The following is a 57,527-nucleotide window of genomic DNA, read 5'->3' as shown; positions in this document are numbered from 1 at the left end:
ACAGCACTGGAGTTATAGCCAGGCTACAGCTGCTTCCCACCGGTAGATAAAAACTCTAGCCGTTTATTGTATTGCATGTTTCTCTATCATCATTTAGTTGCAATAATTAATCAAAGGGAAGGTTTTTCCATTTCCTTTTTATTGTGTCCTGGCTTGTTAACGTCATGTTCATTCCATTTGCATCTCTCTACCTTCGCAGTCTAACTTAAATATTGCTCAATTACTTTCCCCCTCATATTCTGACTCAAAGTCCTCCCATATTGAATGAAGTGACGTCGAGCCTTCCTCGAGAACTCAAAGCTGCCTCCCAAATCCTAGGTTATTGATGAATCCTCTTTAATTACATCCTCTTTAATTACATATAAAGATCAATTATTCTACTCAGTGTTTTTGATTCAAATCACTAAAAGGACCTCAGATATGACTGGAATTGGAATTATGCTAATAACATCTTTAATTTTCTCTTCAATTCATCTCAACTGTCCACCATTGAGATGTATTGTACAAAACTTTATAACATCATGCCTCAGTAAGCAAAACATGACATGGTTTCAATAAGATAAACTTCAGGGATAGTTGAATCACTGATCAATACATTGGTTTGTTGATTGGTTTGTTGACATTGGATAGATCTAAATCCAAAGCTGAAGGGTGGCTCTCAAAAGTTAAATGTATAACAAGAGGACTAGACATCGTGACAATGATTTTATGAGGAGCAACCATTATAGTCTTAAACTGGACTGAATTTCAATCAAGACACATTACGGCTCTGATGACAGAGAAAGACACGAATGAACATGTGGGTCACTGTGGGCACTGAATCAATGGAACAATTGAACACCAATTGCCAATTCTCCCTCCCTTTGACAAATTATGGAAACAATTGGGCAATCACTGTGGAAATATAATGCTTGACATGCGGCCAAGCAAGTTCCTTGCTTGTTTAGCTAAGATCAGTGAAGCTAAGGGCATTAAAACTCAACTGAAAAAATGTCCGACTTGATCTCTGTTTTCTAACGCAGAACCCACCTTCCTAAGTATTTGTGTACTATTCTAAAGTTGGAAGTTCATGAAATTTTACAAAGTTGGCAGCCTCCACCCCCCGGAAATTCTAGCCAAGTTGTAGATTTGACATTTGTCTTCCGTCTCATGGCATTTGTGTGTTGTTCAGCAGGATAACAGCTGTACTGAACCTCCAGAGTAATTTGCTATCCTACTCCCATCATTCGAAAGCTACAATTCACTTGAAGACTAATGTATGGCACGGCTTCAGGATGTTCGGTATGAGAACACAGTCAGAAAGGGCAGAAATCCACCTCCTACATGTTCAAATAATTCAGTCAATACAGTAATAACACAACTTGTATTTATATAGCCGAGCCGGGGAAGAGGGCCTGCTGACATGAAAGACACTATACAAATGTAATTTTATATTGTATTATGTATTGTAGGTACGGTCAAAAAGGAAGGTCTTCAGGCGTGATCTGAAGATGGAGAAGGAGGAGGCAAGGCGGAGCAATAGAGGAAGAGTGTCCCAGAGTTTCAGAGCATAGTGATTGAAAGCACGGCAACCAAAAGTATAACAGAGGGCACAAGAGACAAGTAAGTGGCCGCACGTAAATACACGTTAATACCTACAAATGAGACCCTAATTTTCCACCAAGGGATTTTTCAATGCAATGCTAGAAATATTATATAACCAAAATACTGCAGGTGTTGAACTTTAAGAATCAGGTTGTAACAAGTATCTAATCACTTCAATAAACACCAGTTATTCCAAATTTTATTTTTCTCTCTCTCCAGGAGGTGCAAGTACTCATGTTGAAGTACAGTTCCAGACACTGGCTGCCCTCAGGTATAAAATCCCATGTATCTAATAGGGACATCACACCTAAAGGAGATCATGCAAAGCCCAATATCCACAAACAGCAATCAAGAGTTGGAAGCCTAGTTAACATTTCCCATCTCTAGCCCAGCAATGCTAAATAAATTCAACATTCCTGGTGTCACAAACAGAACTCATATCATTGCTGATGAGATATTTTGACAAGCAGACATAAAAACACCATGATCATTATAACTCAAGTGAAAAACTTTTAATTTTACTGAACATGGAAGCACAATACCAACCAAAAATAAGACTTTTGCATCTGATGACTTTTTCTGCTCTTCACTGTTTTCTTGCAATTTTGAAACTCACGCTTTCAGATACCAAGACAGGCGAGCAGGTTTACCTTTTAGAAAGTAAAATGTCCAGCATTCCTTCTCGAAACAGAAAGAATAAACGGAAGATAGACCATCAAATTAACACTGCACCATTTGGTTTGACAAAAATACATTGGCGCACTGTTAACAGACCGTTAATAGTTGATCTGTATGTGGTCCGGATCGTACTCCATAAACAACTGTAAAATGGTGTTACCTTTGAACTGATAATGGCACGGGAGTAAATTATACCATTCTGTGGTTAGTCTAGATACAAGAATTTGAAGTGAGAAGTCAGTCAGAGTACGTTACAATGTTTAGAAAAACAATAAGCGAGAAGATTGCCATGTCGTTCTGCTCCATAGTCATATAAATATTCTTTTCTAAGTTATTGATCAGTAAACATTTTTCTTATGGTATAGACGTTACTGATTAGAAAATCTCAAGTTTAGTATTCTCCAGCTAAAACTTTCTGCAAAACTGAAGACCTCGTTCACTGTAACAAGGACATCCCATTCACTTTTCAGCAGCTTCCTTAAAAACCATAGATCTTCATGTTATTGAAGCAGTACTTTGCAAATGTGTCAATGTTGTTCTTGTACATAACAATTAGAAAATAGACCACTTCAATTGATTATTATGCCCTTAAATTCTTCACTAAAAATACAAGTCACAAAAGTTTCCATGAAATTTCTTTGGATCATTGTAGGTGTAGTCGCTAAGTGGGTCAGTGCTTTAAAAGCACGAACTTCATTGTAGACTAGCTTTAGTGTGTCTCTTCAGAGCTATTATTTTGTCATTTCAGGCTTTGCAGGAACAAATGTTAACATGAAGCCTTTCAGCACAAACCTGACTTCAGAAGGTCACTTTAAACACACAAAAAATGTTTTGAGGCATATCACATGTACAAAAAACTGCAAGCGACAAAGTCCTTTTTCTTTTTCACTCCTCTCGACCTACCTGTGAACAAACAGGTTCAATATTCGCTTCCCCCTCTAGCTCTAATGACGGCTGGAGGCTAAACCCTTCACTTTTGACAGTTTTTTGGTGGGAGGTCTCTGTTCGCCAAGCTGTGGCGTGTCACGGTCCATGGGATGCTGATCAGCGTCTTGGGACGAGGAGGAAGCTGTCGCTTTCAATGTCTTCTTTATATTTGCCACCTTAGAATACAAAGACAACCAAGATTAACACTTTCTAATAGTTCAAGGTCAAAAATGTGCAAAATGACATTTAGGCTACTTTGGATCTCACACATCAATATAATGAGACTTTTTAACAGCAGAATGATCAAGTGTGTTTTTAATTGTGAGGATATAAATGAATCTTTTTGTAATACAGGTTAAAGTCTGCAAAGTCAAGACGTTACTGAGGTGACACATTTGCCACCAAATTATTTAATTTGAATGTGATGTATAGTATTGTTTGCAAGTTTTCTCTAGGACCTGATTACCCTCTTTTAAACAGCATTGTGGAGTCATGCAAGTGCACTTTCATTCCATCTAAAACTTTTCACCGTTATTTTCCTAAACAGCTGGTGTTTTTTTGTTGTCAGTGGCAACAAAAACTTTAATTTCAGACAATTTACTATAATTTGGGTGCTGCTCTAGGCAGAATAACAGAGCACCACATGCTCAGAAGCATAAAGTGAGAGAAGAATGTAGTTCTAGTGGTGCTCTGCTTGGCTCCCGATCTGAGGGCTGCATTAAATAGCAGAATCTTTAGGGATGGGGCAAAAGTAAATCAAGGAGACGTCACCAGCAGACAAGCTCCAATATCACATAGTAATATTGATAGGCTGGCTACTGACAATACAAAAATCAAACTAAATGTTGTAATTGTATCTGACCTGTATAAACTTTATTCTGTAAAGTAGATTCATGACAATTTAGAAGTCACAAAACCAAAGTTTAAAACTACCAGCATATAGAATAAATAACATTTGATACACTTTATCTTTATTACTTAATATTCATTTGTGCTGTATTGCTGTTAATCGATAGCTTTTAGATTCAGTTGTATTGTCAACTGAATGTCAATTAAACTTCAAAGGGCTTCAATACTGACATCTCTTAAATCAGTTACAAATAATTATATTTTAGTTTCTAGGGCAAGGTTCAGTATTTTTGATCTCAACAGTAAAACAGTGTTGAACTAATAATTCAAGATGCTTCAATTGGCTTAATTTTAAACTGTATTTAAACTCAGTTTCCTGCCAAACTCACCTATTCTGGTTTACTAAATGCACATTACCTACACTTACATTCACCCAGTTTTAGTTAATTTCACATCTACAAATAAAAAAGTTAACATACATTTATTCCGTCACTGTAACACATCAGGAAACCCGCAATTCAAGCAGAAGTTCTTTCCAATGCAAGGAAACAGTAGCAATGACTGGGATTCAGATAAAAGCCAGTTGAGGATAACTGGAGTATTAGTAGAGGTAAAAGGGAAACAGAAGGACAGCCTGAAGATAGCAGCAAGAAATACATGGATAGAATTTTTAAAAAAGTTTTGTAAGTTGTCAACAACATGCTACATGAATCATTTAAGGAATACGTGGGGTGGAAATATTATTGAGGATTATGAAATGGCAGATGCTTTAAAGAAAATTTTCACCTCAGTCTTCACAAATGAAAACTCTGGGCTGGATCCAGTAATTTTGGCTCACGTATCTATAACATATTGAAGAGAAGATTGAGGGAGACGGAGACATAAGCCAGACCTTTAAGATGCTGAGGGTCATGGATAATGATGTAATGGATTATTGCATTGGACTAGACTTAAAAGACTGAACAGAGAATTAGAGGACACAACCGCAAGATTTGGATATAGATTAGAATAATTTCTTCTTCCCCCCCACCCCACCCCCATGCTAAGGTGAGTAGATATACGTAGTAGAAACAGCTGATCAACTTTAATAAAAAGAGCTGGACAAATATCTTTCTGGGACAAAGATAGCTGGAATAACAATAGACAGATGGTCAAATACTCAATGGAACATGCTTCCTGCTCTACTGGGATCGGGGAAATTAAGCTGTAGAAAGCAATTGACCAAGTTTGAATAGTGGATTAAATAAGTGTATAGATAGAGGTTACAATAGGAACATTATACATAGTCCACGGAAGTAGCAGACTTAGTAGGAAAGGTACTTTTTTATTCTAGACTTTCTTATACTTTTAACCTCACCTCAGTTTCCATCTGTTGTTGAGTTTTTATGTTGCTCTCCTTGTACTGATTCACTCGAAGAACTTGTTGTTCAATCCCTAACAGAACCACTTGGCAACAATCACACCTGTTAAGGAACAGGAGAATTTAGTCAGTACGTTAGACGCCATCCGGGGTGAAGGGCACTATATAAATGCAAGTTCTTGTTGTTAATTCCATTAAAATATAAGGAGGCAATAAATTGGAAAGTAAGGCAATCAAAATAACTAACGTAAAAATTCCCATAATTTAATTTCTATTCAAAGCAATTATCTTGCCATATTTCACAAAATAAATTTCACAGTTTTACTTGAAACATGTTAAATAATCACAAATACTATTTTAAAAGAAAAACATGGCGTGCTTAAGAATAATCAAGGAATAACACTAAACCATGAGCAATCCTCCTCATTATACTGTAAAACATCACGGGGATGACATAAATATTTCCATTACAGCTGAATGTAGCATCTTCACTCATTCCTCAATTTGCCTTTATAATCCTTACAATTCCAAGTTATTTAAAACTATGCAGAATGTCAATATTTTAGCCTGCGCACGTCTTTCTCCAGCTGACAGTTCCTTAGATTAAAATGATATGTAAACATTGTCTGCTCCTCTCCTTCAAGTTTACATCCCTGCTGTGTGTAGTGTGATAGCTTTTTCATGCTAATTTCTGAAGTGTTGTGGCATTTGAAAATGACGCAAGATGAAATTGAAGCGCTGAACCTCCGAAGCCTGTGCTTCCAAATTCAGCAATGAGCATTGACCTGAAATTATTTCCACTTTCCATCTCATGAATAAAGTGAAAGGATTGGACACTGACATATTTCCTTTTCCACTTTCCGACACATGAATAAAGTGACTGGCCACTGAGAGGCGAGTAAGTTTGTACAATTAGATTTTATATTTCAAGTCAGCACTTCAATTTCAATTGGTGTCGTTTTTGAGTAGCACCGTGCAGCAAGTCTTTAGCTATGTATGAGGTAAGCATTGTGTACTGAAACAACATGTGGTAAATTAGCATTCATACTGTTTACTAAATAACTGGCTGAGAAGATACCATGGAGGATCTTTGTATACAATTTCTTCAACATAGTTGTTACTGTACAGAAAATTCATAATTCTATGAATAAAAACAAAATTACCATTCCTGGAGTGTTTTGACAATGTCATTGATGTCTTGCTTTTGCAGATCTCTCCCAATGCAAAAGTCCACCTCAAGAAGTTGATTCCGTTGGTCAAGTTTACCTTGAATTATATCTGTATAAATCGCTTCAATAATTAAATCTTCCAGTTCTCTGAGGTTTTTCATATCAAGGTCTTTTAGAAGAATGGAATATGGAATACACTGCAATGTTATCACAAGAGGCTGATTAACAACTTCATGCAAGTAGCAAAAAAGCTTCATTATTAGCTGTAGCAATTCAGATAATATTTTGGTATTAATAATATATTTGCTTGGATTAAGGAATTATTTTTCAAAAAAGTATAGTACAAGTAATGTAAGTAAGTAATGTTTCATTTCTTGCCTAACGCTCTAAAATTTCTGCTTAAAATTATAACAATAAAAAACCATGAAAGTAAACTATTTTTGATTCCACCTTTCCAATGTTGCTGCTACCTTTCACAACAAATTTGAAACAAATTGAATGTATTCGTAGAAATTCCAAAAAAATGTTGATACTGAATATGATAAAAGATTAAGAGGTAAAAAAGATCCAAGGTTTAATTATGCTCTTAGTAATACATGTTTAAAGAAACAAGTATCTACATGACAAAACATCCTACACAAACAGAATCTTAAGTACCTTCATTCTTGCAGCCAAGCTTACTATGGTCAGATGTTTCAGCTTGTTCCTCTGAGCTAATGTTAATTCAGGCAGACTTCCCTTATTAGCTAAACAACAGAAAATATGCAATTCTAGAAAGAACCTTTGAAGTTTATAAAAGCAAGAATTGCAAACAGACCAATCTTGATAGATGCACAACTAGTTTCACAAGAAAGGTTTTGTTAGATCATGATTTGTTGGAACAACGCCAAAGCCCATTAACTTAAAACAAAAACATTGATTTCACACCAAGCGATAAGATGTTCAAAATGTTCTGTTCCTCTTGTTAGTGATTAACTGCATTTAATGAACTGATCATTATAATTCACATGTATTTTAGGAAGCTGACTATGTGTAGGATGCTCTTAGTAATACATGTTTATATTTACAATACAATCACAATTTATTATGCATTTGAAAATTCAGGGTGACTACTAGGATGAGTAAATTGCGAAGTATCTTAACACAACAAATGGAGTACATGTTTTCAGAAGTTGCACTTCCTTACCTAAATAGTCGGGATACGTTCCATATGCAAACAGGTTCAACAATTGAAAATAAGCAGCATAGGATCCGTTAGCCAGCTGTAAAGGAAAAATACTGCACTGAAAATTTATACTTGCAAATCCATTAAGGTATGCAATTACATAAATTGTAACGCTGCCCCATTCTTCGATGCTACTTGAATATTGATACAATATTGATATTTTGCCACTGGGTGTCATTAGCACATTTTGTAAATACAGTACTCTTGCACTTACATAGCAGGTTAAAAACACCTTGAGCAGAAGATGGTCATAACTGCATCAAATTCCCACTCCCCACTTTGATTGTTAAAGACTGAAACAGGCGTCTGATTTCAGAAATCCAAAATCAAAATTACAGGGAGATATTCTGCACCTTATTCTACAAGTTGTGAATTTGATGTTGTGGCCTAACTGCTATTCAATGAGTTTCACAAATTTGTCCCTGTGCTCTTCGAAATAAACCACAGTGCGATTTTAAGTTTTAAATGGCATTGAAGTATGAATGTAAAATTAAAACAACAGAATTACGGTAGGCACTTAAGGACACATGTGCTAATCATACAAAATGGACAATAGCAGTTAATCCAGATTAATGAATTTCTTAAGTAGTGCAGAATAACTTGCACTTGTATTGCGCCTTTCGTGAGGGTAGCATCTCAGAGCGCTTAAGAAGCAGATAATCCCCCTTAAAACACAATTTATAATCATAACAACTTGCATGAAGGTACATCTTAAGTCAGATTTTACAACACAGCCTTGTTCACTTCTTCAGGCCTATTGCATTTAAACTTAAATTTATTTTGTCAAGGAGAAAAAANTAGAATTTATAGAGCTATTGTAAAACAATAGGAAGGAAATAAAGGAAAACATTTTCGGTGCTGCGTTCCTTACCTCTTGCACATTAGGCGTTTCTAGAAGTTCCCCAAAAACATAAACTCCTGGGGCTTCTAATACTTGGATAATGAGAGCAGTTAGTGCTGGCCCTTTGGCAGCTTTGGATAACAAAATAAACTGTTCCAAAGGATTACTTGTGGGTTTTGGTTCTCCTGCCATGTTTCACTGTAAAACAAAGTTATTATATTACCAACACTAGGCCACTGTGGACTCTGATGATTTCGCAGATATCAACCATGGCAAGACAACTGGGCTCAACTCCCCTGGTTGAGTGGAGGAATGAGAAGGGAGGGGAATGAAAACCAACTTGGATTCCTGTTTCTCATCACTATCCAGGGACCCCTTCTTGAAGGTACACATGAGGGTATTGGATCAGGATGGGGGGGTGGGGGGGAACAGTGGTGCAATTGGGGGATTTTGTGAAGCTTGTTTGTGTTATTTATAAATTTAGCAATAAAGAACAACAACAACATTTTTAAGAGGAATATAAAAAGGCATAGGGAAAGGACAGGTAATTGAAATGAGTAATTAGCTCCAGTAGATGAACTGGCACCAATGGTTCGAATGGCCTTCCTCCTAAAGCTAATATTTCTATCGCAAAACTTACAGAACACAATCATTTTAATTGACGGACCTCTTGTGCTCTTCAAGAAAATACATCTCAGGTAAACAAATTAAAACCAACTGGATTCATTTATTAATAATCCTTGATATGCAGTAGTTCCAGATCAAGTTAACGTGCATCATACCATGATGCACTTTACCTATGTGGTGAAGGTTAAACACAGACATTATGCATCAGCAGTGAAATGAATGATTGGGTTGGTTTCCTAACGAATTTTGAATAAAAGGAGTCTCTTATTTTGAAAATGTAATAAGTTAAATATTAATAAGTTAAATCTTCAAAGTCCAAACATAAGCCAATGGGGAATGTCGAAACTTCCAGGACAGCGTTGGAACAAAAATCTACACTTTTTTTTAAAAAAAAGATAGGAGACCAAGTGCAGTTCCTGACAATTAAAACAATTTAAGATGTAGAGATGTGGGAATTCTCCGATGGGGGAAACTGGGGCAGGTTTGGCTCGACCACTGAAACGTGTCAACTTTGAACACTTTTGGCCAGGACAACAGATGAGGGAGGGAGTGAGGGGAGAAATTATTCTGCTCTTCTCTCCAATAAATTATCTTTAATCTCCACCCTGAACGACCGGGAGCGGTCGAGAGAAAAGATGGCACAACCCTTCATCCAAAGGAGGCATCTCCGAATTCTGCAGCGCTCTCCACCACCCACATGGCACTGGAGTCCGGGCGGTGGGCGATTATCCCACAGACAAGCGGTCCAGCCTGGTGGCGTACATTCAAGCCACTGTTTGAATGAGGGTATTTATGTACGTGTGAGACCCTGGAGCGAATGACTCGTCCAGCAATGCCGGGCTCTCTCTCTCTCCCTTGAAGCAGCCGCCGCGGCCTTTCTCTTCATCCAACTCACCTGCCGCAGCCCGCGAGCTCCCGCTCCCAGCGCCCGCCCCCCCCCACGATTCCCCGGCTCCCATTGGCCCGCGCACCGGCGCGCCGACTCGAGGCGCGCTCGCCATTGGCTCGGCCGCCTGTCCGTCACAGCGCGCGGGCGTGGCGGCAGCCTCGCTCTCCGCGAGGAGGGAGCCGTCCGTAACGGTCGGCCGCCGTTTGAAATTCAAACTGATAACCGCCAGCCCGCCCGCCCGCGCGACCGACCGACCGACCGACCGACCGCAGCATCGGTCGCCTTCCCCGCCGCCTCTTCACCCACGAAAGGAGCCTCCTCCGGTGGGGAATTAAAGAAAGCCCCGACAGACAGACACACCGACCGACTAACCCCTCCGGACCCCGGCCCCTGCTCTACAAATTCCGGTAAACATCCTCCAAAGCGGCGGGCCCGCCCGCCCGCGGGGTTAAAAGCGGCTCCTCACCCTCCCCCTCAAGCCCCCCTAACCCTCCTTCCAACCATTCCCACCGGGTCTGGAGCCAAATGCGGGCCAAGTGGCCTTGAAACGTTAATTTTTTTTTGGGGGGGCGGTGGTGTCGAACAGATGTCTTGACACGTGCGGAAACCCATCCGTTGCCAATGCTTCCGAGTCCGCACACAGACCAAGCGGAGAATTCGGTGCCTTCCCACCCACGCGTGGAAATTCCAGAGATGTAAAGATTAATATTATATTTAATCACTTCAGCCTTTGACCGTCCGAGGTCAGATAATAATAATAATAATAATAATAATAATAATCCTTGCATTTTGACATAGCGCCTTATCACGTGGTTTTGAGACGTCTCAAAACGCTTCACAGAAGATTGGCGTCGAATCGCTTTCCAGGGTAATAGTCCCACCCACGAAAAAAATCATTAAAAAAACTCGGTCACTTCATCCACGGCTGTCTGTGGGACGCCGCTGTGCGCAATTGGTTGCCGCGTTTCGCCCCCAAAATACAGTCAATCCACTTTACAGTGTGTTCTGTGAAGCGCTTTGGGACGTCCTCCCGACGTGAAAAGCGCTATATCAAATGCAAGGATTATTATTATTATTATTATTCTGTGAATTGCTTTGAGACGTCTCAAGAGGGATGGAGGGCAGGCTGGGGTGGGGTGGGGGGGGATGACCAAAGACTTGGTCAAAGGAAGGTTGTGGAAGCACAGCCCGCGATTACTTAATTGGAGAGAATCCCCCCCCCCACCACCACCACCTCTTTTCGTCTGCACGATCTTTAAAGTCCACCTGAATAGGTACAGAAGTCTGGGAACTAAGTTTAACGTCTCGTGCAAAAGATGTCGCCCCCAACCATGTAGCGCTTGTCCCAGCGCTGAAGCGTCAGCCTAGACTATGAGCTCAAAAAGTCTTGAGGGTAGAAATGACCTTGTCTTTCCCTCGTCTCCTTCGAAAATGAGTCATCTCTCCCCATAATTTAAATAAACGACAATGAAATAACACTGTAAAATTGTCTACGCTATTCCCAGTACTCACCTTTCCAGTCACAAATAATTTACCAACTTCCAATCCTGTTACTGACCCATAAATTCACAACCTGGCCTCAAAGTCAAAAATTAAATGCACAAACCAACTTTATGGACATTGAGAGTGGGATTGGGATCAGACACTCATCTGTATATTCCTCATCAATAAATTACAAAAATCGTAATCTTTCAACTATATGGCATTCCATCTTTAACACCCCATTTGCAATCCCAAGGTCCATGCAGCAGTGATGCAATTGTAACTTTCAGTCACATTGTAATTCTGTGTGCCTGTGTTTTTTTATATTTGGTTACAATGTTTAAATAAAAGGAAAACTTGATTTTTTTTAAACATAACGCTTTATTTACAAAACATCTTTGTCAAACTTCTATAAAGTGCACAAATACTCAACCAGTCCACTTTGATTTCATAGTTAATGAGTAGGATACATAAGGGCACATGATTTTTGCTGCGGAAACATCTACACTGTAATCATGAAGAAAAAAAGATCCGTAAATAGACTGGCAAAGAGCAAGGAAGGGTGGACAGAGAAAAGTGCTGCTGTGAATAAACGTAACTAGGAAGTTCGCATAGATTGTGAAAAGAATGTGTTGAATAGGTTACTTGAGCTGCAAAGGCAAGTTGTAAAATAACCAAACCTTTGCAGTTAAAATCATAGAAATCACTTTGCTAAAGACAAGACCATTTAGCTCATTGAGCCCATGCTGGTGCTAGCAGCTCCTCTATTAGAGCTAACTACAGTAAAACTTGCATAAGTCTTATCTTTATAATCATATAATCGCTAAAGGTATACATGCACCCAAGTCCCATCCAGTTTCCTACCAAAAAACACTTAGATTTCTTTACACTAGTCGTATTTTATAAATCAGATAAATGTCTAAAGTGTAATGGTTTCTTGGTCTCAAATGCTATGCACATCATCTCCTAACTCGTGATGCTGCTACTTCATTTACTGGCTTTACTAAATTGCGGAAAACAAAGTCTTAACTTGTCATCAAATGTGCACTTACCGGCTGCATTGAATCACAGGAAACATAGCCTTGACCTGTCACTACAAGCACTACACTTATTGGCTACATTGAAGTAAGCAAGCGTAGTGCAGATTTCGTATAAAATCTGACTTATAAAGTTTGCCTGTAACTCATACTCTACATAAGGTATATTCAATGTTATGATCCAAAAATGATACAACTTATGTGCGTTTTACTGTATTCCAACCCTTATTCCCTTGCTCCCTCCCCATACCCTGAATATTATGTTCACATTTAGAATTATTTCAATCTTTTATTTATAAAATGAAAATGCATTAAATGAAATGTTTAAAAAAGCTAACTACTTTTTTTCCAATATTAATAACAAAAGCAATGAAACACAGGTGCTTAGAATGAATGTGTTTGTTTCAAATCACCACACAGAACACTTTTCAACCGGATTCATCGGTGCTCCTTTGCGACAATGAAACACTCTTCCAAATTCGTCAAATTGAGAAACACTCCCAATGACCCTGATGAAAGAAAAAGGAAGACCATCAAGGAGACTTAATAATAATAATCCTTGCATTTGATATAATGTCTTTGAGATGTCTCAAAGCGCTTCACGGAATATACTGTACAGTGAATTGATTGTAGTTTTGGACGAAACAGCTTTGTCATACCCATGCCCATTGCTGCTAAGTGTACTGCTATTCATTTACAATTGATGAAAAATGAACTTTTGCTAATTGTTTCAAATGTCGTTCATTGATACCCAAATGAATGTTCTGCCGAATTTAAAAAATACTGTACAAGTGTATTCATCTTAACTTTCAAAATATGGATTGAACCATAAAAATATGAAGAGGCAAAACTTATCATGGGCTCAGCTATCAATAAGTTGACAAGAAACCAACTTTCTTCTCACGTATAGTTCCCTTACTCAGGGAAAGATTTGGAATTAATGGTGTCAGTGAAAATTGAATTAACAACAACTTGCATTTACATAGATCCCCTCATGCAGGATAGTGTTCCAGAGTGCTTGATAGTGATGGAGCATGATGCCGAGCCAGGTGGAGGTGTCCATAGGCACAGTCGAAGAGGAAGGTCTTCTTGAAGAAGACTTCAGGATGTGGCAAGACAGAGAGATAGAGGAAGAGTGTTCCAGAGTTTTGAGGTGTGGCTGAAAGTGCAGCCACTGATGGTGTAACGGAGGGCACGAGGGACAAGCAGGAAGCCGGAGCCAGTCGAGTGGAGGCAATGGGTAGTGGGTTGGGGAGAAAGCAGGTCAGAGAGGTAGAGCAGTGTCAGGGCATGAAGTGATTTGAAGATGAGTTTGAAGATCCTGAAATCAATCTGATCGGTAATAGGGAGCCAGAAAGGCGCTTTACAAATGTAATTTTGTATTGTATTCTTCGTAGAATTTTGATGCTGTTGTTTCAATCTGAATCAGGGGGATCAAAAGTGTGTTGAAGAAATGAAAATCAAAAGTAGAAGCGATATAGGAATAAAAACAGAGAGCAGCTGTTACTACAGCTTGACCGTTTCAAAATATGATCCTTTAACCTTTACTGTTGAGTAAAAGCAGCTCTCTTTTCAGTCTGGCAAGGAGAACGAGGGGAAGGCAGAGGTTTGTCTGAATTATTCCTGTCATGCATTTAAGCTTCGTCTTTGACTGCTCCACTGATTTGTGTTTTTTTCCAAATCATTGATCTTTTTGTGAGGAAACAAACCGTTTATTTCTCATCTAATTAAAGCAATGGAGAACTGGTACATTTAACAGATTGTATTTCTTTGCTATTTCATAACGTACTAGAAATAACTTAATTGTTTCCATATTTTCATTTCAGTGTGAATTCGCTCGTGTGCACACTGCAACAACAATAACAACAACAAAATTACATTTGTGTAGTGCCTTTCATGTCAGGCGGATGACCCAAGGCGCTGAACAATCAGTGTTTCGGACGTGAGCTGGGGGTCAGGCATCGGGGGAGGATGGAGAGCAGGGGGGGGAGAGGAGGAGGACCGAAAGTATGGTTGAAGAGGAGGCACTTGAGACGGGTCTTGAAGGAGGCAAGGGAGGGGATGAGGCAGAGGGACTCTGGGATGGGGTTCCAGAGGGTGGGGGCAGAGTGGCAGAAGGCCCACCCGCCAATGGTGGGGCGGGAGACGTGAAGCAGGCCAGAGCCCACTGAGAGGAGGGAGCGGGCAGGTTGGTAGGTCGCAGAGATAGGAGGGAAGCAAGATCATGGAGGGCTTTGAAGGTGAGGAGCAGGATCTTGACCTGTATCCTCTGTGTGATGGGAAGCCAGTGGAGTCGGGCGAGTAAGGAGAAGCTGTTTGTGGAGATGGTATGAGAGGTAGGATCTGAACCATTCAAGGACAGAACATGAACATGGTGGGGGCGGATTGAGTGGTCAATGATAGCGAAGGCAGCAGAGAGGTTGAGGAAGCAGAGGGAGCCCTTGTCACAGATGGACAAAATGTAATTTGTCACTTTGACCAGAGATGTTTCTGTGCTGTGGGCAGCACAAAAACCTGAATGGAGGAGTTCTTGAAGGGAGTGGTAGGAGAGAAGCTGGGAAGCAACGACTCATTCCAGGACCTTGGAAAGGAAAGGGAAGTTGGAGATGCAGCAATAGTTTGAGAGCGGGGATGGGTCCAGGGAGGGTTTTTTAAGGATGGGGTGATGATGGTCGTTTTTAAAGGGGTAAAGTAGGACTATTGAGGAAGTTCAGTGGACATATGTGCAATAGAAAAGAAAAGACCAATTATTCAATCAAGTGGGTGTTTCCTTGGGATTCATAAAGAGGAACACTTTGCTATTCTTGCAGGCATACTGCTAAAGGTGGCATTGCTAGAAGGTAAATGCATTACGTTCCTCCATTATCTGCTATAAAATTAAATACATGAGCAGCATGGAAATTGCAGTTCTCTTAAAGATCTCAGTGTCCTTGGAAGTGGAAAGCAGAGCAAGAGGAAAAGTATTAAAAAGGAGTGTTGTACTTTTCCAGAAATACCCACATTGAATTTTAAACATAATCATTTTCATATTAATATTCATGTGACCAGTACTAATCTCAGTGATGCTCATCATATCGATCACTGGCACAGTTTATTTGGCACTTTGCCATTATTTTGTAAGGCAGCCCTCAAGCAGACATTCATATTCCTCCTGGACCCACAGCATCCAGGCGGAACCACACAGATTGGGGCTAATAATATGAATTAATTACACTAATCAGAGTTAATGTAGGTTAATTGGAAAATAGACTTTCTTCCTTAAATCAGAAGAAAAAAAACTGACTTATGAAACTTGAGGGAATACAATTTTTACACCATTAGGGAGTTGGAAATATTTTAAAATTGAAAATGAGTTTTCAGTCCTGCATAACCTACAACTTATTAAAATTAAATAAGCACTTTATACATCACTGTCAAATGGGGCAAATTCTATAAAGTGCTTAACTGAGACACAGATGCTATTTATTCCTTGTTACCCATTTAGCTTATTTAAATGCAACATCTTTAAGAAGCCATTGCTAGTGTTTCTTCTTTATCTTTATATTTGTATCCTATCCTCGGAGGATATCCAGTGACTGTTCACTAGATTAATGACTGGACTGATAATAATAATTATTATATAAATGCAAGGTGTTATTGAGTCCTGTAGCTAAATTAGCATAGCCTGACATACGGTAGACAACCTTCCGACTCAGAAACAAGAGTACTGCCAACTGAGACAAGGTGACATCAGTAGCCTCATAAACAACTCTACCAAGTATGGTACCTGTAATATTCTGGGGCATGTTTGTCAGTCAGCAGCTGCAGGTAAATGGACTGTGATCTTCTCTTCATACACCAGTTCTGATGAGAGAGCGGAACAGAGATTCAAAAGCTAATAAACGTACCATTATGTCGTTTGCATTAAAATAAAAGTCTGTCATTAAAATAACACAATGTTGCTCTGTGGGAAAACAGAATGGTTATTAATGATCAGTATTCATGAAAAAAGTGAGTCATTTGTACAGGGTGTCATTATGTGCCTTTGTGTATAGCATTTTAATTGATACATTTGCCATTCCGAACACATTTTCCGCAACATTTGCAGTAAATTATGGTTCATCTGGAAGCTGGTGAAGAAGATGCACATTTCAATGACCTGACAGAGTTCTGTGCTTAATTGCAAAAAAAAACTTTGTTAAAAGTAGCAATGGGCACGTTTCCAAAGAGTTTCATCAGAGCCTTGTAAGGCTGGTTTTGCGTGTGGGTGATACTGAAAACAGGATTTGAAAGGATGTGGTTCCTGCTTGACATGATCCCACACACTGCAATCGCAATCCTAGCATATCTTCATGGCCAGTCAGGCCAGACACTTGCCCTAAAGGGAAGTACGGAGAATCAGAGAGTGAATCATACTAAGCTGTTCTTCTGCGACTGGTTTCAATGTGATACTGGTAGGGGTTTCGAACTCAGTTTAATAATAATAATAATAACCCTTGCATTTGATATAGCACCTTATCACGTCTTCAAGACGTCTCAAAGCACTTCACGGTGTAAAGTGAATTGACTATATTTTGTGGTTGAAACGTGGCAGCCAATTGCGCACAGCAGTGTCCCATAAACAGTCATGGATTGAGTGACCAAATTATTTTTATTTATTGGCAGGCGATGCCGCAATAGAGATTCAATGAACGTGATGGAGGCAACAGATGCTAATAAAAGGAACCAATTCAGCATGTCCTGTTTTGTGTTGGTTATACAGTAAAACTCGTACAAGTCTGATCTGTATATATTGTACAATCGCCTAAGTCCTGTTCAAGAGTTTATATTCTATGCAAGTTTGACATCACACATATTTTGCTTAAATCATGTTATTAAGTGTACAGTCCCAACTGATGTGACCTATGTGAGGTTTACTGTTAAAAAGCTCAACCTTCCAACATATGACTTGCTAATAGCTCATTAATAAGGAAGTTTGGAATCCTCACAGCGAGCACAACATATAACGTACTATGGTCCCATTTCTGTTCTGAGTCATTGAATGGTTCTTATGTAATGTAATGTACTACACTAAGCAATGTGAATCTGTTTTGGCTACTCTGTCCAGCTGGATCTACAAACAGGCTTTATGGAAGAGAAATACTCTTCAAAGCTAGCACTGTGTTTTAAAGGAGAAACTCAAGACAAACAATGGAGCAAGTACTCGACTTCAAAAGTATTTGCCCCTGGAGTTCCCTTCCCCTTTAACAGTTTGAATATTACAATATTATTTGACATCACATCAAAGAGAATAAACCAACTCTTTGATTTTTGTATTATTTCAAAGAATGCTATTCATAAAGATTAATTTCCTTTGTGCCATTCCGAATTCCCACGTCTACAATAATATACTTTATACAGATGTTGAGCCAGAATGCTTAAAAAAAACATCTCGTCTTAGATCAGAACCTGCCTGCCACATAATAGCTTCCTTTCATTGTTCTGATGGCGTGTCCTTTCAGAGCACCGACTTCAAACAGAGTTCAAAGAGAAAAGCTTCATCTGCGTCAGGCTGAAATGATCAGCTTTGAGGCGAAGCAAGATTTGTGTTTGATTTTCTGCGTGCCCTTGGTGATATAAAGCAAAGGTTCAAACACAGACCGGCAGAGGGGGAAAAAAAAGCAGAACTGAAAGCAATAACGTCATCACAATGAATGTGACTCCCTGCACCCCATTAACAACAAGTAGATGCAGAAGAGGGCAGCAAAAATAGATCTTAGTCTAGTCGTAGAGTTTTAATGGGAGAAGGCACGGTCATGTGATTTCTCCTTCATTACCATTGCCGCTTTAGTACACAGACAATATTCCAGTCATTGAAAAGACATCATACTCCATGTAAAAAAACAACAGGATACCCATGGATTATGCCACTTAGTAGTTGGTTTTAGCCTCACATCACCTTGCCACTGTCAAGGCAAGGCCATGTGCTTCCCACAGGGAAAGCTAGGAAAATTGCAGAATGAGTCACCCAGCAGTGCTCTCATACTTCCCCCCACCCCGACACGCCTCCCAACCTAAAAGGTTATTTACAGAATAGCATTGACAGAGGCTTGAAAGCAAATAAATTGTTCACAGTGCCAGATTTCTGGCTGACGTCCTCTTATGGAAACAGCTGTTAGAGAAAACACGCAAGAAAAACTAACTTCACAGAAAATCACAGAAAAATAGGCCAGTGTGGGGCATAAAAATGTCACCAAAGCTATTCTGAGCAAGAAACATATTCTGTGCCAAATTACGGACAGCTTCGCTGGGTGGGTGCCCAGTTTGTGCAGCATTTAAATGCAGGTTCCAATATTCAGAGACAACCTTCCATCTCACCACATTCAAGTTTTAGCAGAATACTGTGTGATTGAAGAGCAGCGCTTATTTTTATTAAAAAAAGGGAAATTTAAATAGGCAGAGCCACGACTTTGAAAAATGTCAGAGCTATGAGTTTTCAATTGCTTGCAATAAAGTACTCCTGTTTCTGCCAAATAGATTTCTTTATCACTTAAAATAGGTTCATCTCCTTCCCCAAAAGTTCCCATCCTGAGTGAGTCACTTGATAGCAATCCGAGGCTCTAGTCCAGGCCTATAAAATTATTCTGCTTTAATATGCAATATCCATGCCGATTTGCAGAACATTGTTAACTTCAAAAATGGCAACTTGCATTTATATAGTGCCCATCAGGATACAAAAACTGGAAAACCAGCTCCCAAATTAAGACTGAATGTAATAAACTTTTAACTTTAACCTTAACTTTTAAGGCAATTGTTTTACAGACATCGACTCGGTAGAACTTCAGGCCTTGAGAGCAGGAATCCTGGGCTGGTTTTGTCCTCCCTAATGGAAGTGCTGAATCCGCTTGAGATAAGAATAATAATAAGAGGATGCAGCCAATGCCCCAGTATCGGAGGAGAGGGTAGAGAAATTGGATAAGATAAGAATAAACCGAGAGGAGGTACTAAAAAGTTGTTGGTGCTCAAGGTAGATAAGTCACCCAGTCCAGACGGGATGCATCCTAGGTTACTGAGGGAAGTAAGGCTGGAAATAACAGAAGCTCTGGCCACAATCTTTCAATCCTTGAATACTGGGATGGTGCCAGAGGACTGGAAGGTTGTAAATGTTACTCCCCTGTACAAAAAGGGGCAGACAGATAAAACCGGGAACTACAGGCCAGTCAGCCTAACGTCAGTAGTGGGGAAACTTATAGAGACTATAATCCAGGACAAAATACATTTTCACTTAGAAAAATATGGGTTAATAAAGGACAGCCAACATGGGTTTATTAAAAGCAAATCGTGTCTAACAAACCGGATAGAGTTTTTTGATGAAGTAACTGAGAGGGTGGATGAAGATTGCGCAGTTGATGTAGTTTATATGGATTTTCAAAAGTGGTTTGATAAACTGTCATATAAGAGATTTGTAAGCAAAATAGAAGTCCCGGGTGTTAAAGGGACAGTGGCAGCGAATTCTGGGAGATAGAAAGCAGAGAATGGTGGCGAACGTTTTTTCTGACTGGAGGGAAGAGTGCAGTGATGTCCCCCAGCGGTCAGTATTGGGACCACTGCTGTTTTTGATCTATATAAAATGACCTGGACTTGGGTATAGGGAATACAGTTTGCACCTGATACTAAGCGAGGAAAAGTAGTAAACCGTGAGGAGGATAGTAGCAGACTGCAAATGGACATAGACAGTCTGGTAACACAGACAGACAGGTGGCAGATGAAGTTCAATGTGGAGAAATGCAAAGTGATGCATTTTGAGAGGAAGAATGAGGAGAGGTAATATAAGCTACATGGTATAATCTTAAAGGGGGTGAAGGAACAGAGATATCTGGGGGTTCATATAAGTAAATCTTTGATATATGAGATACTAGGCTTTATAAGTAGGGGCATAGAATACAAAAGTCAGAAAGTTATAATAAACCTTTATAAAACACTGTTAGGCCTCAGCTAGAGACTATGTTCAGTTCTGGGCACCACACTTTAGGAAGGATGTCAAGGCATTGGAGAAGGTGCAAAGAGATTGACCAGGATGGTACTAGGAATGAGGGACTTTAGTTATTAGGTTAAGAGGAGACAATAAAAGTTTCCAAAATTATGAGGGGATTCGATAGGGTGAACAAGGAGAAAAATTTCCACTGGCTGGTGGGTCGGTAAATAATAGTTGTTAAAGGAAACAGAGGGGAGGTGAAGAGAAATGTTTTCACACAGCGAGTTGTTGGATCTGGAATGCATTGCCTGAAAGGGTGGTAGAAGCAAATTCGATAACAACTTTTATTTGGGGAGGACAAATTTGCAGGGCTATGGGGCGAGAGCATGAGTGTGGGATTGAATTGGATAGCTTTTTTTAAAGAGCCGGCACAGACATGATAGGCCGAATGGCCTCCTTCTGTGCTATATAATTCTATGATTCTATGATAGTCCTTGCAATTTGATGTAGCGTCATTGAGGTGTCTCAAAGCGCTTCATAGAATATACTCTAAAGTAAAGTGGAGTGACTGTGTATCTTTTGGGTGAAACGCAGGAGCCAATTGTGTACAGCAGTGTCCCACATACAGTCATGAATTGAGTGACCAAATTATTATTTAATTTTTTCAAGGGATTATTACCCAAATCAGCTCACTCAGCAAAAAAAACAGGAATTGAACCCTCAACCTTCTAATCTGCATGGGTAACCTTACACCAGACTGTACCTTTATACTCACACTATGGCATTAGTGCTGTCAGATGGATCTGCAGAAGGCTATATCCATTCACTGGCCAGTATTTCTCAGTACATATATATTCCTGTCACACTGTGTGCATTCAAGAAAAATGAATAGCAGCCTTCGAAAATCTTTGCGGTTAATAATTCATCCTCTTGTTAAACAAAGAAAGAGTGAAGATCCGATCATAAAATATCTGAGAGGAAGTCAATTATACTTCTAGAGTCATAGAATAATAGAATTTTACAGCATAGAAGGAGGCCATTCAGCCCATCGTGCCTGCGCTGGCTCTTTGAAAGAGCTACCAACTAGTCCTAGTCTTACCCCATATCCCTGTACATTTTCCCTTTTTAAGGATTTACCTAATTCCCTTTTGAAAGCTATTATCGAATACGCTTCCAACAACAACTTGCATTTATATCGCGCCATTCACACGGGGTAGTATCCCGGAGAGCTTCTTTCTTCCACCATCCTTTCAGGCAATGCATTCCAGACCATAATAGCTCTCTGGGTAAAACAAAATTCTCCCCTCCCTCTGGTTCTTTTGCCAATTATCTTAAATCTGTGTCCTCTGGTTACCAACCCACCCTCCAGAGGAAACAGTTTCTCCCTATCTACTATACCAAAACCTTTCATACTTGTTCAGCTTTATGCCCTCCACTCTCCCCAATCTCGACCCCCAGCTCGGGTCCGAAACTATCTGTCCAGCGCCTTGGGATGTCCTTCCAACATGAAAGGCGCTATACACATGTAACTTTGTTGCTGCTGTTGTTTATTAAGTGATTTTTTTACCTGGGCGAATGCAATAAAGACAAGTTGCTCGTGAGTATACTTCAGTCCTGGGAGTGGATGCTCAGGGCCATGATCTCGGATCCATTTCTGGTAAGCCTGAAATGTAACGTAAGGCAAGAGGACTGATTGATAAGAGGTATCTATTAATGATAATTAAAAAAATGCATTTAATATAAGAAAAGGTGATTTCACTTACATAGTACGCAAGTTTGAGTCCTCCCATGTCAGCAATGTTTTCTCCAAGTGTAAGTTGCCCATTGACCTGTAGAGGGCGACCAAGAAAAGCAAAGGAAATTACAGGCACAGTACACTTCCACCTTTTATACTTCTTATCTATTTTGTTCCACCCACAAAATACACAGTCATCACACGTTACAGTATAGCCTGTGAAGGGCTTTGAGATGTCTCAATGACCTGATAAGACCTTTATCAAATACAAGGATTATTATTATTTGACCCAGACGGCATCTGAGGACTCACCTTAGACATTGCAGTGGACCCCTAGCACTGCGCTGGAGTGTCAGCCCGGAATATAAGCTCAAAGTCCTGATTAGGGTCTTAACCACACAGTTAATAAAGTTCTAAGCAAATATTCTACCAACTGTGCCAAGCTGACAACATTTTGGCTGTTCTTCTGAGTTTAGGTTTATGTCCCCTTGGTTCTAGATTTTGTGTCCATCCAAATCCGAAAAAGTTTATTAAGGTTTGTGTCATCCTTACCTACTACTTTTAAGATATTGAATAGTTCCCCAAGGTTTCTCTTCTCCCCTGTTTAGAATGGGAAAAATCTCACAAGGATCATTTTAAGAATAATCTTTGCATTTGATATAGCGCCTTATCACGTCGTTGAGATGTCTCAAAGAGCTTCACAGAATATACTGTAAAGTGAATTGACTGTATATTTTGTGGGCGAAACGCGGCAGCCAATTGCGCACAATTTAATTGAGAGTGTTGTCATCCCAGAGCTTTTAGGAAAAAAATATTTTTATACAAATTCCTCTGGTGCATTTTTCAGGGCAGAGCGAACGACTGTGTGGGTTTGAGTTAAAACTTTGAGTCAAGCAATTACGAGATACTCCTCACTGCGTTTAACTCTCACTATTAACTAGTGGGGTTCATAATTGTAAGCGTCCCAATCGCATGGGTGTGACAAAAGACAGACTCAATCTATCCGTCATTGTAGGACTCTTAGAGGGAAGTAGTTCACTGGGTTCATTCACAGTTTATTGATTATTCATTCACAGTTTTGAGAACGAAAAATGATTTATATTGGCTATTGATGGAAGACCACCTCATGAGGCCACACTGAAATTATAGGGTCAATTTAACATTGTTCATCTTATTCTACACTTAAACCCTGACTCAACGGACTAATGGGGGTGGGGACTGAGATCTAATCCAGTGATCCTGAATTTCCAGCTAAGAGTAATAATAATGGTACAGGCATTGTAATTCCTTCAATTCCACGAGCCCAAGATATTAATAATAATAATCTTGCATCTGACATAGTGCCTTATCACACCGTTGAGACGTCTCAAAGCGCTTCACAAAATATATTCTAAAATGGATTGACTGTACTTTGTGGGCGAAACGCAGCAGCCAATTGCACATAGCAGTGTCCCACAAACAGGTCCAGCTAGGTTTGGATTCCAGATACCCAGAGTTCAATTAAGCCGGAGGTTTACTGTATCTAAATAACATAACATATAGGAGGAGCAGGCCTCTAATTCTTCTGTATTCTATATTCTAGAGAATATAGGCCCAAATTGGTCAGCCTATCCTCATAACTCATCCCCTTCATCCCTGGTACTAACCTAGTAAATCTACGCTGCACACCCTCCAAGGCAAGTAATTCCTTCCTTAAATAAGGAGACCAAAACTGCACACAGTATTCCAGGTGTGGTCTCACCAGGGCCCTACACAGTTGCAGCAAAATGTAGTGTCAATTCATGGAGTGAGGGGAGACAGTTCATGGAGCAAAGGGAAAAACTGAGGACTTACCCTCTGATCGTAGACGGTAAAGTTTTCATACAGGTTCACAACGCATTCTGCACGCTCTAGAAACTTGTTGTACGATTCTTCGGTCCACCACTTTTTTAGATTGCCGTATTTATCATAATGACTCCCTGAAACAAAGGAAATAATAATAATGCTTGCATTTGATGCAGCGCCATACCATATCGTTGAGACGTCGCAAAGTGCTTCACAGGATACACTGTAAAGTGGATTGACTGTACTTTGTGGGCGAAATGTGTCAGCCAATTGCACACAGCAGTGTCCCACAAACAGTCGTGGATTGATTGACTACATTTTTATTTATTTATTTATGTTGAAGGTATTACCTCCTGGAAAGCTACCCGCCAATTGACTGATTACCGGGTTCTTACTTACTGCTAGGTAAACACTGGGTCACGATCTTTCCAACATCTATTTCATGTCATTTCATATGAAATCCAACATACAATTAGTGGCCAAAGTGCATCAGAGTAATGTAAGTGAGAAGCCTCCACCATCCTCATCCCAATGACTGGAGCTCTGAGCAGGGGCAGCAGCACTTCTGAGTACAATACAATACAAAATTACATTTGTAAAGCACCTTTCACGTCGGGAGGACATCCCAAGGTGCTGAACAGGAACCGCTACTTACAACTGTGAGTCATCACTCGTCACTCCTGTTCCAATCACTGCATATTGGAGCTCGAGATATCGTGTAGACTATAAAGCTTCTTGTGGTCAGATCTCAAGCCTTGGCACTTGCCTCTGTGCTATCTTTTTCCAAGTTTAATAGGGACTGAGAGAAGAAGCGACAGGCAAGGATTTACATAATCTGAATGCGTGCAGAATTAACAAAAGCCCCACTTGCTCTGTACAAATGAACAGATGAATAAATGATAAAGGTTACCAGCTAATTTAGCAGATGATTAACTCTGAGTCACCCTTTGTCACCTTCAAGCCCTTTTGACTACTGGAAGAGAACCACTCAACTTGCCGGGATTGTGTATGGCATGGCTAACATTTTACTCGTGGTATATTCTTGTACTTATTTTTAATGTCCGTGATTGCAATTTTTTGTTGATCTTGACTTTTTCTCTTGTTCTCTTTATTTGTTTTTTTTCTGCAGCAGTACACATAACCTTCCAATCCGTACAGTAAAGGTTTGAACAATTACAAGGGTTTTTTAACCCCCTAGCAACCTGTCTGCTACCTCCACTTTGCCTACTCCATCATTGGCGGGCAGGCCTTCAGCCTCTCTGCCCCCACCCTCTGGAACTTCATCCCACAGTCCCTCCACCTCAGCCCCTCCCTTGCCTCCTTCAACATGCTCCTCTTCGACTGTACCTTTGGTCACCCTCTTACCCCTCCCTGCCATCCACCTCCTGACATGAAAGACGATATACAAGTGTAATTTTGTATTGTATTGTACTCAGAAGTGCTGCTGCCGCTGCGCAGAGCTCCAGTCATTGGGATGAGAATGGTGGAGGCTCCTCATTTACATTACTGTGATGCACTTTGGCTACAAATTGCATATTGGATTTCATATGAAATGACATGTTGGAAAGATCGTACCCAGTGATCGCCTAGCAGTAAGTAGGAACCCAGTTGTTAGTCGATTGGCGGATAGCTTTCCGCTAATCCCTTCAAAATAAATACAAATGTGGGTCACTCAATCCACAACTGTTTGTGGGACGGGGCAGTGTCTCGGAGCACTTAATAATGGTGGAGCCTGATGCCAAGCCGGGGGAGAGAGTAGGTGATCGTAAGCACAGTTGAAGAAGAAGATCTAAAAGAGAGGAAGGAGGGGGCAAGGCGGAGGGATTGGGTGAGCGAGTTCCAAAGCTTCGGGGTGTAGTGGCTGATGGTGATGTGGAGGGGACAAGGGACAAGCAGATTATAATGGGAACACAAATACCACCTCTGCTCCTGCGGTTTGCGAAACAGAAAAGTACAAGACATTGGCAGAGACTGACCATACCCCAATCATCATATCCATGCGTCAACTCGTGTCCGAATATGGTTCCGATACCTCCATAGTTCAGCGACCTATTGATAAATAGTTGATAGATATTCATTGAGGTTGTAGGGCATTCCTCAAAAATACATATCAATCTGACCCCACAACCTTCTCATTTCTTCCCCAAAGTTAATAAGACCTCTGAACCAACAAACGACTGGAAAGGGTCACACCAGCAATCTAAAACCCATAATACTTGCACATTACCCTAAACACCGCTCACATCTAACCCACACTTAACCTCTCACCTACTGACAGACACACAAACTCCCGGGGTCTGTCAGACCTGTGTCAAAATGATCACCACAATCTAAACCTGTCACTGTATATTTCTGACGTGTGTAGTTTATAGAGAGGGCAATCGACAGCTGGTTATCAGGGAACGTTTTTGAGACAAAGACACTGGGATTAATTTAAGAAACAGCTTGATGTAATCGGAAGATGGAAGAGATGACATTATGGAAGGATGAGGTCAAATGGACTGGGCCTTGTTCATGTGAATTTCTCTTGTGACCTTGTATCGTGAGAGAAATTACATGTAAACTTTCATGAACTCAGTGAAAGCATACAGCCTTATTACTGTAATTACTCATCATTTGAAATACTCACTGAGGAAATTCAGGGTCGTATAGCGTAGGTTGTAGGATTCCAGCCGGAAAGACTAAGGAAGTGAAGAGAGACTGAACTGAGCCCAATTTCATTACAACATTTTACTCCCTGATGAATCTGCTTAATTTTAGTTTAACTTATTTCAAAAAAATTACCAGGGGAGGGAAAAAAAATCCTTAAAGAAATAGTAATCATAGAGCAGGAGATGCTTGTTGTGGGTATTTGTAAGTCAATAATGACACACATTTATACCTTAATGTGTTATGCGTATATAGTAAATAAGTCCATAAAGTGGTGTTTTAGACCTGCTTAAATACTGTATCAATGTAGCATTTGAACTCTGGTCTCCATTGGGTATAAAGAGCCACAGAGATCCCTGCTGGGGTTGAGATCAACGATGAATTGTTACCACTCCCACCAGAGACACAAATAATGAGAATCAAATCCAAACGATCCAAAGTCTTCATGGCAGCAACACCCGGGTTAGACTCCGCCACTCTGAAGCTCTCCGGGACGCTACCCCGAAGGGTGCTATATAAATGCAAGTTGTTGTTGTTGTACCCCTTACATGGCGGAGTAACTTGACAAATCACTCGTAGCACAAGGCAAGCTGACGGCTCCAACTAGACAATAATAATAATCCTGGCATTTGATACAGTGCCTTATCACGTCTTCAAGACTTTCCAAAGCGCTTCACAGAATATACAGTGTATGTTTTGCGGGCGAGATCACCCTCTGTCACAGGGTCAGCACTTTGCCCTAACAGTCTCCGAATGAGAGGAAAAAGGAGAAAGTTATTGTACGTCAGTCGATGGGCTTTTAATTTGCACAAGTGTTATATTCTCTTTTTTTTTCCTCCAATGTCTTTTAAAAAAAAGATATTTTGAAAAATGAGAGTCATTATTGAGCAGGTTTGAGGACAGGTGTAATGTGTGGATGTCTGAACAGGGATAGATGGGACGAGTTGCTAATTGTCTTTGGAGTGGGAGAGTTGGGCAGTGGGTGTGTGTAGCAAATGGAGCTCAGTGCCCCTGTGGGTCAAGTGTATATTTATAATGAACTACACAATTATATTTGATGACATTTGTAGCTCCCACACACTGCAGCACAAAATGCAGGAGGTCAGAGAAAAGTTCAACTTGAAATTTAAACTAGTATTTTCTGCACAGAAAACCCCTTACCCCCCACCACCACCCCCACCCCCGTCTCCCCCCCCACCCACCACCAACACTTTTATATTTTATGAAATCCTACACAAGAGGGTTTTAAATTAAATATAGACCGTGTATTCCTGATTGTTCTGCTTTTATCATATGCTGAGTTGGTAATAATTGCTATTTATCCCAGGAAAACAACAACTTGCATGTGTACAGCGCCCTTCAGACAGGGCAACATCTCAAAGCCTTAACATAGAGAAGCCTTAAGCTGAGCTGGTGGAAGGAAGGAGGTGACCGTAAGCACGGTCGAAAGGGAAGGTCTTCAGTCATGATCAAAAAGAGGAGAAGGAGGGGGCAAGGTGGAGGGATTAATGGAGAGAGCTCCAAAGCTTTGGGGCATAGTGGCTGAAAGTACGGCCGCCAATGGTGGAACAAAGAGGATGAGGGACAAGCAGGAGGCCCGAGCTAACCAAGCGGGTAGTAGAGTGGGAAGAAAGCAGGTCAGAAATGTACGAAAGTGCCAGGGTCTGAAGGGATTTGTAGACGAGTGTGAGGACAATCATTTCAACTAAAGTAATTGCTGCATTCTGAATGTAGGTTCCATGGACGGAGAATGAAACTCCTTTTTTATTTGGATACAAAGGCTTTTTGTGGCTTTGTGAGAAAAATGTGTTTACTGGATAACCATTTGCAATGAAATGATTTTGACATTGAGCTACTCACCCATCTGGTTTTGGGTTGACAAGTAATAAGCATTTAGAGTCTGAGGAGGAAGAAGCCATCTGGAGAGTGAAAGGAAAAAGATATTTCCAATTACAAATTGGATCACAGACCCCACCATATTATTTCAGCACAAATACACGAGGGGCTTGAGAACCTATCATAAAGTTAGTGGGTTATGGCAGAATTGGAAGAATTTAATATCCCAATCAGTCTTTAAATCCTAGTGAACTTGAAAAAATCAGTGTCATCACTGTGAAAAAAAACGTGGTTGGCATTCATTACCAAGTGGTGCTCAATTTATTTATCTCTGCAAATTCCATCATTTCACATAGCTTTCATAATAATAATAATTTGAATAATAATCCTAGCATTTGGTACACTGCGCCTTTCACATGTTATTTGTAGGTGAGCACGGCACAGAGTAATTAATGTCCCCTCTTTGATTATTAGCTATTAACTGGAGTTAGATTAGAAGATCAGCCATGATTGAATGGCGGGGCAGGCTCGAAGGGCCGAATGGCCTACTCCTGCTCCTACATGTTATGTTATGGTTGAACCAACAAAATAAATGTTTCTTCATTTAATATGTCTTGATTTGTGGCATAAACCTGCGCTATTTTGTGATATCTATGATTATTTTGTTGGCCAACCAAAAAAGATTGGCCATCACTGGGCTATACCAAATTGCAAACAAATTCTTCACCATTAATATTAGCTGTTTTTCAGTGAATGCCAGGAAGTGACTGGCAGCCTAGCCATCACCCAGGAAAGAGAAGACAAGGAAAATACTCACGCTGTCTTATCCACTTGCTGACGGATTTTCTTCACCGAGACTTTGATGTTGTACCTTATGCTGTTAAGAATGTTTTTAAAATACATCTTCTCATTTACTTCGAACTGAAAGAAAGAGCAACAACAATAATCATTTAGATGGGGCCCTTTGCACAGGATAGCGTCTCAGAGCACTGCCTGGTGATGCGGGTTGAACACCGAGCGAAGGAAAAGAGAAAGCAAGAGGTGGCCATGGGCCACAGTTCAGGAACCAGATGTTCATGAGGGATTTAAAGACAACAACAAATGACATTTATGTAGCTCCTTTCACGTCGGAAGGACGTCCCAAGGTGCTAGACAGTTAGAGGTTTGCACCCGAGCTGGAGGTTGAAATCAACAGCTGGAGGGTGTGGGGGTAGTGGAGTGTGGCCGAAGGCATGGCCAAAGAGGAGGGTCTTGAGATGGTCCTTGAAGGAAGCAAGAAAGGCAGAGGGTGGAGGCAGAAAAGCTAAACGCCGTCCACCAATGGTGGGGCGGGAAGCGCAGAGGAGGACATGGAACAGGCCAGTGCCCGCTGAGAATGTATGCGGATGACACCCAACTCTACCTCTCTGCCTCCACCCTCGACTCCAGGACCACTGCTGTCCTGACAGAATGTCTGTCAGTCATCAAGTCCTGGATGAGAGCTAACTTTGTCCAGTTGCACGTCAACAAGACCGAGGCCCTCCTGATTGGCTCCCGTCAGCACCTCCTCACTTCAGGTGCTGACAGCATCACCATCCATGGTTGCACACTTCACTTTGCTAAGCCAGTCCAGAACCTTGGGATCTTGTTTGACCCTCAACTATCCTTTCTACCCCACATCTGCCCCATGATCCGCTCTGCCTTCCCTCACCTCCGCAACATTGCCCGGCTCCGCCACTGTCTCATACCACAGGCTGCCGAAACCCTCATAGATGCCTTCATTACATCAATACTCGACTATGCAAACTTCTTGCTTGTCGGCCTCCCCAACTCCTCCCTCCACAGGCTGCAGATCATCAAGAACTCTGCAGCCCATGTCCTCTCCCACACCAGGCTCCGTGACCCTAACACCCCATCCTCCACTGGCTTCCCATCACACAGAGGATACAGTTCAAGATCCTGGTACTCACCTTCAAAGCCCTCTACAGTCTTGCTCCTCCCACCTCTCCGACTTCCTAATCCCCTACCACCCTGTTCGCTCCCGCTCAGTGGGCTCCGACCTGCTTCACATCCCCCGCCTCGCTCGCCCTATTATTGGCGGGCGGGCCTTCCGCCACTTTGCACCCACCTTCTGGAACTCCATCCCACAGTCCCTCCGACTCGCCCTCTCCCTCACCACCTTCAAGATCCACCTCAAGACCCTCCGCTTCGACCACGCTTTCGATCTCCCTGCTTCCCCCCCCTGCCCTCCACCCTCCCCCACCCCGACCCCCAGCTCAGGTCCATAATTCTGTCTGTCCAGTGCCTTGGGACGTCCTCCTGACGTGAAAGGCGCTATACAAATGTAATTTTGTTGTTGTTGTTGTTGATGAGCGGAGGAAGCAGACAGGTTGGTATGGTGTTAAGGGGTTGCAGATAAAGAGAGGCCAGGGTGGAAGGGGCTTTGACAGAGACAGCAAAATGATGGCACAAGGTGCCAAACATAATGATAGCACGCTTGCTTATAATGCAATTAGGTTATTAGGATACAAAGAAGGTTACAAAAAGCAGCTAAGGGCCAAAGAGTGCCCATCTTTAAATCAAAATATTATTAATACTCACGCCATATTCATTATCAACAGCTTCATTGATCAGCAGAAAGTCTGGGTAACCCACCATTACCATCATGTACCGAAGCTGCAGGTAGTAAAAGGACGTTTGATTTTAATATACAAAGGCTTCGATATTCCCCACTACTAAAACCAGCAAAAAACAAACTGAAAATTGTTGTTGAACTAATAATAATAATCCTTGCATTGATATAGCACTTTTCACGTCTTCTAGACGTCTCATAGCACTTCACAGAATGTACTGTAAAGTGAATTGACTGTATATTTGTGGGCGAAATCTGGCAGCCGCTTACGCACAGCAGCGTTCCACAAACAGTCATGGATTGAAGTGACCAATTTATTATAGTATTTTTTCTTGAGGGATTATTATCAAGCGTGTGGAGTAAGGAAACTTGTCCAAGGTTTTGCCCTCCCGGGAATCGAACCCAGGTCTCTCACTTGAGAGATGAATGCTCTAAACACTGAGCTACAGGACTCCTAATACTAGCTTGGAGAGAGAAGGGAGAGAGAGAGAGAGAGAGAGAGAAAAAGAGAGAATGGAGTGAGAGAATTCAGACAATTGAGGATGTACAATTGATGCTTAGGGCATTGTCCGATTATATAATTGTAATATACAGAAAAAATAGTCAATTCACTGTACAGTATATTCTGTGAAGCGCTTTGAGATGTCTTAACAACTTGATAAGGCACTGTATCAAATGCAAGGATTATTATTATTAATATTATTATTATCTTGTGGCCCTGGCGGGAAATCAAGGGTATTTGCTAGAGTCGATATGAGGATAACCTGCAACAAACTAAAAACCATCGTGACACAGTGTCTGAAACCGGAGAGCGCTTCGGAAAGTAGCAACACTGACCAGCAAACTATCAATAAAACTATAAGCGAATAAGTTGAAGGAATTTGATAAGATAAATGAGCAATGCGACAGAATTCGCCCTCTTTGTCATACACTCATTGTGAGAAATTACAGTCAAAATGTTAAATGCTTTTATGATAGCTTTGGCCAGACTGCCCTTTTGTTCCAATGCGTGTTTGGTATCAGATGGAAATAATTCAAACAGAACATACACTTGTAATCTAATTACAGAAAAGAACCAGCAATGATGTACTGTGATTGATCTCGGTCTGCCTTCACATCGAAACTAATTATCGAATGCAAAAATCCCTTATAAAACTACAATGTTATTCGGTACAGCTTAATGATATTTCTGTGGGATTACCACGGCAGACCTTGGCTTCTGCTGCTTTCTTTGTCTCAGCGTCCATCCAATCTAATTCTTCCAGCCGGCGATCAAATGCGTGCTTAACATCTTTGATGAGTTGTTGGACCTCATCAGAACAGAAATAAATCAAGAGTTAGGCAAGGTACAACTTGGTTTGGGTCATAACTCAAGACAATGAAAGCATTCTGCTACTATTGCTTGTATTATATATCGGGTGCTATATAAATGCAGGCTGTGTTATCAAATCTGCTTCCACCAGCCTTTCACACAGCTCATTCCAGAATGTAAGAAATAAGAACATAAGAATTTGTGGGGCAAAAGAAGACCAAAGTCCATCCTGTTCCCCTTCCACCATCCTGGCAGTCGCTTGACATGTCGTGTCTATATAATATATCCCGACATATTATTTTCTACCACAAATCGATCTAATTTGTTCTTGAAACAAACAGCAATTTCTGCTTCCAGCATCCCCCAAGGGAGCCTGTTCCATACATTTATCACTCGCTCACAGAAGAAGTATTTTCTGAATTTACCCCCTTCAATAGAATCACAGGGGAAATTGTCCGTCATGTGGGGTAGCGTCCCGGAGCCCTTCACAGTGGCGGAATCTGACCCCGAGCCAGGGGAAGAGGGGAGGTGACCGTAAGCACAATCGGAAAGTAAGGTGTTTAAACTGAATTTGAAGGTGGGGAGTGAAGGAGCAAGACGGAGAGATTGAGGGAGAGAGTTCCAGAGTTTCGGGGCGTAGTGGCTGAAGGCACGGCCCCATAGTGGAGCGGAGGGCATGAGGGACAAAAAGGAGGCCGGAGCCAGCCGAGTGTAGGCAGCAGGTGGTGGAGTGGGGGGTAAGCAAATCGGATAGGTAGGGAGGTGCGGAGGCAAAAAGTGATTTGAATGAGAGGATCTATATAATATAGATATATTATATAGAGGATCTATATAATATATCCCGACATATTATTTTCCTTTCGGTTATTGGGAACCAGTGGAGCCTGGCAAGGACTTGTGTGATGGGGGTACGGAGTTTCGTGCAGGTGAGTATCCGGGCGATGGAGTTTTGAATGGATTGGGTTTTGTGTATGGTGGAGCTTTAAAATGTAACTTTGATAAAATGTTAAAGTGCTAAACATTCCCGGCTTCACATCTGGAACCTTGATCTTAACGGGAGAAATCTTTACTTTTATTTTGCTGTTGGACGAAAAATATTCTTCGACAAAAAGCGCCCCCAGGACCATCCCGAACTGCTTGTTGGCCTGGTTCAGGCATATTTTCCCCAGGTCCATGGGCTTTTCTGTGCCGTCCAGCTCTTTGGAGAACTCGTGTATGGCATCCCTGAAAGGGGTGGACAGATGCTCGCTTAGACCCACCACGATTCGCCAGATCACGTAATTGTGCAGGATCCTGAAAGTAATAATAATAATAATCCTTGCATTTCATATAGAGCCTCGAGGTAAACTTGCCTACTGTGTCACCTTGCTCAGGAATTAAACCCGGGTCCTCTTGCTTGCAAGGCCAGCACGCACTCTCCTAAGTTACAGTGACTCCAACAGTCCAGAACAATCACCGTTTTAACAGCAATTGACACCAGCTCACCATTTAGAGTTACTCCTCTGATATAGTCGAGATACCGGCTTTCGTTAGTCATCAACAGAACCATCATCTATTTCTGTAGCCCACTCTATCCGCTCCTTTGACCAACCAAAGCTAAAGTCCTATATCAAGCCAGTTATGTAGCGGTCTGACTTGTGCCCTGTGTTAACTTTATGAGAGCATGTTGTACTCAGAAATTTGCAACAAGAGTCACTCACAGCAATCGTATTGGTAACTGAAGTACGTCATAATTCCTTGCAGGAACTAAGTTCCAACGCAATCTACTCCTGGAGGATAGATCCACTTCCATTACTGGTGTGACTGCCCTATATGTGTGGCTAGGATTCCTTATAAAGGGACCCCATTGAACACATTAACTATCCTCCCGATGTGAAAGGCGTTCTATAAAAACAATTTGTTGTTGTTGTTGAACGTAAACTAGAGCCTTGCATCGCTGCCCTAATGTACTTATCATTTGAGGTGTGGGAGGCAGAAAGCCTGTGCCACTGTAGAAAATCTTGCTCATTTCATTCACATGTTCACAAACAAATTAATTGGAGCCACACATTTTGCACGATCTGACATTTAATTCCATCACTGAGATAGAATAAAAGAAGCATTGGGATGGAAAATTGTAGAGTAGACCATTCGTTCTAATTGGGATACACTCTCTGTAGCTTATAAACTATCAAGCCTTCCTGTCTAATGGAGTATCTTTGAATCCTACTCACCACTGAGCCATTCTCTGTTAATTACCCCTGACACCCACACACCAGTTAAGCACCAATAACAGTAATTACAGACAAAGTGAATGGACTGCAGAATATTAGTTTTGTTCGGCAGCAATTTAGACCAGCACTAGGTTTGCCATTGCACTCAGTGTTAAGAATCTTTGCATGATTTGTATTTACCCAGCCATCTCTCACATAAACAATGCCAACAAGTTACAGATCAGAAACGGCTGCTAATAAAAGCGAATATTGCGCAGTCGAACACAGCAGCTAATCACACCAGCGAGCAAATTCACCCGAGATGAACAGCACAACTGCAAAGCAGCCCTATTATAAAGTACTTCACTATAACATTTATAATGCAATTGCACTGTGGAACCCGAAGATAATAATAATATTACTAATAATATAATAATCCTCACATTTGATATAGCGCCTTATCACATCATTGAGAAGTCTCAAAGCACTTCCTTCACAGAATATACTGAAAACTGAATTGACTGGGTATTTTGTGAGCGATCCACCAATCGACTAACAACCGGGTTCCTACTTATTGCTGGGTAAACAGAGGCTTGTGGAGTAAGGAAACTTGCCAAAAGTTTCGCTCCACCCAGGAATCGAACCCAAGTGCTTTTGCTTGCGAGGCGAGTGCTCTAACCACTAAGCTACAGAACCCCGCAAACAATCACTGCATATATATGCAACCAACCCAAGTCACTGGGTGACTTTTCATGCTAAAACTAAAACAAAAAAACTTGCATTTGATATAGCGCCTTTCAATTCAGCAGTACATCTCAAAGTGCTTCCCAGGATTTACTGTGAAGTCTAGTCACTGTTCATCGGGTCACTGATAACGTTACTTCTTGCTTTGTGGGTGCACTGAAGACAGGATGTGGAGTTGGCAGTGAACCGATGAACAGGAAGTCGGCCATTTATTCCCTTAACGCGTAGTGGTGCAGCGTGGGGTCAGATTCTATGGATCAAAAACATCTCATTATAAAAGGGCTCCTCTGTACTTTAAACCTAGGGGTAAATTTGGCGGTGGAAGGGAACTTAAGACAGAAAAACACAAGAAAAAGACTCCCTAATTCTTTCAAACAGAGGATGGTCCCTTTAAATCTCCTGTATCAAAAGGCGGACGGTAACTAAATTAAATGACACAATATAAAGAAAGGCCGATGATCTGGGTTGTCTCTCACCTGGGAGGCGTACTGGACATGAGCTCAGATACTTTCTGCATGTAATCAGTGGCGAGCACCACAATTTCATCATCCTCTGAAAAAGTATCGTGAAAGATCCTCCCCAGTAGACGCTTCCAATGAGGCTGCAATGAACAACATCAGTAAATAACAATAATAATAATAATAATAAAAACCTTACCCTGCATCAAGATACCTTTTCGTGTCAAGAGGACGTATCAAAGCGTTTACCGATTAAGTGCAGTGACTGTATATTTGTAGGCAAATTGTATCTCACAAACAGCCATGAAAAGAATAAAGAATTTTATTTGGGTGATTGTTATCCATGACACTGGGAGAAACTCCCTTCTGCTTTCAAATAGCGCCGCAAGATCTTTAACGTCCACCTGAACAGGCAGATCGTCTCAACCAAAGGACGGCACCACCGAGTAGCACTCAATACCTTTCACTGTAAAAGATTGGAGTCAGGACGACTGGAAACACACCAACGTGTACTCACGGTTGGGGCAATGCGCTGTAACTCTCTCAAGGTGATCTTGTTGTACATTGTGTTGATGTCCCTCCTCAGAGAATCCGACTCGGAAATCGTGATCTTTGGATGGTTTTCAGAAACGTAGATATGGCAAAAAAAAGAGACAATTTACCAGGTTGCTCAACAACAACTTGCATTTATATAGCGGCCCTCGCACAGAGTAGCGTCCCAGAGTGCTTGACAGTGGCGGAGCACAATGCCGAGCCGAGGGGAGGTGACTGTGGGCACGGTCGAATAGTGTGACCTGAAAGATGAGGAAAGAAGGGGCAAGGCGGAGGGATAGAGAAAGAGTGTTCCAGAATTGCTCATTTGGAAAGCACAAATAATGATCATTAGGTGGCATTATTTGTCTTTGTTGGGAACACTCAACTCTCATCCACTGTGTTAGGCCACCACACTCTTAGGTCTATCGAGAATGGATAATGCAAGCTCAATATACAATCTCTTAATACAATCAATTCACTTTACAGTAAATTCTGTGAAGCGCATTGAGACGTCTCAACCATGTGGTAAAGGCGCTATATCAAATGCAAGGATTTTTATTATTATTATTATTATCGCCTCGCAGAAACATCTCAAAGTGCTTCTCTGTTTAGAGTTGCCAAGTCCCTTACATCCATATTACCTCTTGGCCAGAAATAGTATGTGGCACAGGGAATCCGAAGAATCAGTGAACAGAATGGGTGTAAGTAAAATACTTCAACGAGAGCGAGCGGTTAGGAGGTTTGTAAGACCATTTCACATCGGTTCAAGATCACATTTTTCTCCCATCTCAGATGGGGAGAGAAGGGGAGGAAATAAATTGTGGACCTGAGTGCCACTGCTCTGATATTGTACATTGCTACACTGACAGTGCACTGAGCTGAGAGACCCTTTGACAGATGATGTTGGGTGTCTTGGAACTCTTATCATCATCCATCCTGATCTTGTTTTCTACTGAACGGTGTCGATATTCTCGAGGCTAATCATTGATCGATTGGCTTCCTCCCCCAAGCGATCCCTGATTTCGAATTCATGAACCAGATTTGAAATTGCCAAATGAAATGGGGGCAAATGGTGTAACACGACCACCCCCTCCATCTCCCCAAAACACCAATCTTTACACCAACTTCACTGATCGTTGGGGCTAGCACATTTTAATTACCTTCTAAGTCCTTACTTTTTCCTACGTCTTTAACCTTCTAACTCCATATAGACCTGTCTGCTCCATTCCCTCAGGAGGCTCTGGCCTGCTCCATGTCTCCACCCAGCCCGCCCCACCATCAGCGGGCGGGCCTTCAGCCTCTCTGCCCCCACCCTTTGGAACTCCAGCCCACAGTCCCTTTGACTTGCCCCTTCACTTGCCTCCCTCAACGCCCATCTCAAGACCCTCCTCTTTGACCTTCTACCCCCACTCTTCCTGCCCTCCACCTCTTCTGATCCCAACCCCCAGCTCAGGTTGTTGTTGTTGTTGTTGTAAAACCCTGACTGTCAAGAGCCTTGGAATGTTCTCCTGACGTGAAAGGAGATATACAAATGTAAGTTGTTGTACTTCTTACATTTTACTGATAAATCTAGCCAACCTAATACAGTTTTGGTCTACCTTTATGATAATTTCACTTGGATCGAAAGTAGCTTCAGTGGTGATAAATCATCCTATTGCAATAACTTCACATCCTAGGACACTCGAAGGACATTCACTGAAGTCTGTGATACACCAAGCATCATAACTCTGAACAATTTTTTTATCTAGGTTTCTTTTGTAGTATTCCATAAGTCTTTATTATGAACGACAATTATGACTGTAATGAAACTGCAAAAACACGAATAAATTTTGAATTGATTCGCATCAAAACTTTATAATAATCGGTGTACAATTTACTGCTTTACTTACATTTGCTAGTTGGGTCTCTAATTGTAATATTTCTTCGGTCTTCTGTTTGGCATCATCTGCACCAAGGAGACTTACCAATTTTTCAATCAGGGTTTTGTAAACTGCCAAAATCTGTCCGACAAAAACATTGGGGGAAGAGGGCGAAAATAAATGGATAGCTTTCATACACAAAAGGATATCTCAAAGCGCTTCGCAAAGCCAGGTGAATTACAAAATACACATTTATTTTACGTCGCCAAACATGGTAGCTAATTTGGGTCAGGCAAGTCCCACAAACAACAGTCTCGGCTAACACTCAGCACAGTGCTGGGTGGTGTGCCACAATTGTTGGAGGTGCCGTTCTTCTGATGAGACTTTAAGCCAAAGTCTGTGCCTGTTAAGGTGCATGTTAAACATCCCGTGGCACTATTCAAAGAGTGACGGAGGATAGAATATTTAGTCCACCTGATTCTCAGGAACCTTCATGTCTGTTTGTATGACGCCACTGTGCGCAAAATTAGTTACTGCATTCGCCTACAAAATAAACAGTCACTGCACTTCACAGCAAAGTGCTGTGAAGCCTTTTGAGAAGTCTGGACGACATACTAAGGCGCCCTGTCAAATGCAAAGTTTGCCAGATAGCGATGGCAATTGAACTACACGGTTTTAGCTGGTTAGACTCCAGCAGTTACCCCAACGCACACTCTGGGGTCCAGAAGCCTTGGCTCTTGCCAACCTGCGCCTAATACTTTCCAGAAGTAGTTAAGCGGGATGTGTCCCTCCAGGGAGAATGCATTCCATTCCAACAATCTATCTCTGGAAATCCCAAGGGTAGATGGGATGCATGGAAATCTTAACTTGGTTTGGATACTCTTAATGGATCCTGGTGATGGGTTTCCCCATGTGTCAGACACCACAAAAAAAATCGAATGCAAGAATTCTTAATTTAATAACTTTGAAGGCTAATAGTTCCAGGTTTATTGAGGGTATTTATTGACTTTTTGGGGGCCAATTTGTGGAGCTTTCCTTCCTGGGCAGAAATAATTCAGAGCAGGAGTAAATCTAGTACCCCAAAGGTAGAAAGGTCACATCACGCCTGAAGCTAATAGTAGACATAAATATGAAGACATGACTCGTTTTACTACGTTATTCACAATGCTCTCAATTCATAATTATTTTCTGAAGAATTCTGAAGAACTCTACTCTGCTTCTGTGCAAAAATTTCTTTCTATATCCACTTTATCTATTCCCTCCATTATTGAAACACTTAAGTTACATCCTTAATAGCTTTTCACTTCCTTAGATGCATTTTATAACTCAACGGGATGAAACCTCTAGTGAACTTTGTTGCCCTTGTCTAATCCCTTGCTAGAGCCACTAAATTATATACCAAGTGCAATTGATTGCAACCAGAACAATACAGCAATATGAGATCCAATACTTGGTAAAAATACAGTGTGACTTTCTTGGTCGGGGCTGTGTGTATATATATATATATGTAATATATATATACACAGTATATACGTGGTGTGCTGCAACTTACTGGTTAGAGTACTCGCCTCGCAAGCGAGAGGACTTGGGTTCGATTCCCAGGCAGGGTGAAACGGTGGGCAAGTTTCCTTACTCCACACACCTGTTTACCTAGCAGTACATAGGAACCCGGTTATTAGTGGATTGGCGGATCGCTTTTCCGGAGATAATGACCATTCAAAAAAAAAAAAAAAATTTGCTCACTCAATCTACGACTGTTTGTGGGACACTGCTGTGCGCAATTGGCTGCGCATATCGCCCACAAAATATACAGTCAATTCACTTTACAGTATATTCTGTGAAACGCTTTGAGACGTTTCGAAGACGTGATCAGGCGCTATATCAAATGCAAGGATTATTATTATTGTAACAGTGCTCCAATTTTCACTTGCATTGTTTAGCAAAGGTTAATGTTTAAAAATGTATCCTGAGCCCCTTATTTAACACCGGGCCTTCATTTTGTAACAGCCTTTCAAATCGATATCAGTCATCTTACATTTCCCCAAATTAAAAGCCATTTGTTTCCTGGAAGACTCAGGTCCCAGCTCTGACCTCTGGGGGGTGCTCTGCTGCCCACAGCTATCCAATTGGACTTACTGCCATTGATCACACCCTTCGTGTTTCCTAGTATACAGCCAATTTACAACATCCTCTTTTATCCCCTGAGCTTTCACTATAGTTGCAATTACATTCAGAGGCACCTTATTGAATGCTTTCCAAAAGTCAATAACTAACATCCACCACACTCCCCTGCTCCACCAACTGTATATCGTTCCAACTTCTCTCAATTCAGCATTTGACTGTACCGTATAATAGGTGAGTTTTTAATTGCAACTCTTAAATTAGACTGTACAGTATTTGGTGGGATTATACAGGTTATTGGATATTTTAGTGTACCAAATACAATCTATTGCTTCCTTTGCAAATGGTTAAGAACTGAAAAATCAACATTGATGAATAACACACACGGAATCGGTACGGGGTTGACAGCCTTTGAGTTCTGCCTTTGAGTTCTACGGAGATAACCAAAATCTATTGCAATGGGGAAAAAGACTGTGGATAAATTGCCTAAGCAGCAGTTTATTAACAAAACCCTTTGTTAAAGTGAGTAACATGCCGTAGTTAGAACAACACACAACAGATCTGAGATGCAGCCTTGCACGACGTGAATGCCATTTAGTTCTCGGTCTGATCGTAGATTAATTCCTTCATTGGTTGATCGCTTTCCGAGGTTAATAACCCCTCAAAAAAAAGAGTTGCTCAATCCACATAGTGGGGCACTGCAGTGCACAATTCGCTGCTGTGTTTCGCCCACAAAATACACATTCAATCCACTTCACAATATATTCTGTGACGCGCTTTGAGGCGTCTCAACAACGTGATAAGGCGGTATATCAAATGCAAGGGATACTTTTATTATTATTATTTGACATTTGGATTCTGAGATATAAAGGGATATTGTGGCTACATTTTCAGCCTGTGTTGTGTCCAAGCAAGGTTGGAGGAAGCAGTTACTGAGCTTTTTACATTAGGATAGAAATGGTCTTTTTGAAAAAAAGATTCATAGCTTTGGGGAAAGCAGCCAGCGGACCAAACAAATCAAATCAAATGGGATTTAGTTCTTCATCACTCCGAGGGGTATGGTAGCGTTGAGATTTAGTGTCAATTATTTTTAATACTGCTATGATCAAGTTTAATTCATGTAACGTCACAGCATCTCATAGTAATTGCTGTCTGGTGCAGCTGCTCTATGTCTGTGTAATTCTTGCACACAGAAAAGTCCCACAAATAGTCATGTCATGAAGGCAAGCGATAATTAATCGGTGGGGGTGCGGAGGGATTGTTGGCTAGGTCACTAGGAGAAACTCTCTTCTCTTTTCAAATAGTCACCTTAACAGGCAAAGAGGACCTTGGTTTGATGCCTGATCCCACCTACAACATGTTTGCCAACTGCAGTGCCCCCCCATCATTGCCATGGTACATCAGCCTAGACGGTGAACTCAAAGTTCCCATATGAACCCACAAGCTTCTTACACAGAGGATGAATGCTGACGACTGAGCCAAGCTCACTGAAGCAATACTCAAACTCATTCTAATTGAGTTGGGATCTTTCTCACCTATTAACCCCAAGGATAGAAAGGGAGGAAGATGATTTATGTAGGAAATATCACAGAATGTTTATGAAATACATATTTTCCTTTTGTTGCATCTCAGTAGCGTGTACATCGAAAGGATTCAAAGCCCTTCAGAGTGAATACCGTAGTGTAGTGACTGTTTTTCTAAGCAAACAAGACAACAACAACATGCATTTATATAGCGCTCTTCATGCCGGGTGGCATCTCAGAGCGCTTAACAATGGCGGAGCCCGATGCCGAGCCAGGGGGAGGGGGAAGGTGACCGTAGCTCCGGTTGAAGAGGAAGGTCCTCAGGCGCAACCTGAGGATGGGGAAAGAGGGGGCGAGGGGATGGGATTGAGGGAGGGCGATCCATAACTTCGAGGCATAATGCCTGAAGGCACGGCCACCGATGGTGGAGCGGAAGATTCGAGGAACGTGAAAGCGGCCGGAGCCAGTAGAGTGGAGGCAGCGAGGAGACGGGAAGTTGGAGAAATAGGGGGGTGTCAAGGAATGGAGGGATTTAAACACAAGAGTGAGGATCTTGAAGTTGACCGCTTTGTGGCAGGGAGCCAGTGGAATTTGGCAAAGACTGGGGTAATCGGGGTACGGACTTTGATGTGGGTGAGAATGCAGGCGGCGGAGTTTTAGGTGAGTTGAATTTTGTGACTAGTGAAGGAAACAGCCGTTTTGCGCAGGGTAAAGTCCCACCAAAAAGCTGTGAAGAAACCAGCCGGTTTATTGGAAGGTGTATTGGCCTGGACACCAAAAGAAACTCCCTCTCTCTTTTTTTGAATAGTGCCATGAGATTGTTAACGTCCACCGGAAGAAAAAAAGCTAATTTGTTAACAATTCCATTAAACTTGAATCAATGAATAATAAACCTATGTGCAAAATAATAATAAGTCTTTCTGCAAAATAAACATCTTCAATTTCTTTATAAAATAGTCATTAGAAGCAAATGTAATATTGTTACGTTTGAAAAGCTTACATTGTTTGAAGCTAGGTTTTTTTCTCCCCTTTTAAATCTACTTATAGAATCATAGAACCTTACAGCACAGAAGGAGGCCATTCGGCCCATCTTGTCTGTGTCGATATTTGAAAGAGCTACCCAATTAGTCCCACTCCCCCGCTCTTTCCCCAGAACCTTGCAATTTTTTTCCTTTTCAAGTATATATCCAATTCCCGTTTGAAAGTTATCATTGAATCTGCTTCCACCAGCCTTTCATGCAGTGCATTCCAGACCATAACAACTTAACAACTCTCTGTGTGAAAACACTTCTCATCTTCCCTCTGGTTCTTTTGTCCAATTATCTTAAATCTCAGGTTACCAACCCACCCGCCAGTGGCAACAACATCCCCTTATTAACTCTCATAATTTTGAACAGCTTCATTAAATCTCCCCTTAACTTAAAAGCTCTACAGTTTTTTTTTACCTTTTCACTTTCTTCATCTTGCCCAAGGTAGAGTGATCGTTCAGGGAGTGTGAGTCCATCTTGATCAATCTGCGAGAGAGTTGCGAATGCATTATTGACATGAGTTTTTCACACTGAGCCATTCATCTCCATGTTAATTACATCTTTTACTCCAACAAGATGCACGAGGCTGTGGTTCATAATTTTTCTGCTGTTCTTTGAATTGAATGCTCCATCACTTACACGTTTGAATTATTGCATGTGAATATTTATGAGGCCGGCAATGAGTTTGATCCACAATTCTATAGTTTTAATTCTATAAATTCAACCGATACAATGCCAAAAATTGCCTAGTTACGATCGCTGTTGGCCTGAAAAAGTGGAAATTCTCAAAAACAAAAAAGAGAAAGACTTTGGTTTTACAGAATGAAGATTAAAAACGTGACCAGGTGTACTATTTCACGAGAGAAATGATTATTTGTCAACAACTTGTTGGACTCTTACAAAGAACCGTTGCCTAAATCACATCTTATCTCATAATAATAATCCTCGCATTTGAGAAAGCACCTTTCACCTCAGGGTGACGTATCAAAGCACTTCACAGCGAGTAAAGTGTAGTGGCTGTGTGTTTTATAGACAAATGTGACAGCCAATTTGCACAATATCCTCCAAACAGCCAGAGGATTCTTGACCAGGAACCGGGAGAAACTCCCTTCTCTTTTCAAATAGAGTCGCGGGATTTTTAACATCCACCTGAACAGGCAGACAGGTCCTTGTTTTAACGTCTCATCCGAAGGACACTCCAGCATGGAGTCTTATCTTAGACTATGTGATTCCAAGTCCCGACATGGGGCTTGAACCCACAGCCATCTGACCCAGAGGCGAGAATGTGACTGACTGAGCCAAGCTGACACCTGAAAGAAAAGTTTCTAAGGTTAAAATAAGACTATATATTTCGAAATAAATGTTAAATAGCGTGGCCAATGGGATGTCAGGAGTTTGAAGTATTACTTCTGTCTAGCCACAGCGTTAATGTAGATATGCTATAATACAAATGATTAATCTCTCACTGAGAAAAGAAACTGCTTAAATTATGTTTGCATTAGAGGAAGCGAGATTTTAAAACGCCTTCCCTTTGACAAAAGGCTAATTTGAAATTGCTTTTGTTTTAGAAGGCACAAGAGGTAAAGCAGTATTATACTGAGGTTACGAATAAAGCCAATTTTAATCCAACATTGTTTGTGGCACTCTACTGTGTGAAATTGGCTGCTGCGTTTTGCCCACAAAATACACGGTCAATCTACTTCATAGTATATTCTGTGAAGCGATTTGAGGCGTCTCAACGACGTAATAAAGACGCTATATCAAATGCAAGGATTATTATTATTATTTGGAGGGAGGCTGTAGATACAATATTGTGCGGTGGGGTGGGGAAAAGAAATTCCACTTTGGTCTAAACTTTTTATCCGAGCACGAAATAATAATCCTTTCATTTAGTAATAATAATCCTTGCATTTGACATAGCACCTTATCACATCTTCGAAACATCTCAAGGAGCTTCACAGTGTATGCTGTAAAGTGAATTGACCGTATATTTTGTGGGCAAAAATATACAGTAGATTTGGTACTGCATAATGCCTTATCACGCTGGAAGGCACAGAGTTGGGAAGAGGCAAGGTTTGGTGGGCCCTCGAGGATGGGCTAAAACTACATAGCTTTCCATTGAGAGCGCTGTCTGGCAAGTTTTCCCTCAGCTTATCCTGCTAGGACAAGCCTACCCATTGAGGCTCCTGCTTCCGGGGTCAACAGGAGATATGGGGGAAGGTGGGGATACAATTTGCCACTATAACTTAGATTTGAATGGTCCACGGATGGCGTGGACACTTCCCTCCCCACCCACCTTTTCCCTCCTCATCCCCCCCGTTACGTTCAAAGCAATTTCATTAATGTAGAAAGATGGCAAAAAGCATTCAATAACAGGATGGGATGTCAGGCAATATTTGATGATCTGAAGGCTAATAAACACCCGATGTGAGATTTATGAGAAAGCAGTGGACAAGAGAATGTGGAATGAGGTCAGTAAATCACCAGTTTGATTATTATCTTTGTTGAACAAAGGGCTGTGTATTACTGTGCTTACCCATGACCTTCCAGCTTCACCCCGCTTAATAAACGTGTTCCACCCTACAAAATACCGGTTGTGTTACAGAGATTGCTCTGCCTGACTCGGGGGAGAGAGGGAAGGCAGGGAGAGACAGGCTGTCACTTTCAATACCCAGTAACTCACTCTCAGTTTCCTCCCAAGATCAGAGCCTCTCGCAGGAAGAAAAGATGTAAGCAAAGATTATAACTCTCGTCCCTTCCTAATATCCCTCGATACCACATAGTTTTTCACTGCCATAAAAAAAATAGAGGTCAAGGGCACAAAACGATACGTTTGCCAGATGGACGCAGTTGATAGATTAACGACACGAACGTACATTTAACACAGCACCTTTCATGTCGGGAGGTGCTTAACAATCCCAGCACGGCACCCGAGCTCAGGGTGGAAGCGGAGGTCGGTAGAGAGGGGAAAGATGGCCAGAAGAGCGGTTAAAGTGGTAAGTCTTGAGGCAGACCTTGAACGAGAGAGGGAGTCAGAGGAACACTCCCCCCCCCACACAATTTCTTTAATTACGCATTGACCTTCAGGTTAGATTTGATTATTTACAACACCCCAATGCTATACAAGGTGCCATTCACAAGCAAATTAAATCTAAGTGGAACCAATGGATCTAAAGTTTCCTGTGGTTGTAGTTGTACAGTAATCCCTTTTTCTCGCAGGGCGCACAGAAATTTCTAGATCCGACCATCTCGATCGAAACACAATTTTCATTCCCTTTGTTTTCTTTGTAGGAAAGACTTCCATTGTGAATGGTTCAATGTATCTAAAGAGGACAGAGCACCGAGCATTACCGGGTGAACTCCAACCAATCGGACAAGTGCAATCAGCAGTCCTCTAGTTTGTATTAAATATAATAACCTTTGCATTTGATATAGCCCCTTATCACCTCTTCGTGACGTCTCAAAGCGCTTCATAGAATATACTGTGAAGTGAATTGACTGTATATTTTGTAGGCGAAACACAGCAGCCAATCGTGCACAGCAGCGTCCCACAAACAATCGTGGATTGAAGTGATCCAGTCTATTATTATTATTTTTTTTGAAGGAATTATTATCCTCGGAAAAGTGATTCGCCAATCAACTAACAACCGGTTCCTATTTACTGCAGGATAAACAGAGGCGTGTGGAGTAAGGAAACTTGCCCAACATTTCACCCTGATGGGAATCAAACCCAGATCTCTGGCTTGCGAGCCAAGTGCTCTAACCAGTGAGCTACAGGACTCCATATTAAGTCTGATTTCAGTTTGCTGTGTGAAAAGTTAATGTTATGGAATGATAACAAATAATAACCATCATCCTTGCATTTGATATAGCGCCTTGTCACACCTTTGAATGCCTCCGAGTGCGGTTTACTGTAAACAACAATAACAAATTACATTTGTGTAACGCCTTTCACGTCAGGAGGATATACAAGGCGGTGGACATTCAGGGATCTGTACCCGAGCTGGTGGTTGGGATCAGGAGAGGTGGAGGGCGGGGAGGGTAGGTGTAGGTAGTAAAGTGCGACAACTGTGCATTTTTTTTTAAGAGACAGAGAAGGGAATGTCACTGACCATGTATGCCCATGGAATCACAAGGAGGAGAAACCAGGGAGAGGGGAACAGTTTGTCACGGCGGCTAATTCGGTGACACTCCATCCCGCGTATTCAACCACAGCAGCAACTAATTACATTTGTTTCGTACCTTTCACATCGGGGAAAAAAGGAGACAGTTGTCTCTCTCTCTCTCTGTCTCTCACTCCTGGGGTCCTGGTCAACAATCCTCCAAATAAAATCAGACACTCAGTCCACAACCTTTTGGTGGGACAGTACTGTGCGCAATCGTGCTGCTGCCCGCAAAACACACAGTCACTACACTCTACACTATAACACCGTAAAGCGCACGGAGACGTTATAAGGCATGATATCAAATGCAAGGATTATTATTCATGCTGAGTATTATTAATAATAATAATAACTACTTATTATTACGACCAGACTTACCCTGATCACGTTGCGGGAAGAGTTCTTGTCATCCACGTTGATATTGAGCGTGAAGAAGGCCGCCGCGCTGTAGACACCTTGAGCTTTGTACAAGAGTTCATCCAAACTCCAGCGGGACCTTTTGAGGTTGACCAGGAGGTCCCAGCCCCCGCAGTCCTGGATGATGTCCAGCATCGGCTGTGCCCCTCGCCTCTCGATCTCCTCCAGGTCCATGCAGGACCTGTAGAAGTCCTTGACCTTCCTCTCGGCCGACCACCGGGACCGTCTCCTGATGGGTTTCTGCAGGAGCCTCTCCAGCTTGGCTTGGTTCTGCTGGGCGATGGCGCTGACAGTGCCATAGCTCAGCTTGTCCTCGGGGATCCCATGCCTCCTTAGCCAACCCCCGCACGAGAAGGTGTAGAAGTCGGTGCACGGGTCCACGGTGGAGTCGATGTTGCTGGCCACCAGCTTGGCTGCCTTGTTGGAAGCTCCTCGGTTGCGGTTGCACTGCTCCCGACAGCGGTTGTGGTCCTGCTCAGACACCAGGTACTTGAGTAACAATGTCCCGGCCAGGATGACGCACAGTCCAGTGGCGAACACCAGCCCAGAGAACAGGCAGATCTCCTTCTTGCTCCACCTGTTAGCCTTGTCCTTGCCAGCCTTGCCCGAGCCCCTCTCCTGCTTCTGAGAGCCCACGTGGAGACTCAGGCCGTTGTGCAGTGTGCCCGAGCTGAATCTGTTCACGTATTTAACTTCCTGAAACTCATCGTAGTGAGCTGTCAGGGAGTAAGTCTTCTCCATGTCCATCTTAGGGCACTGCATTCATAGCGAGAGAGAGAGAAGAGTTCAGTTGTTATTTTTTATATATGTATAACATAAACCCTTCCCATCGCTTCTGCCTCCACTGTGTGGATCTTGCAAAAGTGCCGAGGGTTTCAAGTGGAGGAGGTTTTTGATTCAATCCAGGTAGCAATCTGAACTGCAAATCAGCCACCTACCACTCACAGCTCTCTATGTCTCTCTCTTGAGCTTTCTCTCTCTCTCTCTCTCTCTCAGTCTCTGTTTCTCTCTTGATTTCCCCCTCTCTCTTTCTCTCTCAGTCTCTGTCTCTATCTGGAGCTCTCTGTCTGTCTCTCTCTATCTGGAGCTCTGTCTGTCTTTCTCTCTCTCTGGAGCTCTCGACCTCTCTGTGGAGTTCTCTCTGGAACTCGGTCTCTCTTTCTCTCTCTCTGAGTCTCTCTCTCTCTTTCTCTCAGTGCTGATCTGAATGACTGACAGCCCCTCTGCCGCTCCTACACAAGCTGCTTTCATCTGGACTGTAACAACCTTATAATAATCATATATAATAATCCTTGCACTTGATATTGCACCTCAATTCATCTAAACTCCTGGGTGGTAAAAACTGCTAAATACAAAGAGTACAATGCACATACACAATATCATTACAGCTACATTAAACTACAATTGCCACAAAAGTTCAACGCCACTAGCAAACATACAACATACGACAAACAGCAACAAACATAATATATTTATATTTCAATATATTTATCATTTATTAGTATTATTTTGCATTAACATTAACGTCTTTCACATCGAGATATTGAGTTTGTAATTATTACACCACTGTACATCACCTTTTTTTCTTAAAAAGTTGTGGATTTTGCTTATAATTTCTTATTTTTAAGAAGAGAACCAATAGCAGGGATGATGGCGTACGAGTTTTAGACACATGCACGAGGACTGAAAACGTACTTACAAATTTTTGCCTTCCCCCCTTTCACCTCAAAAGAAAAGATCAGAGTAACGAGATTGAGAAGACGAGTGAGAATCAGTCTTCAAACTAACCTGTGTCAGACTTTGTACGGTTCAAGCAATGTAGACCCCACGGTGAGGGTTTCACAGTTAATATCAGCTGCACACCTGGACTGTGATCTACCAGAAATGTTCAGCGAATGTCCAAGTGTACTCTATGCTAACTCAGAGAGCCAGTACAACCCACTGTCCATTGCAACAGCGCAGAACATTAACACTCAGCGAGCACTGCACACAGATACAATGCAGATTAAATTATAAATATTTACAAAGAGGAAACACAATGATGCAGGGTTGGCGGGGGGGTTGGGGGGTGGAACTTTACTGCTCCATTACCCCGTGTTTTAGAAATTTAGTCAAAAGTCAATCTGCAGTTGTAATTATGAAAATGGCAATGCATTATTCATAGAGCGATGATTATAGACTGTTTAATCGTTTTCTGGTTAATTGACTTTTTTTGTGATTTCAAGTAAACCATCATTAATGATCCAAACGGTTTACCATTCGTTCAGTGTAAATCTGTTCTTGAAAACAAAAGTCACATCTAGGGAAAAGTTGGGAATGCAAATAAATTACACATTAAATAAAGGCATTTAAAATCCCAACAATATCGATTTAAATTGGAGTTGAGGTACAGATCAGCCATGATCTAATTAGAATGACGGAACAGGCTCGAGGGGCTGAATGGCCTTACTCCTGTTCCTATGATCCAACAATAAGGCAACACGCAGGTGCAGCAGTTTACGGTTTTATTCGGATTTATTCTGAATCCCAAGTTGTTGTAAATTGTAATTACCGCAGTGTGACTCGCCAATCAACCCCGAGCGAGGTGTGGTTACTTCCACCAACTAATCCCAAATGATAATTAGACCAAACAAATTGGTTGCGAAATGTCGCATTTTTGGCATCCATTGCTCCGAGGTTTTTTTGTTCCTCACAAAATACACAGTCACTACACTTTACAGTATATTCTGTGAGCGCTTTGAGACGTCTCAACGATGTGATAAGGCGCTGTATCAAATGCAAGGATTATTATAATATATAATATATTATAGTAATAATAATCCTTGCATTTGATATAGCACCTTATTATGTCAATCGACTAACATCGGGTCCCTACTTACTGCGAGGTAAACAGGCGTGTGGAGTAAGGAAACTTGCCCAATATTCCACCCTGACGGGAATCGAACCCAGGTCTCTTGCTTGCAAGGCAAGTGCTCTAACCACTGAGCTGCAGGACTCCATTATTATCATCACAAAAAGGTGCTTTTTTAAAAAAAATCTGAATCTTAATGTTAATTGCATACTAAATCTATTATATATAATATACACAGAGGCTCCACATAACACAAAAAACTATGAAGACAGTGCGGAACGGAACAGTCACATTGACATGACATAAAACGAAGGATAAAAATAGGCAGCAGCCGAAAAAAAAGCTAAGAAAGATAATAATAATAATTTGATCATAAAGATTTCTCATAAGCTTTCAGCGTACACTCCCTGCAAGTGGGGGAGAAGAGGTGGGGGAGAGAGAGAGAGACATTCTGGGATGCTATACTGCTTGAGGGGCACTATATTAATATAAGTTGTTGTTCGAGAGAGTGAGAAAGACAGAGAGAGAGGGAGATTCCTCCCCTCGGTTTAAATCCGCAGCTAATGAGACTCATTGGATGACGGAGCCCCCGGACTATTGCATTTAAATTTAAAGCGTTTATAACTCAATGTTTTTCAAGAGATCAAACAGCAGGTGGCAAAGAAAAATCCCAAGCAGGCTCCTGCAGTTAACACACTGAGACAGGGAGCGGTGGGGGGGGGGGTGTGAGAGAGGATGAGAAATAAAATTCTTGCTCGTTTCTGAAGAGCTCCGCAAAGTGCTGGAAGATTTTTGAGAGACAAATGGGCCTCTGTGACTCGGTTCGAAATCTCTTTAATGGCAAAAGGCTTTTACTTTCCAAAATTATTATTTACTAACTCTAATTGAATGAAACTCAATTGCCTCGCCAAACACGTTTTGAATTGCAAATGCACTCTCTCGAGTCTCCAGGCTGGCCATTTTTCATTTAGCAGAAAGTGCCTCTGCTGTTTTGAAGTCTTGCCATAAATAATAACAGTAGCGACGGAGTCATATACTGGAGAAGGGAGAAAGAGTGGGGGAGGAGTGGGCTTTGGGTACATCCACAGGATGACTACGTGAGAGATTGCAGAGAGTTGCGTTGTAACCACAACAACTTGCATTTAAATAGCGCCCTCCACGCAGGGTAGCATTTCGGAGCGCTTAACAGTGCCCGTTCAGGTGGACATTAAAGATCCCACGGCGCTATTTGAGAAGAGAAAGGAGTTTCTGTCTCCTGGTGTGCTGGCCAACAATCCCCCAAATAAAATTGTCTCTCACTCCATGGTTGTTTGTGGGATGTTGATGCCTGCAAATTGGCTGTGGCATTTGTCTATAAAATACACAGCCACTACATTTTACAGTAAATCCTGTGAAGCGCTTTGAACACGTCACCCTGAGATGAAAGAGGATTATTACTATGAGATAAGATGTGAGATAGGCAACGGTTCTTTGTAGGAGTCCAGCAAGTTGTTGACAAATAATCATTTCTCTCGCGAAATCGTACACCTGGTCATGTTTTTAATCTTCATTATGTAAAACTGTAAAGCCTTTCCCTTTTTTTGTTTTTGAGAATATCCACTTTTTTCAGCCGAGCCAGCGATCATAACTAGGCAATTCCTGGCATTGTAATGGTTGAATTTATAGGTCGTGTCCAATTGCAGATCAAACTCATCGCCGGCCTCATAAATATTCACATGCAATAATTCAAACGTGTAAGTGATAGACACTCATAAAATAAAATTGGTCACTCATTCCTTGGCTGTTTCTGGGACATTGCTGTACAAAATTGTGCTGCTGAGTAATGCACAGTCACTTCATTTCACAGTAAATGATGTGAAGCGCTTTGAGACGTCCCTTCTGACAAGATAAGGCGCTGTACCAAACGCAAGGATTATTATTATTACAAAGAGACTTCTGAATTGGGGGGAGGGAATGGGGAAAGCGGGGGGCGGGTGGGTGGGGAGGGGGAGTATCTGTGACTGGATAAAGCTTTTAACAAAAACTTCCAAGAAAGGTTTTGTCATTTCCTGAGAGGGAAAATGTCAATGGTCTGACCCCAAGCAACAGAACATAATTCCCACAGGCATTGTAACGGAACAGCTGAATGCTCGGCTCTTATCAGAATACATTGTGGCTATTATAATAATAAGCATTAAATCTAACAGCTCATGTCCTGTTGCTGCTTGCACACATCACACTGCAGTCGCACTATCTCGGGAGCATTTGCAATTCAAGAAGAACTTAAAAAATATTCCACAAATCGCTCCTACCCCCTTTTACTCCCAGAAAATGCTGAGGAACAAATTACTCACGGAAACATATTAGATTAAATTGGAAAATGTTAAGCAATTTGGATAATTATGTATGAAGAGGGGCTGGCTTAATTGTGGATTTTCCCACCGGAGTAGAGGAGATTGAGTGGAGATATGGTAGAGGTGTTTAATATATCTGAAGGGCACCACAACCTCAATAAGAATGAACCAATTTTTAGGGAAATCCGTGATAAGGAACCAGGATTAACAGGATCGACTGTATATTTTGTGAGAGAATCACGGCAGCCAATTGCGCACAGTAGTTTCCCACACACAGTTGTGGATTGAATAATAATAAAATAATAATCTTTGCATTTGATATAGCGCTTTTCACGTCTTCTAGAATGTCTCAAAACACTTTGCAGAATATACTGTAAAATAAATTGACTGTATATTTTGTGGCCGAAACGCAGCAGCCAATTGCCACATTATTATTTTTTTGAAAGAATTATTATACCCAGAAAATAAATGGAACACAAAACAAATAAAGATTATGAAATTAAAAGCATTATAATGGATTGGCGATCTTATAGTCTTGAAGATTATAAGGGCTGCATTGACTCTTGACTGTATTTGCAGACAAACGCTTCAACCAATTTGTTCACAGCAATACCCCACAGACAGCAATAATAATAATAATCATAATAATCACCCGGCATTTCGATACAGTGCCTTATCACCTTGTTGAGACTCTCAAATCTTTACAGAATATTATAAAGTAGCTTGAATGTGTATTTTGTGGGCAAAGCATGGCAGCCAATTGTGCACAGCAGTGTCCCACAAACGTGGATTGAGTAACCAAAATTATTATTCTTTTTGGGGAGATTATTACCCACAGAAAACGATCCGCCAATCAACTAACAACCGGGTTCCTACTTACTGCTGGGTAAACAGAGGCGTGAGGAGTAAGGAAACTTGCCAATGGTTTCCTTGTAGTGAAACCTTGTAAGCAATGCAGGAAATGACCAGTTTTACCTGGGGGATTGCTGGCCAGGACACTGGGAGAGAGAATCTCCCTTCTCTATAATCCACACAGAATCTGTCAGGTCCCTGCGATGTTATTGATGCTGAAGTCAGGAGATGTTCCATCTTAGGAAGTGACATCTGAACTATTTAATCACAGTCTGCTTCGCAATCTTTCACCATGCGAAATGTGGGCAATATTTTGACTGCGTTCTGTAGAGCGCTTTCAATGTTAGGAATTTTAATAGCCAACCATTTGAGAAAGAATCGCTCGAGTAAGAGAATAGGGCATAATTGGCAAAATTGCATCCAACTCATCAAGTATTTTCTGTGTGAGAGATAATGCATTGTAAAATACAAATGACATATGTATCTGTCTTGTTCCATTCACGCAAACCCACATCATGTCTTCGAACAGGACGTACGGATGTCAGCAAATTCCATCAATCACAGCTGCACCATGAGTACTTTAACAACATTCATAAAAAAACAGATACGTAATCCATTTTTATCAATTTATTGCCTGTCTCAGCTGGAAAGGGATTGTTTCACACTGGTTTATAGGTACCGTTCGCTGACTCGAGACATCCAATGCTGTGTTTAACATTTTAAGGCAAATTCATTGCTTAAATAAAAAAAACATAACCCAATTCTCTGACCGAAATGACCAATTGTAAGTAACAATAATAATAATAATCCTTGGTATTTAATAGAGGGCCTTATCACGTCCTCGAGATGTCTCAAAGCACTTCACAGAATAGACTACTAAGTGAATTATTTTGTGGGCGAAATGTGAAGCTGCATCAGTAACATTACAGACCAGAAATGCTCTCAATGTAATTCCAGATTACGAAACTGCTACAACAGTGGTTTTAGATGATGTGATTGAATAATAATAATGATAATAATAATAATAATAATCCTTACACACCTTACACAGCCTTGTCACATCGTTGAGACGTCTTAAAGCGCTTCACAGACGGTAAAGTGAATTGTCTGTATATTTTGTGGATGAAATCTGAACAGCAGTGTCCCACAAACAGTCGTGGATTGAGTGACTACTTTTTTTAAAAAAAGGGATTATTACACCCCCCACCCCAGGAAAAGTGATCTGCCAATCGACTAACAACCGGGTTCTTACTTACTTCCAGGTAAACAGAGGCATGTGGAGCAAGATTTATAGATTTAAAAGAGGTTTAACCGAGTAGTTTCCATTTAAGCTTTGTTCTATCTTTCAGAACCAGTTTATAATTTGAACTGGAATCATCTTGCTAAAAATATCAAAAGCGTTCCAAGATTATTATTTCTCTCTCGGGGCGAAAATAATGCAACATACAGTATATTAGTTGGAAGAAACATCAAGATGCAATAGTATCAATGGCTGTTACACCAACTATAATGCAACAATTTTTGGTCTGGCACGTGCAGAAACTCATCACCGTGCTTAAGAGCCTCCAAACCAAGCTGAGAATTCCATGCATCTTGTCTACACATGGAAATCCCAGAGATAGATTGTTGGAATGGAATTATAATTCCATAACGCAACCTCAATATCAACTCTTCAATTCCCGCTTTGGCCCCAACACTAAATTCTAACCGGTGGAGTTTTTTTTTGAATAATCGAGCAATAAATAGAAAAGTGAAGCCACGCACTTGGCAACCGCTTTAAAATGGGATCCTCATGCCACGTGCAATTCTAATGGAGACATTCACAAAAGCTAAAAGCATGACAAAAAGGTCAACTCCTGAATCAGACAGGCACTTACACACAAATAACTAACCACCATTACTGAATCTCCCTTTCCCTCCCCCCCCCACCACACACACACACACACACACACACACACAGATGATTGAACCTGGCTAATTAAAATAAGTGATTTCCTCAGAGAACCAACAGGGCATCAGAGAAGCTGTCACTTATCGGATTTATTCTCAGGTAAATGATTCAGATGGTGTTTACTGCTGCTGCTAAAGTGCCTAATGCTCACTCGCTCCTTCTGTGGTGCCCGGTTCATCGGTGTGGTGTGGTGCTACTTTATAATTGCAGTCCTCTCTCGCATCAATCTAAAGCGAATTGGTCACTCAATCCACGACTGTTTGTGGAGCACTGCTGTGTATAATTGTCTGCCGTGGTTCACCCACAAAATACACAGTCAATCCGCTTTACAATATATCCTGTGAAGTGCTTTGAGATGTTTCAATGACAGTGATAAGGCACTATATCAAACGGAAGGATTATTATTAATCTAAAGGCACAATCCAAACAGTGTGTAAAAAAAACACCACCACCATCAACAACAAAATTACATTTGTAGAGCGTCTTTCACATCGGGAGGACATCCCAAGGCGCTGGACAGTCAGGGGTCAGGACCTGAGCATGGGGGAGGGGTGGGGTAAGGGTGAGGGAAGGCAGAGAGGTGAGATCAAAGGCACGGTCGAAGAGGAGGGTCTTGAGACGGGCCTTGAAGGAGGTAAGGGAGGAAGCGAGGTGAAGAGACTGTGGGATGGAGTTCCAGAGTGTGAGGGCCGAGAGGCTGAAAGCCCGGCCGCCAATGGTAGGGCGGGTCGGGAGGAAGACATCGAGCAGGCCGGAGCCCGCTGAATGGAGAAAGCGGGCAGGTTGGTAGGGAGTCAGCAGGTCAGAGAGGCCATAGATGGCCTTGAAAGTGAGGACTAGGATCTTGAATTCAATCCTCTGAGGGATGAGGAGTCAGTGGAGTTGGGCGAGGGTGGGAGTGATGGGGTCACGGAGCTGCAGAGTTTGGGATGATCTGCCGCTTGTGAAGGGACGAGTTGGGAAGGCCGATGAGGAGGGAGTTTTCATAATCGAGCCTTAATATAACGAATGCATGGGTGAGGGTTTCAGCAGCCTGAGGGGTGAGGCAGTGGCAGAGTCTGGCAATATTGTGGAAATGGTGGTAGGCAGTGCCGGTCATGGGGTGGAAGTGGGGGAGAAAGGACATTTCAGGGTCAAACAAGACACCCAGGTTCCTGACTGGCTCAGTGAGGTTGAGTGCGCAGCAATGGAGGCTGATGCTGCCAGCGCCCGATAGCAATCCTCCCATCTGTTACTAACCTATGTATTGGCACCAATGACTAGTGAGACTGGCTTAAAAGATTCGGGATAATAATTCAATAAGAAACCAGCTTTGATGGGTCGCATTTTAAATGGTCATTATAGGACCAGAAGAGACCATTCTGCCTGTTTATGGCAGATCTTTTAATCCTATTTCCCCACTTTTTCCCCATTCCCTCAGTGCGCTGACTCACACAGCATCAATCTTCCTTTTACATGTGAGTCTGTGCATTCCACATCCTCACAACTCTCTGGGTAAAAAAATATTTTCTGATAGAGTGTTCTGGCTCTATTGTTAAGATTACGCCCCATTGTTTTAGATCCTCGTCCTCTTGTCTAACTTGTCATTTCCCTTCATTATTGTAAACTTCTCAAACAAATCACTTCCTTTACCTCCTCAGCACTCAGCAACGGAACTCAAGTTAAGTGTCAGTCTGGCTCTCGCCTCCAAGTCAGAAGGTTGTGGGTTTAGGCCCCACATCAGGGAGGACTTTGAATTCATATAGTTTAGGCTGACTCTCCAATGGTGTGCTGTGTCCCATTTGTGTCTGTTCACGTGGGCGTTAAAGATTTCACGGCACTATTCAAAACGAGACATAGGTTTCTCTTGGTGTCCTGGCCAACAATCCCCTAAAAATAAAAATGGTCATTTTACTTCACCGCTGTTTGTGGGTCAATGCTCTGTGTATGGATG

General features: G+C 41.6%; 2 protein-coding genes across 4 annotated transcripts; both read right to left on the bottom strand.

Annotated features, from left to right (window-relative positions):
- Positions 1–2,074: 2,074 nt before the first annotated feature.
- cops7a (COP9 constitutive photomorphogenic homolog subunit 7A) lies at positions 2,075–10,210 on the bottom strand. 3 transcript variants are annotated; one of them, XM_007902394.2, is made up of 8 exons: positions 10,156–10,210; positions 8,664–8,831; positions 7,754–7,829; positions 7,225–7,313; positions 6,562–6,764; positions 5,396–5,501; positions 4,825–4,880; positions 3,307–3,365 (listed from the first exon to the last, which is right to left on the bottom strand). In XM_007902394.2, exons 2-7 carry the CDS (start codon positions 8,823–8,825, stop codon positions 4,833–4,835), a joined length of 684 nt encoding a protein of 227 aa, XP_007900585.1. In that variant the 5' UTR covers positions 8,826–8,831; positions 10,156–10,210; the 3' UTR covers positions 3,307–3,365; positions 4,825–4,832. The 3 variants fall into 3 exon arrangements, with proteins under 3 accessions (XP_007900583.1, XP_007900587.1, XP_007900585.1); XM_007902392.2 differs by lacking the exon at positions 4,825–4,880 and having other exon boundaries at positions 2,075–3,365; XM_007902396.2 differs by lacking the exons at positions 4,825–4,880; positions 7,225–7,313 and having other exon boundaries at positions 2,075–3,365; positions 6,562–6,736.
- Positions 10,211–12,006: 1,796 nt separating this feature from the next.
- LOC103184421 (endothelin-converting enzyme-like 1) lies at positions 12,007–49,531 on the bottom strand. The gene is made up of 18 exons (XM_007902391.2): positions 49,396–49,531; positions 47,569–48,363; positions 43,445–43,513; positions 38,386–38,496; positions 36,480–36,572; positions 35,981–36,105; positions 33,639–33,861; positions 32,468–32,566; positions 31,226–31,300; positions 29,463–29,566; positions 28,670–28,728; positions 26,790–26,841; positions 26,142–26,209; positions 24,170–24,294; positions 22,365–22,430; positions 22,169–22,264; positions 16,435–16,511; positions 12,007–13,177 (listed from the first exon to the last, which is right to left on the bottom strand). Exons 2-18 carry the CDS (start codon positions 48,352–48,354, stop codon positions 13,078–13,080), a joined length of 2,328 nt encoding a protein of 775 aa, XP_007900582.1. The 5' UTR covers positions 48,355–48,363; positions 49,396–49,531; the 3' UTR covers positions 12,007–13,077.
- Between the last annotated feature and the right edge of the window lie 7,996 nt (positions 49,532–57,527).

Source organism: Callorhinchus milii, unplaced genomic scaffold, assembly GCF_018977255.1.
Source record: "Callorhinchus milii isolate IMCB2004 unplaced genomic scaffold, IMCB_Cmil_1.0 Scaffold11, whole genome shotgun sequence".
Classification (NCBI taxonomy): domain Eukaryota; kingdom Metazoa; phylum Chordata; class Chondrichthyes; order Chimaeriformes; family Callorhinchidae; genus Callorhinchus; species Callorhinchus milii.
This window is presented reverse-complemented; position numbering and strand designations above follow the sequence as displayed.

What these genes read in the sequence shown, in the direction of transcription:
- cops7a (XM_007902392.2), bottom strand. Translation starts at nt 8,825, where the DNA reads ATGGCAGGAGAACCAAAACCCACAAGTAATCCTTTGGAACAGTTTATT. An exon ending in AAACGCCTAATGTGCAAGAG is followed by an intron (nt 7,830 to 8,663) that starts GTAAGGAACGCA and finishes TTTCCTTTACAG; the next exon opens with CTGGCTAACGGATCCTATGC. An exon ending in AACAACAGATGGAAACTGAG is followed by an intron (nt 3,366 to 5,395) that starts GTGAGGTTAAAA and finishes TTGTATTCTAAG; the next exon opens with GTGGCAAATATAAAGAAGAC.
- LOC103184421 (XM_007902391.2), bottom strand. Translation starts at nt 48,354, where the DNA reads ATGGACATGGAGAAGACTTACTCCCTGACAGCTCACTACGATGAGTTT. An exon ending in AGAAAGCAGCAGAAGCCAAG is followed by an intron (nt 31,301 to 32,467) that starts GTCTGCCGTGGT and finishes TACTACCTGCAG; the next exon opens with CTTCGGTACATGATGGTAAT. An exon ending in CAGCAAGTGGATAAGACAGC is followed by an intron (nt 28,729 to 29,462) that starts GTGAGTATTTTC and finishes TTCACTCTCCAG; the next exon opens with ATGGCTTCTTCCTCCTCAGA.